Source organism: Kryptolebias marmoratus, linkage group LG15 (genome assembly GCF_001649575.2).
Source record: "Kryptolebias marmoratus isolate JLee-2015 linkage group LG15, ASM164957v2, whole genome shotgun sequence".
NCBI classification, from domain to species: domain Eukaryota; kingdom Metazoa; phylum Chordata; class Actinopteri; order Cyprinodontiformes; family Rivulidae; genus Kryptolebias; species Kryptolebias marmoratus.
In genome coordinates, this window is record NC_051444.1 from 25540007 (window position 1) to 25606910 (window position 66904).

General features: G+C 35.6%; 2 protein-coding genes across 3 annotated transcripts in view; one reads left to right on the forward strand and one right to left on the reverse strand.

Annotated features, from left to right (window-relative positions):
• The window catches only part of luzp2 (leucine zipper protein 2), a 187411-nt gene extending 185002 nt beyond the window's left edge, over positions 1-2409 (reverse strand). Inside the window, exon 1 of one of the 2 annotated variants that reach the window (XM_017414305.3) lies at positions 2141-2409. In XM_017414305.3, coding sequence (XP_017269794.1) covers positions 2141-2202 — 62 coding nt within the window. In that variant the 5' untranslated portion in view covers positions 2203-2409. The remainder of the gene's footprint in view (positions 1-2140) is intronic. The other variant, XM_017414304.3, reaches the window with a different exon arrangement.
• Positions 2410-28022: 25613 nt separating this feature from the next.
• On the forward strand, positions 28023-52533 carry lingo1b (leucine rich repeat and Ig domain containing 1b). The gene is made up of 2 exons (XM_017414247.3): positions 28023-28546; positions 43826-52533. Exons 1-2 carry the CDS (start codon positions 28535-28537, stop codon positions 45683-45685), a joined length of 1872 nt encoding a protein of 623 aa, XP_017269736.1. The 5' UTR covers positions 28023-28534; the 3' UTR covers positions 45686-52533.
• Positions 52534-66904: the final 14371 nt, after the last annotated feature.

The following is a 66904-nucleotide window of genomic DNA, read 5'->3' on the forward strand; positions in this document are numbered from 1 at the left end:
AACAAACCCCAGAGTCTGAACAGCTTAGAGTCAATCTTGCCTACATTTAGTAAATAGTTTGAAGTTAAACACTGTATGTAACAGCCAACTTTCATTGTTGTACCACTAAAAGGTGCCAAAGAGAGGCTTAAAATCAGAAGACCTTACCGTGAAATGATGCTCAAGTAATTTCAGCTTGATAATAAAAGAAAAGCTAATTCTATCTGCTGCATGTCAACCACTGCAAGAAATACGGATCTACTACTTTTCCTGCTTTGCAGAGATGTAATCTGCCCATGATAGAGTGATTATAAATATGTACAAAGACAAAAAAACAAGAACTCCTACTAAGCAGTGCATTGCTACCTTTTTCCAGTATAACCTCAATATGTTGGCATTTAAAAAATAGTTAAAGGTGAGTACCAAGTAAAATTAAAACAACTCAAAAACAAATTTTAAGTTTTTTCTTTACACAGGTCTTTAAAATACTGTCTTTTTTATTGTTATTCAAAAAAAAGAGATGATTTTATATATTATCCTTCTTAAAAACAAAATGTACATTTATGGCAATCTAAATGTGTTTAAGAAATGCCACATACTTAGCTGTATTTGTTTTTATATCAAATAAAGCTACTAAGTTTAACTGTAGACCTTATAGCATGGTAAACCCTCTGACTTTGACAATGCACAATCTTCTGAGCAGATTATTTTTTACCCGAGTTAAGAAACAAACCATCTAATAAAACACTGATTATATCTGTGTGGTCTGGTAATTACTTTTCATGACATTCCCCCTCAAGAGGTTACAAACAATCTGTGCTGACCTGCCAAATTACCACCGTAATGCCTCCCTCTCCAATTAGTACCTCGACGGATGATGATGATGATGGTACACACTATTTAAGATTAAGGCTTGAGAGTCAGAGTGTATTTCAATTATTTGAAATACCACAGGAGCACTAATGCACGTAAAACACCCAGTAAAATAAAGACAAACAAGAAACAAGATTTTCTGCAGGGTATGGATGCATTTGTTTTGTGAGAGTGTAAATTGTAGGCGTGTAAAGGTTTTTTGAGTGCTTCATTTGCTGTCTCCGAAATGCAAGAGCTTAACATAAAGTCTGTGTTCATATGACTCATGGACCGTCAAAATATTGACAAATATTTTGGACGTAGGCAAAGCCTTGCTTTTCTCAACATATTTGTATCTCTTGTGAGGCAAAACACATCTTTTTATTGCATTTTCTTGTGTTTAGGTTTGCACTGGAGCAAGTTATTTTTCAATCTGATTAATTTTCACAACAGAAACTGCAAGACTTCAAAGCAATTGTTCCGTCTGTGCATTGCTCAGCAACTGCATTCTTCTTACTCACCACAAAGAGATGACAAGAGTATTGAAATGTTGGCGGAAATGAGGGGAAAATGAAAAGGGAAGTTTTAGAATGCATGCCTTCCCTGTGTGTGTTGTGTCGATGGTGTAGTCAAAGCCCCGGATCGCTTCTCACAGCTCTCATTAAGGCAGTGCTGTCAGGCGCTGACCAAGGAAGAGGATGATTTTATCAATGAGATAATGAATCATTAAACTTCCTCTCCCCACATATTTCTCTGTTGATCTTTTTGCCCATCACTCAACCTTCAGCCTCGTTTTAAAGCTGACGTTGCAGATAAGTATGTATGCAGAAGCACACACAAGCACCTGCTCCCTTTAATGCACTGCAACACAAGTAGCCTTGTCCTTTCTCCCAGTTCCTGTCACTTTAACTTCCACCCCGACCAGCAGGCAGCAAAAGTCCCACAAAAAGCAATGTTGCCACTATATTCAGCAGGGATCGGAGGAGGAAAATTCAGTGAATTACCACCACAAAAGGACAACTGTCTCTCATCCTTGCCCCGAACTGAGAAAGATAATATCCCAGTTGAATAGATAAGCCCTTCCTTCCTCCTTTTAAGTCTTCCGTTATCCAGCATGCTTAGCACACAGAGAGCCTCTGCCAGGACAAAATAAGGCTTCAGTCGCTGGCAAGACTGAACAGACCTTCAGGTTAGTAATCCAAGATTTGCAAAAAGGCATGCTTTGAACCTGGACCACCTTTTGTTTCAGACTCTATCAGGGTGAAATTAAAACAAAAATCAATGAAACTCCTTATGTTTTATTTCCTACCTGGTGTTGATGCTCAAAGCTGGAAAGAAAAGCAGTAAGCAAACAGCTTGGATGAATTTCATAGCTGTTTCACACTCCCGTTTCTTGCTCCCTTCTCAGATGCTTTTTGTCTTTCTGCTGTGTCTCTCTCCTCGCTCTCTAGCTCTCCCACTGGCTGCCTGGGTTTTTTAGCGCACTTTCATACACACACGCACAGTGACACACAAGCAGCGAGGCAGACAGATGCAACACAGTGGCTTGGCGAGAGGGAGGATCTCTGGCTTTAAATAACACAGGGACACAGACTGACTTGGTAATGGAAAAGAGCGGGTGGGGCTAAAATCAAGAGAGGGAGATGTGGGAGTGATATGATGTCAGCGCCCATGCTGCTTCAGCTATTGGTGAAAGGCACTTTTTTTTAGCCTTTGTTTTGTGCTTGTTGTACCTACAACAAAACACCTTCCCATTCATTTCATTCTGCCTCCTGCTTTCTGATAGGTGGAATTACAGTAAAACAATCTGTGAAAACGGGAAGTAATCTGAGCCTCTATCATAAGAAACAGTGACAGTGCAGTCACAGCGGAGGTCAGGCAAGATGCAACATAAGATTTATTATTTAAAAAAAAAAACTAAACAAACAAACAAATTTATTAAATTAAAATCCTAACATTCCATGAGGGAATGTATATTGTCAACCACCTTTCCAGCCAATCTGTTCATTGGTTCATGAATTATTTTACTAACAGATGAAAGCCATTGAATTAAAGTTCAAAACAATTGCAAACTGTTAATGCTCTATGTGTGTGTTGGAGATCAGTCTCAGCAACTACCACACCAAATTTTAGGTCAATACCTGTCAAATTAACAGAGTTATAGCCATTTTTGGGTTTTTGAAGGTTGCTGACTAAAAAAAAAAAAAGTTAATCAGTTGGAAATGTACAGCCAATGACTGTGTTCTTCAAGTTTCATTACGCTTTGTCCAGTGGTTCATGAGATATTTTGACAGACAAACAGGCAGACAAACACATGCACATAGATGTGGGCAAAGCCATCCTCCACTCTTGTCTTAAAAATTGGGCCATAAAAATTATAAATGAGCACAGAAAGCAAACCAAGGAGAGTATATATTATGACTGTGATGAAAAGCAATTCTCCTATGGACTTCATTACATTTTTTTCTCCCTTTTTATGTGATCTAGTAAACAATATGTTACTTGAGAGACAAACAAACATGTAGATAAAGAACAAATACGATTTGTGAAAAAAAAATGCTAAGGGAATAAATAATAAAAAGAAATGCAACAAAAGTAACATATACTGTGTAATTATTTTTTTTGATACTAACTTCCAACCGAAATCTTTTGCATGACCTTATCAATCTGTCCCATTTCTAAAGAATTTTGACTTGTTCCAGTTTGTAAAGTGGCTTTAGTTTGTTGAGATTTGTGGACATTAGTTAATACACCCACTAACAAGTGTAGGGGTCTAGACTTTGGGCTGTTGAAGCATCTTGAATCCACATTTCAGAGCCAATGATTGCAAGGTGCCAATGTCCCATGGCTGCAAAAAAACAAACTGAAATATTCACCTCTTTGGCACTGTCGCTGACAGCTTGTAAGTAGTTTTCACAAACATTTTTATTTTGTTCTCACTTGTCCAAAGGACATTATTCCAGAAGTCTATTCATTTGTCCAGAGGCAACTTTACAAACCTTTTTAAATGAGAAGAGAGTTTCTTCTGGCAATCCTTCTAGCCATAGTTGTTTAGTCTTTTTTTGTGATTGTGCAGTCCTAATCCGTAACACTGACCACTGAAGCCTGCAGAGTCTGTGATAGAGTTCTCAATGTTTCTTTTTTTTTAGATATTTTCTGAGCATGGCATGATCCAACCTTGGTCTGAACTTGCTTGGATGTCAAATACTGGAAAGAATGACAATGGCTGTGAGTATTTCATTTGAATGTTCACAGATTGATGGGCAGAGACAATTGCTTCTCCAAGATCGTTTCTCATGTCTTCTTTCTTTGGCATTGAGCTAAGACATACAACACACACACATGCTGCAGACAGGCACACTGCCAAAACGTCTGCTTTTATAGAGGTCCCCAGACTTACTGATGATCAATTAATGCAGTGAATTTGATTACTCCTACCTGGCTGCTGCTCTTCTTTTTAAGTCTTGGAGGCAGCCAGGATGTATGCAGTTTTTTATTGCATGCTCCTTGTTTGGTAAAGTCTTAAAATACAACCGTGTTAAATGTCTTAATTGTCAAAACATTAGACTTAAAAGCTGATGGGTTCAGTTATGTTTCTGGAGATACATTACACTGTTGAAAAATAAAGACTCATTATGTTCATTCCTTAAACTCAACCACCTTGGACAATGATAGAAAAGCAAAATTGCACTGTAATGAAATCATCTTTCTTTCAGCTTCAGTCACTCTAAAAAACTGCTCTGAAATTCAAGGTTAACCTTGTGAAAGTAGGAGCAGCTCAAGAACAAAATTTTAGCACTGGAAAAATGTTACAAGTGAGACTTCCAGCCATGTTATGCAGGTGGAATATTAAGCAGTTCATATAAAAGGTGGAGGTCACACACTATAAGCATGATAAATTATTTCCATTACAGATTTAATAGAGTTTGGAGTGCATTGTACCCTTGTAGTAGCCCATGTACACACTGAAAGATTTCCACTCATTTATTTGGTCTAATTAGAAGCTCATGCATGGAAAGCAACAGTGACCAGTTTTGATGAGTCTGCTGGACCACAGCTCGCCTCAGTTACCAGCTGCTAGTCCTCGGCAGACCTGCGCAATCTATCTCAGTCAAGTTTCACATCAGCTTAAAACTTACGCTCACACTGCTCTATCGCAACTTGTTGAGCATCTTGTAATGAGAGAATGATTACCATAAAATGAGCATGAGTTGTTGATATTATGCAAGATTACATTTGGATAAATCCCCACAGCTAAGCCTGGCTGTCATATCAGTTGATTTGTGTATTTTGTTTACAAATGCTTCATTCTATTTTGCCTAAATGAAAAGTTTGAATTAATCAAACCCACGCGTAGCTTAACGTTTTTCATGAATGTCCTCAAACCAAAACACGTTTTAGAAATCCTGTAGCTTACTTAACACGGTTATATCCCCAAAGACATAAGACATTTCATTGTATGTTTTCAATTCCCAAAGCAGTTTTGATCACAAAAGGTTCCATTTTCTGACAATTTTACTTGAAACAACAATTCATCCCTCTAAAAAAACACAAAAACACCACATGTACCAAGATGTTTTTTGATTCTTTTTATTTTTTTTTCACAACCCAAAGTCCCAATGATTACAGGAATCAAGAAAAAAAACATCCAAATGCTGATCTTAAGCTTTTCAGGAAAATGTTTTTAAAAAGTGCTTTTTTTGACTCAGTGGTTATTATTTATGAGCAAAGTTAAAGGGATAGTCGAGTCAACTTTGAAGTAATGTTTTTGCTAATGGTTATCAATAGTTAGTACATATCAGTCATGATCAGTCTTAGAGCATGGAGAATAGAGAAAGAGGCAAGTCTCTCCTGGCTTTGCTCCTGGCTAGCCAAATGAAGGCCTGCTTTTTTAAAATCTTTTTTTTTTCAGGTTTATTAAACAACTGTTGTTTTTTTTTTTTAAAACGACATTTCAGTGTGAAAGATTGGCTTTACATTACCCTGTTTGTTTAGTCTGTTGCTGTTTCTCAATCCAACAATGTCCATGTTGTGTTACTACAGGAATGTACGCGTGTGGAACATAGATAGACTGTGTGTATATGCCGAAAGAGCCAAAGCTACTGAATGTATCAGTCCGCCAGGACTTGGTTAAATCTTTGACTGACTGGATGGGGACTAACACATTCATCATTCTCAATAGTGTTGGCATATACATGGTCTATTTATGCTTCACATAGGTACCATCTTGTAGTAACAAAGATGCTGTTTGACTGAGAAAACAGCAACACACTTAACAAATGTTGTCATGTCTATAGCTAATGTAGGATTCTTTCACTCCAGTATCTTGTTATTAAGAAAAAAAAGTTTTTTTATAAACCTGAAAAAAACCAAAAACAACAAAAAAATAACCACAGATACTTGTTTGGCTAGCCATTAGCCTAGCTTGGAAAAATACTTATGTCATAGCTGAGAAGGTATTAACTAGCTATAACTATTTGGAAAAAAAAAAAACCCAAAACCATCACTTAAGAGTTCACTGAATTATCCTTTTAAAGTCATGAACGCCCACACAGTGGTGCAATAAAAACCACAAGCAAGCAATTTCCAAAATTCTGTCTTTGAAGTAAAATAAAAAAGTTACCATGCCAGCTCTTTGGTCCCACTGTGGCCATTGGAGAGAAATGATTAATATTGGATTGAGGCAGCTCCTCAGACTGTGGTTGCAGGTTAATTTAGCAGAAGATTTAAGATGCTGATTCACTGGTTTTGAGAGGGGATCATGGAGGTGCAATGATTAGCACTACTGTCTCAGAGAAAGGAAGTTTCTGATTCCAACCTTGGCCCAGCTTTCCATGCAGAGTTTGCTCTCTACGTGTCCAAAGTTTAGGAATGAGTGCAGTTTCCTTACAATGTTGAGCAGGGAATGTTTTATGTGTTCAATATTTAGTAAAGTAGAATTATTATCAATGCTTGGTTTAGAAAAGCAATCTGAGCTACCATTTTGCTTGAGGAAAAGTTAAAAAAAGAAAAAGAAGTTTAGTTCATTTAAAAGCTAAAAGCTGTAGATGGCTGATGCAGACTGCAACGCAAAGGGCTGTCACAAAACATAGAACTTCTAGTATGTGTATACATTTCTTATACACTTACAATATAAACTAACCTTTCCACCTTTTTATTTTTTCCTCTCTTTTGCTGAAATGAAGAGGGGCATTCAATCTGATTTTTAGCCCTCACTTAATCTGTCATTGTCTACTCTCACCCACTCCCCAAAATTGGAGCCCCAAATTGTTTAACACAGCAAAAATAAAAAGACAAACATGGATAATACAGCAGAGAGCTGTGACTATACAAGAATGACACCACCACACATTTCTTGCTGGGCTTTAAGGCTTCAGTGGATTAACAAATAATTGTAACTTTAATAATATTCAGCTTAGTCTGGCTTTTAACTAAAGATTGAACAGAAGATTATTAGATATAACCAAGAATCTGAGACTTAGAAGCAATTAAATGGTTTAAACAATCTCAACTATAGAACATATAAGAAAGTGGATTAGGCTTTTGAGTGTGCATGTGAATGAATGGATGTTAAAATGTGAAGTGCTTTATAAAATCAAGATGATGTTAAAAAGAAGCATTCTGAGAGTGGGGCACTTGGAAGCTTCCGTTGTTGGTTTGCGAACAAGGTGTTTTAATTCATAAAAAATAAATTGTAGCATATTGTGCTGAAGGTGTTCCTATTTAACAACACATTACATTTAAAACACAGTCACTTGTAAAGATGAAAAACAAGTCCATCATCATTTTCATTTAGGAAGCTGTGGTGTGCAAAATGGCTTACAATATTTTCAGAAGTACAATTTCTGGAGTTGTTGGTACTTGAGGGATTGCACAGTGTGAGTCTTTTTTCATTATTTTTTTCATTAATTTTTCATTAACAACAACAACAACAACAATAATAATAATAATAATAATAATGTTTTTGGTTTTCATTTTCCTGAGCCTTCTGGTCACTGGCTCCATGCAGTTTGTAGAAGAACAGTTTACCCAGAAGGGATGATTTCATTTTTGTCTTCAATGACATATTCTAGGACAGTGATACTGACTGACAGTTGCCTGAGTAAATCAAGATATCCTGAAACTGAGCTGGCAACAATAATGGCATGTCAGTGAAGTAGCTCTTTTTTTTTAATACTGACTTTGCTTTCTCAAAAAAACAGCCCCTCTGTGTGCTTCTGCACTTCCACCATAAATAAAGCCCAAGAAGATAAGTTAGAAAGTGCTAAAATGTTCCTAGTCTATTATGTATGTTTCCAAAAAAAGTTTGCAACAAACAGGAGAACAAAAATCCCAGCTTTCTTTTCCATAAATTTCCATTCTCAACTTCTAAAATGCCGTTCAACATTTTGTGTGGGAAAGAAAAAGAGAAAGGTCTGGCAGCAAAGCTGAAGCTTAAGGCAGTTCCCTGTCAGTTGGTTTGTTTCCTCAGTGCAGAAAGAGAAATGTGTTTCCACAGAGCACATGAGTCAGAAAACTGAGTAGGGGATGTGCAGTTTGTCCTTTTATGAAAAAATTAACAGACAAAAATGTTATTTTGTAAAAATGTAATTTTAGTAAAAAGCAGTTAGCTATTTGTAAGTACTAAGCAACACCAATGGCAGTGAAGAGCTTTTTAGTAGAATACTGAGCTGTATTCTCTGCCCTGGATTGCGTGGTACAAGGTAGAATATACAAATGTTAATCATGCACGTTAAAAGCAACATTAATGCAACATTGCATTTTAATTTAACAACAGATAAAATAAATAGGTAAGTAAGTATCTGTTCTAATAAAAAGTTTTTAGTGGGTCATTGCTTTCTTTTTACTAAACAGCATATTTTGAGACTGGTTTTAAAGTAACAACCTAATGACAGAAATGCACATTCCTGGTGTAGGATGATGTAAAAATACATTGTCTTTGTCCTATCAGTGATAGAACAATTTGAATTTATTTCAAAAGGGTACATACTCAAGTTACAATATATACACTGAAATACACTTAGCAAAGAACATTAATGTAGATTTATCTCATTAACTAGGCTCAAAATCAAGTCCTGTTTGAACAAGTTAGTTATCATTGGTGCATGAGCAGCAATGATGTATTTTATTGTATTCGGTTGTTTCAAGTCAGGCAATCTGTCTGCAGCTACAGGCAGTCTTAAAAGTCTTAAAGCATTTTATAGAAGATCTATAAATATTGTAATGTCACTACTTAATTTTTATTTATTTATTTAAAAATTTGTATGCTATAATTTCAATCTGATCTTCTTTTTTAACAGAGAAATTAGCACAATAAATGAACAGATAAAAGGCTCTTTGGTGGCACAGAATGCCCGGGTGTTTCTGGTGCTGTTACCACAGTTCCAGTTGAAAGGTTGTTGTGGGCTGTGTAGTCAAGACTTGTGTGAGTGGGAGCACTTTTGTAATTTGTATCATTTCTTCTTCCCTGGACCCTGCCAACCTTTCTCTAACAAGGAACAAACACTTTGTTTGAACCTTGAAAAAAAGTAACAGAACAATACAGCGGGCAAAGATATATAGAGAAACAGAACCACAACCAATAATTTACATTTTTTTGAAGGTTAAAAAGAAAAAAAAATGTCTATTTTATCATCAGGTAAAAGGAAAAAAAATGTATTTAGTTTATGATATATAAATATATAAAAGAGGGAAAAGGGGTAGCAATAAATGCACAGCAAGAAAAAAAAGAATGTTTTTTGTCATATTACAAAAACTGTTTCTTTTAAGTCATCAAAATATGTTTAAAGCATCCATTTTAAACCTGCATACCAAGGCTGAGATACCAATCATGTCAAACTGAATTAAAAGGAAAATGCTTTAGATATTTTGTGAGGTTTACCTTCCCTGCATTATGTGATGAAAGGAGCCACAGTAAATGGAAATTTAGAGAAGCAACGCTATTGGTCTCAAGCCCAAGCAATAGAAATATCTGCATAAAGGAATGCAGAGAGAACATAGTTTGTGAAAGAGCAAGTCTTAGAGCTGACAAAAGCACACTATGGAGTTTGAACTGTAGTACATAGTGCAACACATGCAGCTTCTACATGATAAAACACTGGATTTACTATCATTATTATTGAACAGTGTAATTGGAGTTAAAATTGAGCAGTGTGAGCTATGGGTACAAAAACATCATCAAGCTATCAATGTTATGGTTCACTGCATGCAGAGAGAATACTGCTGAGAGGATTGATTAATCAAACGTGAAACCAAATTTGATAAGCATCATCTTCACCTAAAACATTTTGGCACAGCTCTTGCATCAGTTGTGCAATGCATCCTGGTAAATGTGGTCAGAATGCATGAAAGTAATTTTTTTTTTTTTTTTACATATAATTTAATCAATTAGCAGAACAAGACAAAAATAGACTTGGAGGCAAAATTATCTCCTTTTAGTTTTCAGGAAGTACTTCTGCTTTATTTATGTAACAGAGAAATAATCTATTTTGAAGGAAAGATTCAATAAAACTTAAATGAAACCAGTGTAAAATGTAAAAATTGCAAGAAAATTTAATCCAAGAGCTAGAGTTTTCGCCATGATAAAGGTTTTAGTGTTTTGCTTGTACTGTACAGATGGCATTGTTTAGAAATGATCAGCTGCACCTGCACATCCTCCAGTAATGATTGGACTTCAAATCTGTGGAGAGCTACTTTCCAATACAGTGAGAATATACAGGTCAGAGCTTTACTGTTGGCTTACACACACGTCTGTATTCCCCATGTTGATAATGTGCCAAATTTAGAGTGTCTCATCCCTCCCGTGGCCTTCGGGTCAAATGGACCTGAAGTTACAAGGGCTTCTCTGCCTCGCTTCAGTTACGAGGGCTTTAAGAGTGTCAATTATAGCCAAGTCTTCAAACTGTTAATGAAATACAACTATTATAAGTTTTCAAAGTTTATAAAGTTGAGTGCATATATCAAATTGATGTAAAAAAAAAAAAAAGTATGATCTTTTTGTTTTGCGCATTGCGCCAGATACATATTTGAAAACAGTGACCTTCTATTAAAGGTACGTCAGAGTATCACTGAAATTATATTTACAAAAGGAAAAAAAAAGTCAATTAGAAGTTTCCATTTGCAATGTAGATTTTTTATTTCTTTATATACTGAATCAAAAAGTTAGAAGTTGTTGGATGTGGAATATTGTTCTTAATTACAGACAAAGCCTCAAAGTATTAAAGCTGTCATGGAAATAGGTTGAACATAATAAATATGTTTTATTTTATTCAAGATTTCTTATTTTATTGTTGGTGATTTCAGAGTTTGAATATTTTCACTTAAATTCTCTTTTCATGCAGCACTATGATCAACACTTTTGCTTTTCAAGTTAGATCTGAATAAATTAACTAATTCAGCTTGATTTATATATATTATTTTATTAAATTGATTTTTTGTCACATATTTTCTTCTCTCTTTTTCTGCACAAAGTTTTAAAAACGCTAATTAAACATCCTCAAAAAGGGACTTCATAATTTATGCCAGGGGGTGTATGTAAACAATCTCAACACCATCATTACCACAATCAAAAGCAAAAATATGCGATTTGAAACCACATTCAAAACCACTAATGTGGCACAACACTATTGTGAAACGGCAGCAAAATGCCAAGACGCCAACTTTAAGCAGTGAGACAACATGATGTTTATGTTTAGTGACAGCCAGGCCAAGGATTTCTGCGACTTTAAAAACCCAGTCCAGGGCATTTTAAAATCATGCACAATTTAGACCAAAAGGGACAACCCCAGTTATTGTGGTGTGGCTTTGTTCAGTCCCCAGCATTGTTATGTTCCAGCAAGACTCTCAGGGCAGAGCCTTGGCTGTAAACTGTGATGATGCTGCCATAGGAGAGGAGCATTTGTAGGGGATTGTGTGTGGGTATATTGTGAGTCTGCAGGCTTGTTAGTCACTGAGCTACTTATCTTACATCCCCTGAGTGCAGGCAAAAACTGCTTAAAAGCATTTTTTTCCTTGCTAATTATTCACTCGTGTGATTGTTGTAAGAAGACAGTTATAAATTAAACAAATTAGGTTTTATCAAGTATAATTAAGTACTGATTATACTTTGCATTGAGAGCTTTGGTTGATAATCGTATTTAGAGCAACCAACAGCAGAGAAAATCCTGCATCAGCAACTTTTTTATGTTTCTAATTTTCACAAGTGTAAGTAGTATGGCTATAGGTTGATTTTAATTAAAGCTGTACGTCTATATACGTATATGTGTATTAAAGGAGGAATTTTGTTGTCCTAGAAGGGCTGGAGGTGAGGTATAACCAACACAATATTTAACCTTCATGTGGGAGGATGATCACAAGCAGATATGGAGGGTGGGATGAGTAGCATAAAAGGGGTATTTCTGTTTTCATTCACCTCTGAAACAGTGCAGTATCCTGACTTACCTATTGGTCAAACACCCAACACTTCTCTAAAATACCTTTTAATAAACGGTCAAAGATCAGCAACATCCATCCACTCCAGAAATGTCCACACCAAGAGGAATACTGAACTTCCTTTAATGTTTTGTTTAAAAATCAGGTCTACTGAGGAACTAAGAAAAGGAAAATGTTTGTTTCTTTGCTCTCTCAGTCCACATCGCAGGCCTTTTGGCCTTGAAAAAAAAAGTGAAGAGGTGATCTTTTGCAGCTTGCAGCTGCTCTCTGTGTGCCATAGCTACAGGCTATGACTTTATTCATTTGCTGATCTGAAAACATATATATTTCCTGTACTTCCTGGTTCTTTAATGTAGGCAACTCTGCCTTGTGGTCATCTCAAGGATTTATGCTCAACTATTTCTGTGCTCTATGTTTATTTGGTGTTATATGCCATTGAATGACCCTTTCTGGTAGTGATTTCACTATTTTGTCATTTATTAATCTGAGTGGGGCTGTTTTTTTACATAAAAATAACAGAAAAATATTGTTATAAAGGGCTATAAAGAATCACTCTCCATGAAGTTGTTTGTCCTGCAACAGCATAACGCACATTCAGCCATAGTGACAAATTCCTAAGAGCCTACATAAAAGGGGGCAGTAGTGCTAGAGCAGTTGTATATTTTATGTTTGCAGTGTTGTGGCATGATTTTGGCATTTGGATCTAAAAACTGAATATCATCAGATTTTTTTTTTGCCTATCTATCTATCTATCTATCTATCTATCTATCTATCTATCTATCTATCTATCTATCTATCTATCTATCTATCTATCTATCTATCTATCTATCTATCTATCTATCTATCTATCTATCTATCTATCTATCTATCTATCTATCATGGTATTAACAAAATAAAAATGTATATTTTATTTGTTTCAAAATTATGTTTTTCTTGTCAATGTCATACATAAAAAGGCAGACATCAGGATTCTCATCTTTCACATTAAAATACAAGTTGGTTAAGGGGAGAATTGGGCAAGACTCAGTTCATAATTGCATATGATACTGATCAGAACAAGTAATTTTCACTGAAATAATGTGTTCAACCTTTGTTAAGCTATTGTATGGGTTAAAAAAGGTGTAACTTTCTCTATCTTTTCAAGTAATTGCCATAGTATCTTTACATTGCAGTGGTATTACATGGGTGGGTGTTTCTTAATACACTACTCTAAAGGGGAGGAATGGTGAAGTACACCAAGAATACAAACTGAAACGCCTGGTGCAAAAGGATTTAATATTACTCATAATTCAGAAGTGAGCTGCTTTTAAAACTCACTGGTGGATTGTTACTACCACCCTCAGGATAACACATTACACTGCATGTCAGGTTTGAGCTGAATTCACAAACATGCCTCGGAAAGATTACTCTACTGCAGTGGCACAAGATAACAAGATTCTATGAAACTATAACTTGAGTGACCACATATCTTCCCATATTTAAAACACGGTCACCAAATGCATTTATGGTGTCTATATTGCTGGTAATGTTGGTATTTTATTCTGACACAGCTGAGGATCTTAAGCTAAAAGGGAGGTATCTTTAAAACCTTACAATGTTGCCCTTGTTGCACAGCTGCTGCATGACCTGGATAAACAAGATGCTGCGTAGTGCAGTTTTATCAGCATACTGCTATGTCAGATGTACTGCAGGGAACAAAAGCTCACATATAGTTTTTCTTTTTCTCCAGAATTTGTACTTTTAACATCTCAAAGAATACAGCTATAAAAAAATAAGAAAGGAAAATTAAATTAATGAAAGGGCATATTTGTAATAAACATGTTTGCGTGGAAAAAATTATTTGTAATGAGCAGTACTGAGGGCAAATGAGGAAGGAAACCCAGCAGCTGTTGTGGAGGTTTAGGCAACACATGAGGGATGCACAATTATAAAGTGATTCACATAAATGACTGCAAGGGGGAAAAATGGATCCCACAAACACAGAGGCCTCCAGTCAATCAACTACAGCTCAACACCTTGGTTTATCTGTGCATACATCCATCTGCATCACATGACACAATAATGAAGACTGACAAAGTGCATCTGTTCTTCTTTAGGGAAAGAAATAAATCCAAAGATGGGAGTCAGCAGCTATAATCAGCTAAATCAAGTTAATATGCTCCTGGGATTTTAACTTTTGACTTTTTCTTTTTTTTTTTTTGTCAAATGTGACATTGAGGGAATGCAGAGTGGGCCAAGTGCAAGTTTACCTGAAAGATAGTCTGAAATAAACAAATGCTCTAGGGTGCCAGAAAGGTCAATGCCAGAATTTTTTTTTTTTTACTTACATTTGTCTTTGAATATAGAATTGATGAGAGTGATTGTGTTCTAATAATCAATACACAAGTGTGTTGACAATGTTTCATTGTTGTAACATGGCCAATGGCCACAAAAACACGCTTAGCTAATGTTTAGCTAAGGTTTTGGTAACAATTATTTAATGTAAAAAGACAAAATCTTTTATTCTTAGCCTCATCATTTGGTAATTGTCAATCAAATTTAAATTCTTCTCAAACCAGAGTAATGTATATTACTTAGAAAATGAGACATAATACAACACAACTGAAATCCTTATGAACAATGAAAGGCATAGCTGTCATGACCCTTGGTTCTCTGTGTTTAGTTTTTTATGTTGTTGTTTTTGCATTTTGTTTTGTTTATCGTCCAAGAGTCCTTGATTTTAAGATTTAGTTTCCCCAGTGTTTTCTCCAGTCTTTGGCCATCTCTTCCTCAGTTAGTCTCCATTTCCTGCCTTTAATCTCACACTTGTTCTTCCTAGTCATTTGGCTAAGCTGTTACCATTTTCCTCATCAGTCCCTGTCTATTTGTTCTCTCAGTCCTCACTTCTCTTCAGTTTGTCATTTCTTGCTGCCATGTTGGCCTTTTTGTTTTATTTTATTGTTAAAGAAAACTGTTTTGTTCTTTGAGTCGTCATGTGAGTCTGCATCTTTGGGTCCTATTTACAATCACACTCTCAATGGTAGCATTCCTTTGGTGGTGGTACAAAAGTGCTGTATATAGTCTATAAAAATATATAAATGATAGATGAATGAAAATGTTGTAAATGATAAGTAATAATGCTTTAAAATTCTGAATATGTGTTGTGGATGACTCTAAACTACTACCATGCCAGATTTAGCTCAATATCTGATAAATGGACTGAGGTGAAGTCATCTTTGTGTTAGTTAAGGTTCATTAGCTGTGGTGTGCATCTTGAATTAGGTTGACTCCAAACATTAGTTTGTTGTGGATTTACATCTAACGATTATTTTCTGAGTATCATTAAAATTTGACGACTGGTTCATGAGTTATTTTGCTGATGCTGCAGACAAACTAACAGATACACACAGAGAGTTGTGTAAAAAACAAAACAAAAAAACATTATTGCAACATTACTGCCTTTAGCAGCAATAAAAGCCACTGTAACAATTGCTTGAAAAGATGGTCCAGTGGGGTTGTGACTGTCTTGAGAACTTGTTAGTGAATGGCTGTGACAGGCTCCAGTGCATCTGAGCCTAACCATCTCAGGTCCCACACAAATTAATGGTTCTAAAGCAGATCACAACAATATCTCTTTCAGATGCTCATTAACTAATGTACTTTGAGTATGTAGCCTAAAGCAGTTGTCCTGTAATTCAGCTGGTGTCGGATACAGAGGATGGTGTGTGAGCATTGTTCAGCCATGCCTTTTCAAAGTGCAATGAGGCATTACAAAAGTCCTTTGTTCCAACTAAGTAGAGGGGGAAGAGGAAGTCAGCAGTCCTGTCCTCTTGATCAGAATGCTCAGCTTTGTTAAATCACAGTTCGGCTCATGGATCATCAGCCCCCACTTTGGCAAGTATTTATGTGTCTTTTACATAACTACACACTGTCAGACACTGAATTTTCCTTTCTCACTCCAGACTGTTTTTTTTCTTTTTTTTTTTTTTAGAAAAGGTGTGAGTTTCTCATTTAGTTTATTAGAAATTTAGATTACTGTTGTGTGAACACTGCATTATATTTTAGATAACAGTGTCATTGTTGAACTCTTTCAGGTTTTTCTGTTAGAAGAATGTACCTTTGAATTCATATAGATGTTAATTTGATCTTTGTCATCTATCTAAACATTTTTTTGAAGACTATCCACTATCCATACACTCCTTCTGTGGACCTTTTATTATTCAAAAACATTGTCTAGCAATTAGCCTATGTTTGTTGGCCTACTCTAATCTTCACCTCAGTACAGAGCTGTAATGATGTCCTTTTCAAGCTATGATCACACTGTCAAGGTGACTAATGAGAACCATTATGTCACTGATTACTGTGAGCACATCTGATAAAATGCCGACTGGATTGACATTTTAAAGGGATAGGCTCATCTTCTGGAGAAAGGTAAATTTAGGTACATTTTTGGACATTTTCTGTAACTTAAAGGACCTAAACAGCTGTGAATCACTGTCAATACTATGATGTTTTTTATAGTATATTATGCTTTAAAACAAGATTTACTATTGAAAAACAAAACAAAACAAAACAAAAACCATGAAGGTATATTTGGTGCCTTTTTTTTAGTACACAGGGTATGATAGGTCATAAAATAATGATACAACAATCTCATATCTTCACTGAAAGAGTAACAAGCAAAGTTGTTAATAAAAGTCCCTGATCTTAACACAAACAAGTTGTCTTGGACTATATTAAGAGGCAGACAAGAGTGAGATGGCCCAAATCGGTTAAAGATCTCTGGCTCAGTCTCCAGTAGTCTTACAAACGACCTGCCAGCAACAGAGAGGGATCAGTTTCTACCTCGAGACCCCTGTCCGAGACAAGCTGTTCTTTTTACTAAGGGTAAATTTTGATCAATCAAATAGTTTTCACTAATATCACCTATTAGTATTAGATAGGACTGAAAAAAAGTTTGCATTCTTCTATTGTTTTATTAGTGCCACTTTCAGTTGACATAAGGATTTTCTTTTCAGTGCACATCAGTCTGAAGGGCTTTAAGTGCTTGCTCCTGAGCTCAAGTTGATCTTCATAAACGACTGAGAAACCTTTTCTTTAAAATCTGTTATTTACAAGGACTCATTTTAAACAAGATTTATTGAGGTTTTTGTGTTTGCATTGATGGTGCATTTAGTGGCAAATCAGAATGTCCAACTTTACCAGCAATTAATCTGACAATGCTGTTTTTTACTTATTTCTTATTTATGTCAGCTAAACCAGGCAACTTCTAATTAGAACTGACAGTTATTAGAAAAGCAGAAAGCAGAAGTAAAAGTAATTTTGATTTTCTACTTCTGTGGTACAGCAAAAGCAGCATAATTTTAAATTCAAGCTGTGGGAAGGTATAGAGTATGAGATGCATGGTTACTGCAATTCTGAGAAGTAAGTTTGATAATATTCAGACACGAGTCAATGAGTCTCAAAATAAACTGAAATATATTAAATGAAATAAAAAAGGCCAATATTTTTTGAGGAAGTGACTCCATTGATCTGAATAATTTAACTCACAAGCTGAGAAAAATGCTGGTTTTTTTTTTATTTCACAATCCCTTTAAAACAAAACAATAAACAGCGCATTATTGATTATTCCTTTTTAACTGCATTTCTGGCAAATCAAGACAAGCCTTCAGAAATATCAAACATTTTGTATTTTTTAATATTTTTCTATGATTGACATTATGAGTTTCAGTTATTATCACCTGCTGTTAAAGGCAAATAAAGACAATCATGTCTTCACCCATCTCTGTGTGTGTATGGGTGTGTGCATGTATTTGTTTGTCTATTGTTTTAGCAAAATGTTTCCTAAAACCAATGGCTGGATTTTAATAAAACTGTCCCAGCTCACTGTTCCTGCCACGCCTCCTGCTCACAGACCACAGCTCCTAGTAACTTTCCACTACCTTACAGTCTCATGCCACGCCTCTGTTTCCATGCCTGCGTAATCATGTCCATTAGTCTCACCTGTTACAGACAGTATATAAATTCACAGCTCACACTCACTCCTCGCCAGATTATTGACTGATTGACACCCAGTAGATGTCCAGTGCTTATTCATGATCCATGCCTGCCTTGATCACAACCCTTGCCTTCTGCCTACTCCTTGCCGGATATCTCCACAGACTCGGATCACTGGTAACGAACCTCGCCTTCTTTCTCTGGACATCGTCCTTTGGATTATCCCTTTCTGGATTTGGTTGCTGATCTCAGACTCTCTGGCTCTGACCCCTCGCCTGTCATTGGATTTACCCGCTTGCCTAATCCCCTTACAGATTACTAATCCCCTTGACCGCTGCTGCTCCCACCTCGCAGACCCCGGCTGCCTTACCTGTTCCAGACCGTGAGAGCCGCTCCCAGAACTTGCGTGCCCAGTAGTCTGGTGTTTTCTAATAAAAGGTCAAAACTTCCTCTTTGTCTGCTCGTTCTGACTCCACTCACGCCCGGCCTTGTCAAAAACTCTCAGAAATTAATCATTGGATGTACATCTACAATGGAAAAATATTTGGAGTCAACCCCAGTTAAGATGGCTGCCACAGATGATTGACCTGACTGAATTATAGACACAAACATGTCTATAATTCAATCAGTTTTACAGATATTGAGCCAGAGTTTACTGTTATAGAAGTTGAGTCATCCCTTAACAGGTATTTCAAGGCCTAATTAATCATGTGATCTCTTTTTAAAATTTTGCCCTTAACTACTGGAATCAACCTGACTCAGACCACATCTAATTGATTTTAGCAAACACAAAAATGTCTACACATTTAGCTTAAATTTGGTTTGGTAGGAGCTAAAAGTCATTCACACTCTGGGTGGTACACTTTTGCGCAACCTCTTAGCTTAAAATTGTGATATTACCTATTGGTGACAATGCTGTTTGTCTTTTAGAAAAAAAAAATCTCTCGAATGTCTAGGCATATTTAATGTAACTCAAAAAGTAATCATTAGATGTATATCTAAAACTGATTGCTTTTTGAGCCAACTCTATTCAAGATGATCAATATTTCATATTAATCAAAACAGACATTTCTCTAATTTATTTGGTTTTACAGAAACTGAACTAAAACTTGTGGTAGTAGCTGAGAATAATTCACTGAAAGCTAATAAATCTTGTGACATCTTGCATAAGGTTTGTCCAAAAGGGCTACAACTCCCTCCCTTCTCATCACAAGATATCTTAGTCTAAAACTCTGACATGAAAGGTGGTGGGTGTATACATTCCTCCAACAAATGCTAAACCTATGATTTCATTCATTTGTTTAAATTATATTTATGATAATTATTTTACCAACCTTTTATTTTCTTTCAGATGCAACTGTTTTTGTTAGTTTGTTGGTTATGTCCTAATCAGAGGAGAAAAATTCAACCTCAAATGTTTAGACTCAGACAGAAACACACTGACAAAAACTTTTTTTTTCACACCTAATACCACAGCAAACCACAATGTTACATTCACATTGTTCACATTACAAATCTGAAATATTTGAGGGGGAAAAAAATGAAATACATTTTGTAATAATGTGTTTCTAATATTAGTTGTCTTTTAATTTGTTGGTTTTACTTTTGGCATTGGTCAACAGTGTCACAATTTGTGCACCCCTAGTATGAAGGTAAAAAAAATAAAATTATATATATATATATATACCTTTTTTTGCTAGTGTTCTCCATCTGACTCCAGCCTTTTTCCAAAGGAACTTATTGTGTTTCAGAATTTGTCTAGTCTCTCTTATCTGTTGAGACTAAGGCTGTTCAGCGTGGCTTTAGGGTTGTGAAACTGTTTCTGACTAGAGACTTCCTGTAATTTAAAACTCTATCTAGCTTGAACTTAAAGTTGTGAAGTAGTTGTTAAAAAATGTCATATTTTACAGTGTCTTTAACCAGTATTCAAGTAACCATGCCAAATAAAGCTTATAGGTAAGTAAAAAAAAAAAAAGTTTTATCTTTAAATTGACTGGAAACCAGAAACAACTGAATCTGCAGGAGGGGATGGAGCAGAAGTTATAGATCTTCAGGTAATTTGACAGGTGAATGTTTCTTTCTTTTTTTGATCTTACTTGATTCTTTCATTTGAAGGTTTCCAAGGGAGAAGAGGATTCCAGAACTCCAACGAGGGGAAGTGTTGTTTTTGGATACGACCAGAGCGGACAGGCAGGCACAACGAGTTAAAAGGCTAAGCTGACTTTTCCCGCACTTGTTTTTGGAGGTATTCAAACAGAGGCGATCGTCAGAGGATCTTTCAAAGAGAACATGGATTTAGGAAATACTTGAAGGATTCTACGCAGGAGCACAAGTAAGTTTTAACAAAAAAGTTTCTCATATAGGAGTTACACAGGAGGATGAAGCAAGAATGATCACCATGTGACATTAATTATTATTAATTAATCAAGAGCTGTGGGCAGCTGTGCCGGGTGCTGTCACATCTGACAATCAATGTCTTTCAACTGGGACTTGTGTTTGTTTTAAAGAGGAGAATGTTGAAGGCATTTGACATATAACAGTGCATTAAAACAGACAAAAATAATATATATATATTTTTTAAATCTTTTACCTAAAAGTGCAATGCCAACAAAACAAACAAAACAAACCTGATTTATTCATGCATTCTCTCATATAATAAAAGAGAAGATATGAGGAAACAACACATGACTGCCATTCATGGTAGGTGGAGGTGATAAACAATTATGCACTTTACAATGTAAGCTTACTGTCAATTTCAGACCTGTTCTTTTTGTTTTTCATGTTTTCCATTCATCCTAAGGGAAAGGCTTCAACAGATACATCACGCTCGAGGAGCACACACATATTGACTGGTTTTTTTTTTTTTACATACTCTCAGCGCCGTCAGCATTATGCCAGATGAATTAGATGTTTTCTTGCTGTTCTGAGGATAATTCATGAGAAATATGGCACATGGCCAAAAAAAGTTTTTTTTTTAGCTGCACCAGCAGCAATGTAGCTTTACTTTTTGTAACTAACCATGCGGCTGGTATTATTGTCTTAGATAATTGTGTCTAATTCAGATCTATTCCATTGAACATCCTGTAATTATAGTAATTTTATAACACAAAAGGCATCTGGACCCAGACTGAAATGAGCTGCAGACAAAACACTTCTTTGTTTTAAATGTATCAGTTCTCGGGCTACTTCAGGATGGCTATAATTACACAAATTTATTCAGAAAAATAACCATCTAAAAGTGTTTTTTAAAATACATAAAAAAGTAGAAATTGTACATTTGTCATTGGCGCATTAGACCACAGGGTGGCAGTGTTCTATAAAGTTTGGGCAAAAAGTTAGGCCCACTGTGTACTAGTTCAAATTAATCTATATTCTCGATTGAATTTATGTCTTCAAAGACAGAACATTTCCAAATTTTAAATTACAAATGTACTGTATAGCTCATATAGATAAGGCTTTAGTATAAACAGTTTCATCTTATTATAAAAACAAATGGTACAGACCTATTTCGCTGTCATTTTTATTGATAATAATGACATAAACACATCCTTAAAGCCAAAGAACTTTCAGAATGAATGTGTTTTGTAAAGTAGGTTTTCCGGTATTAAAGAGAAATGTCTTTTTGTTGTCTTTCTACTAGACAGAGAGGTAGAATGGATACAATTAGTCTGAAAAACAATAACCATTTCTCTGAGAGTCGCAGTGGATTTTATGATAGAAGGTGAAGATAAAGCAGCGTCACAATAACACTGGGAAACTAACTGGAACCAGAAATTCACACCTATTTAATTTTAAGGTGTTTTAACACAATATATGATGATTTTATAACCCTTGCAAAATTATACTTTGTTTTTTTTTTTACATTATTGCTGTTTTGCCTGTTTAAATGGATTTCCTAATGGAAAATTTATTGCACTATGCAAAATTGTGACAGCGTATTAAATTTTAGTTTTAGAGAACAATTGGGGCCAATTATATCAATTTACGGAGAAAATCTGTCACAACCATGTGAAGACAACAGAGCTAGGGAGGTAAACTGAGATAGATACTGCTCTGTTCTGATCTTTACAGCCCACAAGTACCTTTATACTTTGGTGACACATTGTACACTTTAATGATCATCAGTTTGGATCTGCTTTGAGATTTGGTTAATTAAACCCTGATAAACATCAGCCTCCCTACTCCAAGCATCTGATTGCCAATCTTCTGTCGTCCCATTATCCTGCTGCATTGCTGCCATTCTTCATGCAATCTTAGTCACCATCTGTCAAAATCAGAATAATGAAGCATCATAACTACCGCTTTTTAACATTTGCCACCCAGACACTGACAAAGTCCTGTGAGGATTTTTTTTTTCTTCTAATTTTCCTTTGGTAGTGAAATTTGGCTCTTAGTTCAAGCCTGTACATTATATTTAAAGTTTAGTGAGAGTAGATTACTTACTATAATTTTATCTTACCCGTGTGTGTTTAAATACGAGCTGTGCGCTTTAATATATGAAGACATGTTACTGTATAATATCCAAGTGCCTAAGGATCAAAAATAACTTATCACTAAATTCATGGCCTAGCATTCTTTGGAGGAATGCATATTGCTCTCCACCTTCCATACCACAGCTTTAGACTAAAATCAGTTTTTGATGAGAAATGTTTTGATCAAACCTTGTATTCTCATGCAACATTGTGAGATCACTCGGATAATGTTTGGAGGACAACTCTCAGTTGATATTGCGCGAAATTTTGCTCAATATTTGTAAACTTTATTGAGTTGTAGCCATTTGTGTGTTGAGCAATGCCAGTTAGCATTGGTGGCTATTTTGAACTGGGGTAGTTACGAACGTTTATCAGTTATAGATGTATATTCATTGATTAGTTTTGTTAAAATCCATCCAGTGATTCATGAGATATATTGCTAATGTTACAGACAATGTTGGCTCCTGCCAAAGTTTCAAAAACCGACTATGCATGATTGGTTAGTGGTCAGAGTATGCGTTTGGAATTGGTCTCAGCTAAGAACAGACCAAAGCAGCTTGCTATCTGTAATATTGGCATTTTGAGTTATAGCCATTTTTTTTGTGCTTGCTAGGCTTGCATCCACCTTGAATAGGTTGACTTTAAAATACTTACGTGTAGGTGTACATGCACTAATTACTTTTTTCTTAAAATCCATCCACTGTTTCATAGGGCATTTTGCTAACCCAGCAGACAAATGAACAGATGCACACACAGACATGGGCAAAAACATTATCACTCTTTTTCCTTCTACAGTGGCGATAAAAAGGACTATTGCACTACACAACATATTGTCAATTAGTAATTTCAGTTTTAAGCCATGTGTTTATTACTAGAAATCTTGTAGTGTTAAAAAAAACAAACAATTGGATTAGGTTGTATTTTTCAAGTACAACTGTGAATATGTACTTACATAGTTTTGCTGTTTTTTATGGTTTATGTCACCTTTGTCATGTCTATCCTATTACAGAAACTGACTACACACCAGCAAAGTACAAATAGTACAACTACAAGTAGATGTTGCTCTCGGTTCTTTTCAGATATCCTTCTTGCTGATCTTTAATCCCTGCCATTAGTCAAAAAGGCCAGTGTATCACAGATCGGTTCGACTCCTGTACTGGCTGTCCCGGCTTTTAGGTGTGATGACATTCAGCCACAGCAGCTCCTGAAGAAGTTAATGTGTTGCTGTTGCAGCACTTGTGCAGAGTCTGAAAAGTAACTTTCATTGAAACAAGCACATAAATAACACCAAAGGCTTCTTTTGATTAAAGACGTTTTCAAAGCTCCTGACAAGAGTTTTATCAAATCACCTGCCAAGATTTTTTTTTTTTTTCTAATTGCCTAACCTCTTTCTAGCAGCTTTCGCGTTCATCTGCATCAGTGTTTCTGTGTAACAAACGATCTGGTGTGCAGGTTTCTCACCAAGAAAAATAAAACTATAGTAAAATTAGAGTGAACTATTGATAAATGCCTAAAGGCTTATAGTGGTCAAATTGATGGAATGTGGAGGCTGAATATGACAAACTGACTTGCTTTCATTAAAGCATGGGGAAAAGCCTTTGATGTTTTGAGACTCAGTCAATTTTAGATGTAAACAGAACCCATGCTGCATATATGTGGGTGTATTAAATTTATACCTTTTTTGTTTGTTTTTCCAAAAAATACCTCTGGCATATTAATGTGCATTTTATTTGTCTATTGACAAAAAAACAACATAAAGGTATGCTCAAACCTTTGTTTCCTGAGGTCCTAAATCAAAGTTCTTGCTCTCTCAAGCTGTGTGGGTAATTTACATGCTGCTCCCTCTTCATCATTGTGATTGGAAATAACACAGATGAGACAAAATGACACTTAAGGTGTTCAGGCCATCAAGTGTAGAGCTGACTACAAGGAGCAAAAGCCTCTTTACAGCTGACCACTTGTATTGTGATGAAGTGACTTACTAATCTAGATGTGGCATTTTCTGTGGAGAGACAAGCTTGAACGGATGTTGCTGACTATATGTTGGGAAGGTCTGCCACATGTTAGCAGCTGAGAGACCTTTAACACCAAATATAGGTCTAAAATCCAATATTTGGTGATCACACTTAATGGAAAGATGGACCCCAGAACACTGATCAACCAACCACATGTCCGTGGCCTTGTCCCTTGACCTGGGTTTTCTGGTCATACCACTGTGAAGTGGAGTTGAGATTGCTTATTTTTGCAGAAATCTGAATGAACCCGGGTGGCAGAGTGCCACAATGATGTGTTTGCAGTAATTGCTGTGAAATTATAAAGTATCTCATATGTCTCAGAGCTGGATAGGAAAATAAAAAAAGAACTGTGGCACAATGAAATCATTTGACAAGAAGATTACTATTATTGACCCTAATAAGTAAAAAAGAAAAAAAAAATGCGCTTACTGCAAAACTGGCATTGCGCTGAGACTTTTCTTTTTAAAGCTTCGTTCACAATACTTTGCACTTAGAAATATTAGGAGTAACGCCACAATGAAAAAAAAAAATGTTCAGTATATATTTAATATAGGAAGCAGACTTTGCAATGGACATAGCAGCAACTTTCCAGGTTTTATTCTTAAAAGTCTTTCCTGCAACTAAGCGTTTCAGACCAAACAGTTCCAGGGGCTCAGTGAGGAAACTGGGGAACAGTGAACTCTCTGGATGACCACACATTTTTAAGGGCTTTTTGTTTTGTTGCGCTCACAACACATATAGGAATGATGAGGTGACGTAACAGCTGAACTAACATGCAGAAAAGTACATTTTATATAACACAGCATGCTGTCATGAAAAACTGTTTGGAGAAGTATCTGCTAGCAATAGGAGTGAAGGCAAGCAAAACATTCAAATGAAAAAAGCCAAAGTGTTTGAGTTTTTTAGGTTAAATGCAGAACTTTTCTGATTTCCTTGCACAGTTTTAGTCATTTTTGAAGTTATTCTGTATGTGGTATTAAATGTATTAAATAGTTATTTGGCAGCACAGCTAGTGCTGAGTTGGACAAACCTTTATTTTATTTATTTATTTTTTTTAACTGGTCAAATGTGGATTATTTCACACCCAAATTTTAAAGTTTTGTGTCACAAAATGCAAAAAAGGAAAGCTGTAAAAATCACGATTATCACACACACCAAAGCTAATTTTATGGCTAATTGCTCACTAGCTGCACCCATAGCGTAAGCATGTCTAGCCAAACAAAATAATCTAATTTTTTGACGGTTTTCAAACAGTTTGTGGGGAAATTAGGCCATGCAAATGGTTATTACTTTCAAGAATTAAAACATACTTACTTGAATATTGACTGTTGCAACAAACATTTTGCTGGAGCTTGGTATCATCATGCACATCAAAATCCCTTTTCACAGACTTTTCTTATCAGAATGAGCAGCTGGAAACAGTCGACTGGAGACATTGTTTTAATAAACACATAAAGTCGGCTTCAGCAGTCAGCCAGCTGCAGCACATAAAATCTCACTTCAACATTCTAAACAGGAAGAATGATATATGTTTACCAGAAACAAGTCAACCATACTGTTGCTTTCTTACAGCTCATCTGATCAGGTCATCTGATCATTGTTTTGTTTTTTGTTTTTTTGTTTGTTTAGGTTTTTTTTTCTGTGGCAAACATAATGAAATGCACAGCCTGCCAACTTACTACATCCATGGTTCATCTCAGGGAAGTTACTCATATCACTGAGCAAGTTCTTTTTTCTATTAAATTTATTACATGATCTAGTTAGAAGGCAGAATGCATGAATGCAGACATTAATTATGAGAGAGAGGGGGAGCACTTGTATCTTAATTAGAAAAAAGGCACACTCATACTTTTTAAATCTCTTGGGAAGAAATCCAGTGTCTAAATACAGATCGCAACTTAAGGAGTTCCTGCAAGGAGATGAAAATTCATAGCACCATTGGATGTAAATGCAGTGTCATGAATCAGTTGTTCAATCTTTTTTTAAGTGGTCTTAGTGGGTACCGTACCATTCAAGACATAAAAAAATTGAGATGTAATTCCCCCGCCTCCGTGTCTGATGGTTTTTATCCTCAAACGTCATCCAAATTTCTTCAGCACTACCTTTCATCTAGTTTTATTTCTTGCTTGGGGCATAACTCATTGCCTTTAGATTAGCTTGTAGTAGGTAAAATGAGCCATAAATTTATTTTATGTTGTATTGCTGCACTGTGCGTCGCCTTTTTCAACTGTCTTAATAACTCTCTTCCTTCTGTATGTTTTATTGTTCAGCAGAGATGTGCCACCTCTGGCTGTCTTTTGCTCTGTGTTCTGCTGTTTGTCTAATAGATTTATTTCAAAAGAGGAATGGAGCTTCCTGCGCCGAATAGGAACTGTAACTTCTCAAAAACTTGTCAAATTTTAAAACATTTTAATTGGGTATCAAATATGCAAGCAAATGTTCTCCTGTAACAATTTGCATTTACAGCAACTTTTAATCTTTCTCTCTCTCTCTGTATATATATATATATATATATATATATATATATATACATATATCAGTACAATAATGAGCAAATTTGAATGATTCAGTCTCATAACCAAGAGCACTATGGGGATGTGACGAAGATGATCCCCAGGTTATTGCATTCTTCTTACTGTGGAATAACCTTGCACACCAGACTGGTTCGTTACACTGAGGGTTTTTGTTACATATCATTTAGTGGCCAGGAGCCCTTAATGTCCACCTCTACAAAATCATCTACCTTCTAATCTCCTCTAAACACTTGCTGACGATGGAGCCTCCTTGGTACTGCCGGCGTCGGTGTGCCAGCCCCATAGGCCCATTAGCACTGTTAAGCCAAGGCTTTTATCCCCAAACTTCACTCCTCACAGCAAAGGTGAGTTTGTCTGATTATTGCCTCACTATGCAGCGGGGGTGTTTATAATCCGAAACTCTGGCAACAAATCTTCTAAACAGAAAAGGCAATTCATCCCCAGTTGCAAATCATTAGCTTTTAAGCTTTTCATACTGCAGCAAATCAAATGCATTTGAATGTACTCCNAGTCAGTGCATTTTTCATGCACTAATGTTCTCTTTCAAATTAGATGTTGGAAACCTTGTAAATATCCAGACCTGTGAAAAAAGTCAGATTCTGTGTGTGGACAATCCTGAGTACCCTTTTAGAAAAAAGACATGGAAACACCTTTTTGAATATAGCTGATAGACTTTTTTATTTTATTTTATTTATTTTTTATTTATTTCCTCATTGTTTCCTTTCATCTTTAGCCTCCTGTTCTTTATACCACTATTCCCCTATCCTGTAGCATCATGAATCCAAGTTAAGCAGAACATTCTAAGCTGTCTTACGTAGGGAAAGTACAGTGAAGAAATGTCCAAAAAAGATGCTGCCAGGGCAATGAGAGAACATTTCTCTCCATCTCTTTTCAACTCCCATCGCTGCCTGTGCTCTGTGCCTCTCAGTCTCCCAGTGCACTGCAGCTCCTCCCTCCACCTCTCATCAGCTGCCCCTCCCTCTTCTTCTCTTTCTCTGCTAGGTGCAGCATGTATGTGAGCGTGTGTGAGCCAGCAGAGCCGCCTGTGTGTTTACATGTCAGCCTATCAGTGCGGCCGGATTTAGCGCATCTGGAGAGGACGAAGGCATTTCTCAAATGCCCCGCTCAAACAAGGGATTCTCATCTCTGCGTCTATTCCTCCTCTTACCCATCCTAATCTAGCCTGCCCTGAAATCCTGCATCCCTGACTCCATGCTTTCGGAGGCATTTTGAATTTCCTTGGCAACATGGAGCTGCCTGAATTAGAATTCTCTGCATGACAGTCCTGGTAAGTACTCTGTCTCTATGGTGGGCTTTGAGCACTGAGTCACTGGATCAGATTTATTATGGTGCAGTGATGGGGCCAAAGAATCGCCAAGGACCAAATTGCTGTCAGGGATAAAATTGTTTACCTTAAGACAAATGAAGGTGATGTGAAGAAGGAGAATTATCCTCAGATGAGAGCTCTGGATCTTTATTTGTGCTTTGTCATCCAGATGGGTTTCATTTTGCTGTTCTGCTCCACAATCTGGGTTTATACTGAGGGACCATGGAGAAATGATGTGTGCATGTGATCTGAATGTACAGTATATAGGTTAGACAATTTTTTGTTGTTGTTGTTTTCATGGTGTCTAAATAAATACTTGTGAACTGCAAGTATATTTTGTGTTTGTATGAATCTGTAACAAAACCTCTGTGTCCTTACCTTTTTTTGTCCCACATAAAGGTGCAAAGCGGAGCACAGTAGTATCCCTTTTATGTTTTCTCTTAAGTATTTTGCCGGTGTGGTTTGTTGGTGCTTCCTAATCTGCTCATTAACATTCAGGTTCCTTCAAAGGGAATAAACTCATCAAGACTGACACACATTCACAGCATGCATTTATTGCTGGCCATTTCCTGTGGCAAGGAGGGATGCTATTGCAGATGTTTGATTTGCCACAGGTTAGATTGATTGATGGCTGTAAGGTTGATGGCGAGGGTGGGCATGGGGGATGGGGGTGACTTTGTTTGATTATTTATGGAGGCCAAATGAACAATATCTCAAAGCTTTATTTTTATTGCCTGCTCATAATCATGGCTGATACACTCCAGCAGGCAAACAGCTACGAGGGGACTGCTTTTTAACAGTGCAGCAACAACCACTGCATCCAAAGACCCCCAACAGTCTCAGAGGAAAAGCTTTGCTCTCCAAATCCAGGCTTTATGAACTACACAGAGCTAATAATCAGGATACACTAGTCATGCTATGATGGATGTCTGGAATCTGTTTCTTAGGTTATTATTTATGCATGTCAGTGCGTCTGTACATCTCTCGCTTCAAAGTAATCAAAAGTAATATGAACTGAAATCAGCAATCCGTGGTATGACTTGAATTTCCAATCACACCTGGTGAACATCGGAGTTATTGAAAGTGTCATTGTTACTGGGCAAACTGCTTTTCAGACTCCTACTTTGCAATCATTTTTGCAATGTGCATTACATATTGTCAGTATCAGTTTGTTTGTCTTTGGCTGAGTTGAATGCAAGTGTTTCACTCTGTATGGCTGTGAATGCAATATTAGCAAAAGCTACCAGTTGCACAGCATGATTTAATTTAGGCTTAGGAAGACATTACATCTCACCATATATTTCAGATAACCTGTCTTTGATTTATGCAAAACAAAATGTGTCTTGCATGTTTAAGCATTATCATTTGAATTTCACTGCTGTAAGTTTTTAGGAACATTTTACCACACCAATATTAAACATTACCAATTGATGCAATTTGCACAACAACATAAATATATATAATTTTTTGACCAGTTCCTCTTTGATCCTTACCACCACAATAGTTGCCTGTTAAGCTGGAAAATTCCACTTTATGTTCACCCACTTTTTCCCCATGTACTATTGGATGTAAGGATAGGCAGTATGCCAAATTAATTTGGTCTTTTTAAAATTTGTTCTGCAGAACACAAGATGTGCAAAATCTGAATAAATGTTTGCTCTGCTGTCTCACAAGCTACCAGCTCGAACAGAAGCTCTAGCAATAAGACAGATCCCTGGAGTCATGGTAACATCAGCTGTTAATTTGGGAGCACCTTTGCTTGTCGGTTCTGCTAGTCAAACAGACTTGATTAATAGCAAGCGGGACAAATAACATCAAAATAAAGCCACAAAAAGACCATTAATTTCATTGCAAAGTCTCATGTGCATTGTATGCAGAAAGAATTTTGAAATGAATAGAAACAACATGTCAAATCTCTGCAATAAAAGCTTTGTGACTCTTGTAAAATTAGAATTCAGTTAAGACTTGTTAAAAAAAATACATAAAAAAGCTATTTAGTATGAGTAATAATAAAGTACTTTTTTGAGTAATATAGACAACAGAGGCCACTGAACAAGCTGATAACTGTGGGTTTACTGGTGTTGCGTTTAAACTGAAAAACAACTTACCTGTGCAGCATTAAACTCCAGTTAAAAAGCAGAAAAACGAAACAAAACACCAAGTATAATGTTGTGAGCTGCAAAGCCAAGACAACAAACAAAATCCCCCCAAACTACAAAGGATGGGACTTGCAGTTAGAGGTGGCTTTTCTGTGAGATAACGTCTATTATATATCCTCACATACAAGCCGTCATCTGAGCAGTAATACATATTATAATATTATATATATATCAAGGCTTTATTACGATAGCTCTGATGTTTAAATGAAAAAAAATAGTTCAACATCAATGCTGCATAATATATATATATATATATATATATATATATATATATATATATATATATATATATATANTAAACCCCTTGTGTTGAAACAGACTATGTTTAAAAGTTGAATTACTCTAAAAAGTGATTTCAATATTCTATATTACAAAAAAAACTAATAGAGATGTCACTTTTTTTAATTAATTTAACGATTTTCCCCAAAAATATGCAACAAATGCCAGTCTGAAAATAAAACCAAGCTTTTGTTTTTTGCAATATTCTATACTGACTGTATTTTATAAATCTCTTTTCACTTTAACATCATTAGTTTAGCTGCTAAGCCAAATGACACAGCATTGTTGTTGGAGCAACTTGATGTGAAGCCAAGTGATAAAAGGATACCCCATTAACTTCAAGAGGGCATTGGTTAGATTTTCTGCAAAAGGGTACAAGTCAAAGTCATTACAATAAAACACTGAACACTATTAAAAGCCTATAGTTACAAAAATTTTACATAATTAACTGCAGTCATTAGTATGGTATTGCATTCCAGCTGGGATTTTAGGACTTTTACAGTTCTATCCACAAGTCAACTATTTGAATTAGATGTTATTAGGAGTTGATTTATATGATGTTTATTTCTTCATGATCATCATATTAAAATAACACTATTTTATTTTCTAAATGTTGAATAGCAGTAACATCAGAACTCCCCTTATTGTAAACTAACCCATGGAAAATCAGGACCAATTGGTCTCTGCTTCCGTGGTCCTAACTGTGATTCATGCTAACATGTTTAAAACCACATGCAAAATAAATAAATAAATAAAGGAACAATGTGGACCAACCAAACAAAAAACCATCTTTCCATCCCTGTTTTTCCAGAAATCTGGAGCCTATCTCCAGCAGTCATTAGGTGAGAGGCGGGGTACACCCTGGACAGGTCGCCTGTCCATCACAGGACCACATAGAGACAATCAACCATTCACACTCTCATTCACACATAGTGACAATTTAGAAATCCATGTTTTTGGTCCGTGGGAGGAAACCAGACTACTCTGAGCAAACCCACACATGCACACATGCACAGGGATAACATGCAATCTCGACACAGAAAAACCCCAGCTGGGTTGTGAACCTGCAACTTTCTTGCTACGAAAAGGGGAAAGCTCTAACCACTGCTCCACCTATGTAATAATTTAGGAAATAATATGGTGTCTTTTAGACCCTGTATGAGTTTTTCTTTTCTCAAAGTCAGTCTAAATGCATTTTATAAGAGCATTATGAAAAACATAAATTTGTTCTTGCAGTCATGTCTTCTTAAAACACAATGCTGAATTCACAATATTCACCATTTTGTTTACTGGTCCGATTTTGTCAGCTTTGTTCCCCAGGAAGCACACATTCTTCCCTGTCAATCACGTTTTGCACCTGTCTTCATCTGTGACATCTCCTTGTCAACCTATTTCAAGCATTACTCAGAACGGGGAACACTCAATCAGCTGCACCCACAAATTAACCACTTTCTTGTTGTCATGGCTACACATCGTAACAGATGTTAAAAGGTGGTAGAAGTTCAAGCAGAAATCATTTCAGCTGCAAAGCATCCAGACTTGTGAAGGTATCATTTTTGACAAAGACAAATTTTAGAGACAGCAACAGAATTGCCATGAGTGTGGTGCCATTATACAAGTTTGGGTTAAATTGGGACCAGGGCTCTCTAAACCTCAGCTTTGACGCATATGCTTTGTCATCCCTGTATGCTTAACTTTGCATATTTTTGACAATACATACTTGAACACTTTTCCTAAGCTTAGAAGCAAAGCCACACTTTTTCCGTGGCTGTCGTCAAACGCTATTAAGACTCCGCTACTTTGCTCCGGTCCTGCCACCCGCTGTTTTCAAGTATGTCATCTTCTCTTCAAGTTAAGAACTCACATCGCAAGTTATGTAAATCAAGTTACATTGAACTGAGTAGTAAATGAGAAAAATAAATAAATAAATGACATACATTTATGACATTTAGTTACATTAACACATAAAACATGTTCACCGTTCTGTACACGTTCAAAAGATTTTCACTACAAAGAACACTTAAACAGAGAACGCTGCACATTAAGGACAAATTCACTAATTGGCTGGTGAATCATTAGTAACTAAATATACTGTAACGTAACACTAAACATTTGGAGCCTCTTTCTTCTTTTAATTGTTAAATTAAGCTAATTGCTGAGCTAAATTTCAACACAAAAATGTATGTTTGCATGAAATTTGACAGCACTGTCAAAACACTGCTGTTGGCTTGCCTCTCAATAAAAGTACACTTTATGTAATTGTTGATTAATAAGATTCCTTGTGTTTCTATTTCAACGTGAACAACAAACAGTATTTCTCAGAAATGAGAAATGTGCTTGCTTTACATTTTAAGGCTCAGTGTCATGTAGAAAAAAAGAAAAGCAAAAAAAAAAACAAGCTGAGTAAAGATAAGGTGGACATAATTTCACTGATGTCTTTTTGAAATGTTCCGTTTTTAAGAGTCTTCAAGGTTGCAAGGTCCTGATTGAAATGTTTGTGAAAATCTGAAATGATCTTTGCAGCCTGTAAAACTTGAAATTTAACAAGAAATAGCTCTGTTTTCGTTTCGAGCAACAATACAGTACAGCCTTAGCATCGGTTCTGCTACAGAGAACCAATGCTGTTTTAACAGCAGATACTATTACAGAGAAAGAGTCGGATAAGGATGAACTTTTCACACTGTCAAGTGTTTTTAGAAAAACTGATAGGTGTGCAGACCCCAGGGATGTGTCACCTATTTTATTTATCGTTTGTCAGATGATGTCAGTCAGATTTCGTTCTTGTGCACACTGAGGCCCTGATCAGACCTTGCACTAACATCCATTTTGTATGATTCGACTGCAGGTGGTCAGCTCTGATTGAGATTGTTCACATCTGGCAGTTAAATGCATATCACAAAACAACTGGATGCACTTGTAATAGTTGGGATTATTGACATCCAGCTGTTGCAGTTGGAAGTCAGTTACCTGCGCTGTATGCTGATCCACATGCAGCTATGTCACACATTGAGTTGTCAGCTGAGTAACCTGGTCTGGTGATGTTTCTGTAAAAATGACAATATACTCAGATATCTAGACTATATTGACCTCCGCCAGAACGGTACATGTTTCTGTAGAGTTAGTTTGTTTTTTGTTTGTCTGTGCACAAGATTAGTCAAAAAGTAAAGAACAGATTTTAATGAAATTTTCGGGAAATGTTGAGGTTGTCACACATAACAAATGATTACATTTTGGTGGTGATTGGGATCACAATCTGAATCCTATAATATTTTAAGACCCTATGGCTTAGGTGGAGGTTTGTGCTCTCCGAGTGCTTCTAGTTATTATTATTATTGTTGTGTGATTTAACACAGCACATTATAGCTTACAGAGACCACAGCGAGTCCAATCGGCTGCAAAAAATAATCAGAACAGACATCAGACTATAGAAAACTCATCATGCCGTGTACTTCAATCCACTATACAAACCTGACAAAATGGACACTTTTATTGAGAGGGATTCTAACAGTTTATGGAAACATTTAGTCAAAGAACAAAGCAAAGAAAGAAAAACAACTGTTGGAAACTTATATATATATATATATATATATATATATATATATATATATGTTGTTGTTGTTGTTTCTTCCCATAGAGGAGCTGTCATAAAAAATAATGTGAGTTGTATTGGTTGCAATATAATGTAAGTTTTTTGTTTTTCTTTTTTGTCTGAAACAATACATTGGAACAGGACAGGAAAAATATTGTCACTCACTTAATCTGCCAGTGGCCATAATGTTATGGCTAGTTTGTGCATATGAAATATATTTACTTGAGAAAAAAAATGTCAACATGGAGAAATATAAAGCCAATTACATGGACAAATTCTTCCAGTGAGATACAGTGCACAGAGCTGTATAATTCAGTATGTACCATTCCAAACAAAACAAACAAGCAGACACAAGAAAAGTGGTGCAGACATTCATTTCTTCAGAGTGCTTTGTTCCATAAGGCTGCCTTATGCCTAATACTTTGTCTTGCTGTAGTTTACATAATAAGGAAAAAAATAGCCAATTTTCACACTGTAAATTGGAGATCATCAAAGTTCAAGATAACTAAAGTGAAATGGGGAATGTGACAAAACATCTACTGGCAGGGGCTGGAAACCTGAATATTTGTGGGAAAGTTAAAGGAGACAAAAGGTGTGAAGACAGAAATAACAGCACCATAAACAGAAGCTATGTGTAATATGAATAACTACATTTTTTGCAAGTTTGACTGTAAGGAACATGTTACAGGATGAACATTGCCAGTTTCATCAGAATCTTCTACAACTTTATTTTTTCCTCATGCTTTATGTTGGGTTCTAATTATAGCTCATTTTATTTACAGCTACAAACAGGGCACTTCTGCACGTAACAGTTCATTTGTGATGTCCCAGAAAAATGGGTGAACTAGCCAGAAAACATCTAGAATGTTACTATTAGAGCATTTTGTGTAATAAGAAGCACTTTGTGTATAGATGCCACTACAAAATGGGTAACATTAAAAGGAATGGTGGAAGTGATTATAGTGAAGACTCCCAGACTATGTGTTTGTACAGTGTCTGCAGGATGGAGAGGTGACAGTCGGAGGCAGAGCTGTCACATGATACTCAAATTTGCGTTCTACAAATGTATTCAGAAGGTCACAGTCCTGCTGCTCTGCAGCAGCCTTCCTCATTTAAATTTAATAACAACAGCTTTATGCAAAATATGAGACAGTGAGAGGCTACAATAGTAGGATGGAGAACTGTGGGTGCCTCATCTTTGTGCGCCTGGGTGGCTTTTAACTCAAAGCAGCATGGCTTGCAATTACAGGATCTGGAACTGATCACAGTGAAAATTTTGCAATCTTGTTATTAATCTACTCATTTCATTTCTCTGCTTGGCTGATATGTATCTGAATCTGAGTCAGTTTCTACACTTTCTTTTGCTGTTCTCTAAGTTTGGCCATTAGTTGTTTTCTATCTTTGTTAACATCCTGTATTTCATAGTTGCATTTTGTTCTTATAGTTTTTTGTTCCATGTTTCCTTTTATTGTTACTGGACCATGTAACACAACGTTTGCATGTAACAAAATTAACTAATGTGTCTAACTAATACATATACTAAAAGTACTTTTTAAAACATATATTTTATACCTTAAGAGCTTACCCAAAGACAAACAAATAAAGGCCACTTGGGGGAAAGATTTTTTTTTTCTTAGAACAAACTAAACCAATCAATGAACCAAGCAGAAACAAACTAAGTGGGACAGAACTGCTCTGTCAAGAGGTTACTGCTGTGTTACAGAAAAAACTATTATTATGCAGTGCATTTAACTAATAAGCTAAAAGCACATTTAAAGTTGAAAGTCAGAAAAAAAAATGTTAGGTCCTTGGATAGTGTCTGTTTTTTTCAAGAAAACAGGTACATTATATTAATAATAACCCTCTTTCAAAACATTTTATTTATTTATTTAACCAGGTAGATCTCAGTTGTGCTAAGAATGGCAGCAGCACACTAACATTTCAAAACATAAAAACCACAATTATCACAGCACACTTTTAAAACATCATAATAAATAGTAGGAATAAAAGAAGAAAACAAGCTAGGTATAATACAACCAGAAAACTAAGAACTGCCAAATCAGTTAAAATATTTACAAACAAATGCCTCATTAAAAATAATAATAATAAAAATAAGAATGGCCTTAAAAACATTTGAAGAGACCAGCTCCCTTTACTTCAAGTTTTTCTGCAGCTGATTCCAGCAGGAGCAAACTGAAAGGATCTTTTTGGGCCATAATCTGTGCGAACATTAGGTACAGCTAATATAATTAAATCATCAGAGTGCAGAGAATGACCTCCTGAGGACTTCTTAACAATATATGAAATTAGATGAAAGGAAACTAAACCCAAGATGCTTTTGTAAATAAAATTATGACAATTACATAATCTGCGGGTGGATAAAGGTGTCCATCCAACGCATGCATACAGAACACAGTGGTGAGTAAGGACTCCAAGGCTGATAATGAAACATAAGGCCTCATGAAATACAGAGACCAACATATACAACCAGTGGGAAGATGTGTGCATATAAATCATGTCTCCATAGTCTAGGATGGACAAAAAATGTGGCAGCAACAAGACAACAAGACAAGACAAGCCTCAAAAGATAAACAGGATCGGATTCTGAAACAAAAACCCAAATTTAGCTTAAACCTTTTCACCAGCTGTTTGATATGATAAAGCCAACAATACAGGGTAAAACAGTTCAGACGTAATGTTATCGCTAAACTAAACAGGATACACCCTCTCATAAAGACATATCTGCCGCCGTCTTGGATTTCTTGGTATTAGAACATGTAGGGGTCCAATACCTTGACTTAAATCAATTTCCCTTCCTGAATCAGACATGCAGGTGCCTATAATCTGAATGAAATACAACTTTAAAAAGTCAAATAATTTTAATCATCTAGCACAAGGACATTTTGTATATTGACTTTTTTGCCTAAGCAACTACCAAAGTTTTTTTGTTTGTTTTTTTTTTAACTATAAAACAAATCAGACTGAAATCCTGCTGAATGTTTGCGTCAGCTGGTCTGAAGTGTGCAGAAAACAAAGACCCAGGTAACTCACGTCCTCCTTCCATACATGCTATATTTCTCCTATTCCATCTCTGTATGTACTTCTCCAGTTTAACATGACACCTAAATACAATTGCCTTTGTGCTGTAAAGCAAGAAAGTGCACAATAAATTAAACCAAATCAACTTTAAACTCAAAACTGTACTGGGGAAGTAAATAAATAAAGCTGTGAAGTTTGTTTGCTACAAGCGCATTTATCATCAAACATAACAGATGATGCATTCCTTTGGAGAAACCAAGGTTAATATATAAAAAAAGCAATTTGAATAATATTTCTTAAATGAAATAAATAAATAGATAAAAATCAGTCTCACTGAATCAGAAAACATGTCAGCCACTCCAACTTCAATTGTAAACATTAGTCAGTGCTTATTGTCTAAGCCATTAGACTAAAATAAAAAAGAAATAAAGAAAAACATGAAAAACTTTCAAAATCTCTTTTTGTGGCATCTATAAAAAGCTGTAAAAAGCAAATAAGAAATAAAACTGTTTAGCATGGCATTTAGTCCATTCTTTTCAATTTCACCCATGGTGAGTGGAGGATAATGTGTTTTTTTTTTGTAAATTTCAGTTTATCCTCCTTGACTTTCAGAATGAATGGGTGTTAATAACTAAATGAACCTCCATTATAGTATTATACTGAACAAAAAAAATCTGCGTTTAAGAGGCAACACGTGTAGAAGGGAAGCTGCATGGACTGCGTGTGAGATCAGTGGATTTACTAGTCATTCAAATTCAAATAGACCTTTTCCAAAGGAATATTTAAATAAATAAATAAAAATCTAACAACACTAATTTAGTATACTCGTACTGGCAAGTCTATTGTTGCTTATCTAATGTTGCTTATTGTTGTTTTGATAATGCAATACAATGTATATAATTATTTACAGTGAAGAAAATCTTTAAGCGTGTGCTTATGTGCAAATATCCAAAAACAATAAACAATAACTTCCCGTAATACATCTACCCACAGTAGTAGTTATGATGAGAAACATATAAGACACACCCAGCATCCGCACCCCCACTCCAACCCCAACCCCCAAAAAAGAAAAACAGAAAAAAAAGTATTTTGTTTGATCATCTGAGAGTTCATTCATTATAATTTTGGATATTCTTGAGACAAATGGGAGCAAGGGATTCAAGGGGCTTCAAGAAATGAGTTGACTGGTGGTGTGTGTGGAAAGAGACATGCTGAACTGATGCCTATGTATCAGTCCATGACACAACAAACAGTTTAAGGGATAAAAAGAAAAGAAAAACAAACAAACAAACAAAAAAAAACTTTTAGTTTTGCAATACTGAAGATCAGACACAATTAGGTAGGTTTCGTCCTCTGACCACACAGGAGGTGCAGCACTTTGATGTGGAATCCAACTCTTTTCTGTCCAGCAGCTCAAGAGATCAGCATGTAAGACTGATCCAATTATTACTTACTCGCTATTGGTAAGCCTTCCTTTGTGGTGCCTTTGGACAAAACATCGGACCTAAGGAGGTGTGAGCACTGTCTGCAACCCAAACATGCTGCAACCCCTGCAACAATAAAGCATTAAGAATTCATTTTTAAAAACATTTTAGAAGAAACCATTACATCTAGTGCTGTGTTCACTGTTAAAAGCCTTTTACTTATTGATTTGGTGTATAACAATGTATTTTATGAGTGACAACAACACTGAGATCTACAAGAATTTAGAATAAACTAAATGTCACTCCTGAAAGCCAATAAACTGAGGCTAATCTCCATCACTGCTAGCAATAATGCCTGATTGTTGAAGAAATGCTTTGTCAATTAGAGTCAAAGGCTTTCTAAAATGGACAAAGAAAATGTAAAATCATTTTTTTCTCTCACAGCTCTTAGCTTATATTTATTTAGCATCAATTCACAAGAAAAGTAATCTCATGGTGCTAAACAAAAAACTAAACAAGCCCATTTTAAACCTAATTTTACGGCAAGACAAATACGTTTTGTGTCTCTTTATATCTCAGAGACCATTCATCTTCAGTGTGACTTATCAAGCAGTATGAATACTAAGGCTTTATCTGTATATATCTGAATGTGTTAAAAAAAGGGCTAGATGCCTTATCACATATCATCCTTGGCTTTTGTTTATCATATTGCTTAAATATGTTTTGACAAATTACAGCAAAATAAAATTCTAATATGTATTAAACTGGGATACTGGTTTGTCTAAACTCTAAACCAACATTCATTTTTTTACCACTTCATTATAATGCATTATGTTGTTCAGTAGCAAATAACTTTGATAATGAACAAAATTGTGAAGTTTGCTGTGCAGAACTAAAAAAGTTTTGGATCTCGTTGGGATTTTTAATAATGACTTCCTTGTGCTTTAGCTTTAGGATAGGCTATGAAGCAACACTGTAAGGGTTTACTTTCATTATGGAGACATGCAAACCAAAGCAGGCAGGTAAACACTTTAATTATGACATTTGAAAAATGTCTTCACAAAGTAGCTTCTTTACATTTGCCAATCTCTCACAGTAATCACTATAATTATCCTAACTCCTTTCCCCACCACCTATCTCATTCTAAAACAAGCACAGATATGGCACCTCCAATGCAACACAGAAGAAAATAAAATAAAATAACAAGTGTTTGCACTTTTGGTTTTGAGCCCAGAAGGAAGGAGTATACTTCTGATGAAAGAGAAAGTTTGAGGGTTTAATGACCCATGAAGATGTTTCTAAATCTCAGCAGGGGCAGCTCCTAAATGCTAAACTATTTTGTTCTCTCTAAGCATTTAACTTTGATATGGCAAATCATTTGTCCGTGCACGTTTCTTTTAGATTTACAGAAGTTGTAACCTCTAAACATAGACGTCAACACAGAAGTGGTTCCCAAGACATGTTTCATTTGTGGCTATTATTTACGCTACATAGAACAATTTTGAGCTCATCAAGGATTTTTTTTTTTAGAATATATTTAAAAAAAAAACAAAAAACCCCAGCAGAACACATCCCAAGATAAATTTCTAGTTTTATGAAAGCTTGCCCTTCTTACATCAAGGTTCTTTAGCTTTTTTTTTTACCTTTCCATGGCTGAATAAATTTTATCACCAAAATACAAATATACCACTGGGATCACTATAACTATTTTTTACATGTTTGCTCTTTTTATTTTTCAGCTGTGCCTTCATTTGTTTTTCATCCTTGTCACTATTCTTGTATTTAATATCTTGTATTTCCCTTGTATTACCATTATACTAATACTGGCTTAATTGCTGTGGAGTTGTAACAAAAGATGAGCGCTAGTAGACATAATTTCACAAATACTAATACAAAAAATGGCTTCAGTAGGTTAGTTAGCGATATTACTGTCAGCATCAAATACCGCAAGATTGACTGAAAGGCAAAGGATGTGTTAGATACAGTATGAACTGTTTTAGAGATGATAGAATGATTTAATGATTAATTAAAGACAGTGACCTTCATTTGAGTTGATGCAATAGGGGTGTAAAGACAAAGAGGTGACAAATCTGTTGGGTAAATTATACATTTTGCTATAACAATTTGGTTGTTTTGCACTTATTTTTCATAAACAATTATTTTCCCTCCAGCAGAAAGGGATTAATAATCTTTACAGATGCTTTGACTCTTTTTAAATGCAAATTTCATATTAGCCCACCCAATATTATGCTACATAACAAAAGGTATATAATAACTAAAAATAGTTGAAAGGCATGTATGTACTGAGTCAGAAAGCTCATTTATCTATATGCTGCTTGAGACATCCAGTGACTTACGAAGTGCACATCTTTTTCTCAGTTTCACCTGTATGAAGCCAGACAGAAGTGTGCAGCCAGTCAGGGGAACAAGAGTCTGATGTTGAGCACAAATATTCTTCTAAGAGAGAACTGTGACAGGGTGAGAGGTCTACAGAAACAACACAAGCAGTCATAAAAGGACATATGAGAAAATGCTTGTCCACCCATAGTGATGCCCTGCACAATACTATCAAAAACAGAATGGGGTCAGCAATATTATCTCTCCAAAGAATAAAGTCAGAATGGGGACAAACAAGACAGTGAAGTAGATAAAAAAGGAAGTTCTTTCAAAGACAACTTTTAAATTTGAAAAATAAGAACTGTATTGTAGTTGATGGGTTCTTATCAGCTGCAGTAGTTGGAATTATTGGTAATAAAAGAAAAAAAACATTTGTCAAACCATTTCATCTTTGAAGAAATGGTTTGACATTGTACATGTAAATATGTAGCAGATCTGAGTGGATGTGATCCTTTATGTTATCTGTGTAGAGACAGGAGAGACATTCTTATTCCAAAGGATAAGTTTTGCATCTGTAGAGACACAAAGTTGGAACTGCAAAGACTGATATCTTAGAGAGTCACATGTTTACTAAATTCACCATCATCTTCTCCTGGCAAAAGGTTGTGTTTCCCTTGGATAACTACATAATTTGCAACTATCTTTTTGGGAAATTTGTACAGTTGCCAGCCTTGTACTTTTTTTTTTTTCTTGGAAGCTAGGCTATAAAAGAAAGAAAGAGAGAAACAAAAAAATTTAAAAAACTGAGATGAGTTTCACCTCTAGTTGTGCATATACTTGTTTGATGATGTAGCACAAAAACATATCTATTGCAAGATAAATTCTGGATTTCAAAAATTTAAAGGAAAGCGATAAAGCATTAGCATCTGAGTAAGTATATGTGCAATATAAGGCTGCAATGTACTCATACTGTATGCACGTAGTAATCATGTTCAATATTCTGGTAAAAAGAAAGAAAAATAAATAAATCTGGTTCTAATGAAACTGTAGCTGTGGGTCAGTTATCTACTTACATTTTTAATGTTTTAGGTGCTTAAATGCACAGAAGGTTAGTCAACATGTCTGGGTTTTTTATCCAGATATTTAACAAATGGTGTTTTATTAGATAGATATATGTAGAAAGTCACACTTACCTTTGTTCTGTCAATATTCTTTATACATAATGTCATCATGGTCATATAGATTCTCAGTCATCCAGGAAATGGTAAATCCAAATAAGGGTAAAAAACAAAAATAACTGCACTTCTGTTTTGTAGCTGAATACATTTTGTTTCTCATCCAAGGAGCTTTCTCAATTAAAAAATGGATGAGAAGCAAACCATTTTCATCTACAGAACAGAAGTCCTGTTGTTTTTGTTTTCTACCCTTTTTTGGATATTGTCACTATATAATTTTGTCGCTAAGAATCAAACATTGTTTTGTTAGGTATAACAAATTACCAACATACTATGTGATAATAAGGAATTCAGTGTCTCCTTTACCTCTTTCACTTCTGTCTATATTGTAAAATGCATGTTTTAATTATTTATTTTGTTTGGCTTTAGTTTACTGTTCACAACCAACAGGTTCCTGTTCTAATGATATTATTACTTTTTTTTCAGTGTGCCATGAGATGGCAGTCTTTATTATTAATACAGCAAAGTATATACGAAAATCATGACAATTGATGTATCTACAGTAATTGGCAAATGAAACAATAAAAAAATAAGCCATGACATTTTTGACTGGCAATAAAAATGGTTTGTACAAGCAGATTGTGTCAGTAGAATTGACGGTAATTGTATTCAAACCACCCAGCAGTCAGCAGTGAAGCAGGATGGCTACATTGTGTGACCAAACCCTTTCATTGATTGGCTGATTCTATTATTTGTGAGGAAATTTGCTGGAATGAAATTATATGCAGAGAGAGTGGGGGAATTCAGCATGCATCTTCAAAAAGGTGTGCAGATAAAAGAAAAATAGGATTTTCACACTCACTTATTTGTTCATTTACCCTTTTGAAAATGCATTATCATCTAAAAGGTTATACTGAAATGTCTGTATATTTAGGAAGAAACCAAAATCTGATTTTGAAAAGGTATTTTTTGACAGATTATTTTAAAATGTGTTATTAATAACAAGATGTTTTTAAAAACATATAATTTATATAAAAGAAAAGAAAACAACAACAACAACAACAAAAAACAAAATCATGAAACAGTGTGTTTGTTTCAGTGCAACATACCATAGCACTTTTGATGCAACACACTGTATGCATTTGAATGACCACTTGTCTTCCTATTTGTCTACTCAAATTTTATTTTCCTTGAATTCATAGAAAATCAAAATCCTGTATTTTTCCATGTCTCCACAGGTAAGCAGTAGGATGGTGTCCGGGGAGGCAGGAGGGCACAGATACTTGGTGGTATGCTGGCAGCCCATTCTGATCCTGATGCTGGGCACCGTCCTTTCAGGCTCCACCACTGGCTGCCCTTCAAAATGTGACTGCAATGCCCAAGAGCGTTCAGTTGTGTGCCATCGACGACGACTGGCAGCCCTTCCTGAGGGCATCCCCACTGAGACAAGACTGTTAGACCTCAGCAAAAACCGTTTGAAGACTCTGGGGCCTGAAGAGTTCATTAATTACCCTCAGCTGGAGGAGCTGCAGCTCAACGAAAACACTATTTCATCCATCGAGCCTGGGGCTTTTGGCAACCTGATGAACCTTCGAACTCTAGGCTTGCGCAACAACCAGCTCAAGCTTATTCAGCTAGGGGTGTTTACAGGCTTGACCAACCTCACACAGCTGGATATAAGTGAGAACAAAATTGTCATTTTGCTTGATTATATGTTCCAAGAGCTGTACAACCTGAGGGCTTTAGAAGTTGGTGACAATGACCTAGTCTTCATCTCACCTCGATCATTTCACGGTCTCAGCAACCTTGAAAGCCTCAATATAGAGGGATACAAACTGGCCTCGGTTCCCACTGATGCCCTTAGCCATCTTCATAACCTGTTGTCACTTCGATTGCGCTATCTGAACGTCACTGTCATAAGGGATTACTCCTTTAAAAGGTTGTATCGACTAAGAGCACTGGAAATTTCTCATATGTCTGCCCTAGAAACCATGACACCAAAATGCTTGTTTGGACTCAACCTCACATTGTTGTCCATCACAAACTGTAATCTCACTGTCATCCCCTACGAAGCCATCAGTCACCTCAGATATCTTCGATTTTTAAATCTCTCCTTCAATCCCATTCTTACTGTGGAAGGGAACCAGTTATTCAATCTACAGAAGCTTCAGGCTTTCCATTTAGCTGGTGGGAGACTGGTTGCCATTGAACATTACTCTTTCAGAGGACTCACCCATCTTCGTATTCTTAATGTTTCAAGCAATAGCTTGAGCACCCTTGAGGAATCTGTCTTTCACTCAGTGGGAAATCTGGAGACCCTGGCTTTGTATGGCAACCCATTGGCGTGCGACTGTCGCTTACTGTGGGTCTTCCGTCGGCGATGGAGGCTCAACTTTAACAAACAGCAACCCATTTGTGCTTCACCTGAGGTTGTACGAGGAAAAGAGTTCAAAGATTTTTCAGACATACTCCCTCCTGACTACTTCACCTGCCAGAAATCAAAGATTGTGGATTACAAGGTACAAGAAAGCCATGTAGATGAAGGAACTACAGTTTATTTTTCCTGCCAAGCAGAAGGTAATCCAGCTCCAGTGATAATGTGGTTTTCCCCTAAGAAGGAATACATAACTACAAAGACTATGGGGTCAAGACTTTCTGTGTGTAGTGATGGTACTCTGGAGGTGCGCTATTCTCAGATCCAGGACAATGGCACCTACGTGTGCATTGCCAGTAATGCAGCAGGCAATGACACTAAATCTGCTCACCTTTTTGTGCATAGCTACTCTCCCAATTGGCCCCACCAGCCAAACAAGACCTTTGCTTTCATTTCCAACCAGCCAAGTGATGAAGGTGCTAATGTGACTCGGGCAACAGTTCCATTTCCATTTGATGTAAAAACCCTTATTGTTGCAACTACCATGGGATTTATCTCTTTTCTTGGAGTGGTCCTCTTTTGTCTTGTCATATTATTCCTCTGGAGTAGAGGGAAAGACAATACCAAGTCAAGTATTGAGGTTGAATATGTGCCACGTAAAGAGGAAACAGAGGAGGCCAGTCCAACTGAAGCACCTGTACAATTCAACATGAAAATCATGTGAACCCCAGAAGGAACTTATGTAAGATTACAAACTGCAATTGGGAGGCCTAATATCCTTGTCTAAAACATGTAATCAGTTTATGAGTGATAGCACAGCAGCAAGTGCATTTTGAAACTATACCCTTGATATTTTTTACTTAAGGGACTAAATCTTTCAAAGCAAATGTTTAACATTGGTTCAGAATTCTATATGTGTATGTATTGTACAGTATGTTAACATGCACTCAACAACCAGAATAGTGTATGGAACCAAATACTGGTCGCATATGAATAAAGCACATTGCAGTACATGATGAAAGGGTTACTTTTGATACAAATTTAAAGTTTTTTTTTTATTTTTTTGTTTGTTTGTTTGTTTTGTTTTAATTTTTTTAATTTTCTTCTTATTTTTTTTTGATGGATGAAGCTCATGGATCTTTTCTTGACTGGAATACAGAGATCAAAGGTTTTTTTTTTTGTTTTGTTTTGTTTTTGTTTTTTGTTTCCTAAATAAATAAATGACAAGTATGACATGAGTAGTATTGCATTTAGGTAAATTAATAAAAAAACGTGACCATGTTTATTTTATTTTTTTTGCTAAATGATTCACATTCAAGGAAAGGTAATACAAAAGGAAAATAGTTCATAAAGGTTATATAAGAAATAACAGAATGTTCAGAGTGGTGTAATATCAGATCTTGAAAAAAACTTGCATCTCCTTTGTAAAATTTATACAAAAGAGTTAGTGAGCAGTGGCCTTTCTGCTATTTTCCAGTATCAATAAAATGTGTGATAATTTTCTTTTTCTTTACTCTCTGGTAGTGGTGTCTTGAGGAATTTAAAAACTTTAAATATAAGCCTGTTTTTCTGAAAGTTGCCACAGGCAGTCATTTGTCACCTTAACTTCAAACTCACTGTATCCATAAGTTGATAGCTGGACTAAATCCCTAACTGGGTTATGGGAAAATTTGAAGTGTGCATGTTCTCACACTGCATATTAAAAAAAGCCAGTTTCTGTTCTTTTCAACCAGCAAAAGTTTGTCATTAAATGTATTTTAAATGTTGCAATATACTTTTTTTCTGTATTTTAATCTTCCATGTACATTACGCTATGACCCAATAGTAATGCTTTTGATAGCTGTGGATTTTGAGCATATTGCAATCCAAAGAGCAAATTAAATATTCAGTAAAAATGTTTTTGATGTAACTAAACTGAAAGAGAGTGTTACTGCTTGTCACAGTGCAATAACAACACCCTTAAAATAATTTAGGCAAAACTTTACAATTTATAAAACATTTACATGACTGATTTTCATTAACCTATCAGACAGTTGAATAAGTTTGGAAGCTTCTCAAAATCATGAAATTATAATGTAACAATATATCTCAAAAGTGGTGACAATAGTTACTTGTGGCCTTAACCATTTTTAAATTTTCCTCTGAGCAATACTCCATATTTATATGTCAAAAAGGGAGTTTTAAGCCGAATAAGGATTTTATGTTGTCCAAATATTTTACAGTTAAGGTCTGCTCTCAAGAAGGGTTTCTCTACTCTTACTTATATTTGTCTGAAATAGATGGGCAACTGGAAATTTGAATTAAATAAAGAATATGTATGCTAGGGGGTATTTATTTTATGCCAAGGGAATAGAGATTAACAATCTCTTGAGCTGAATTAATTTACACTGAACTAATTGCTTTACATGGGAGGCACACAGTGAAGCTAACTTTAAAATGCCATCTTTTTTTATATATACTTTCATCACTTGAACATTCACTTTCCATATATATATATATATATATATATATACACATGGTGGAATAATGTTGGACTATTGTATTCTAACCATATGGTTCAAACTAACTCTCTTTAAGCCACCTATTTCATTCTTCAGTTGCCCTGCAACTTAATGCTAAAGCTTAATACTAGCAATGTTATGGTTCACAACCCTGCATTATTAAGAAAAACGAGTGATTTATCCTCATTGATTCTGAATTAGTTAAAGAACATCATTTCACTAAATATTGATTGAAATAGTTAGTAATGGAGTTAATAATCAGATACAAAAATGTTTCTTGGGATTTTTTTTTTTGGTTTCAGACTCTACTGTGTGATTAAACATTTTACGGTTCAAATTAACCCAGGAACATCATTCCTGTTCCTCAGAAACGAACATAACAGGAGGGTTAAACAAGGTTTGTAGCTAGAATATGAAAAGCTAGCACAATGAATTTAAGTTCCATGCTGTTTGGTTATGTTTATTATAACTCAAGTAATCAGAGACATCAGATGGTAAAAACAAACAAACACAAAATAATCATCATGAGAAATGTGCAGTTTATATTTTTAGCCGAAGCACTGTTTGAGGCATAAAACTAAGTTTTGAAAAAACTGTGTGTTGCACTCCTAGTTAGTCAGCAAAGAGCCTAATAAATAATGCACATCACTGGGAAGTAACAGTTTATGGCATGAGGTATAATAGTTATAGCAACACCATGTCAAGTTGTAAAGGTATCTGTTGGATCAAACATCACAGAATCAACAAAGTCCAAAAATGTAATTAATTTGTTTGCAGGCAAATTTGTAAAAAAAACATTAAAATTTTAATTGCATTAAATAAAAGTGTTAATATTTAGGAGAGCTCAACGATAATGCTCACCCACCTGCCCAGGGCTACTGAACTCTTGTATCTGGGCAACTTGTCTGATTTGGTAAGTAAAAACAAATATGATACTTTCATATATATTTTGGGACCGAAAGCTGTGTTGCTGCCCACCAGCCATCTGTGATGCTTTGTGCTGAGTCTGTCACTGATCACAAACTGATTCTTGAATACTTGTGAACCTAATAAGAGCCTTTTTGTTTTTATGGTGGGGGATTTATATTCTCAAAGACAACTCGAGTAGGAATTAAATAGCTAGATTGCTCTGGGTTTAAAGTCTTTCTAGAACCACCTAAGTTTGGCCACACAAAGAAATAAAAGTTATACAGTAGGGGAGGCTGGCAATTAAAAAAACACTGTGTGACATTGAAGCAAAACAGGTAGGCAATTCCTCCAACTTTTCTACAGTGGTCAAAACACTATACAAGAATAATACAACTATTTTAGTTAACAGGATTAAAAGAATAAAAGGGATTCAGCATGCCAGAATCAAGCTGTATAAACCCAGATGCATGCTGACCAATGGTTCCAATGTGATATGAATTGAAAATGTCAAACTCATGAATGTTTTTACAATTTTAATATAACACAGCAATGGAAAAGAACAACGGCATACAGCATGCAATGTTGATGTTGGTATAAAACTTTAATGTATAACATTTAAGTAATTAGTATTGATTCATTGGCATTAGGTTTTATACAAATGTTTTTATTAGGCAACTATCAGGGAACCCCAATAGCATTGTTTCCTTAGAGTATGAAGCTCTCTGATCCAAACCTCTACAGCAAATATCTCTCATAAGTAAAACTGGAAATCAATTCCAGTGTGATACTCCATCATGATGTTGTTTTCTTGTTGTCTTGCTGATATCTACATTTAAAAAAGACACTGGTTTTATGCATTGTTTTTATTTCACCTTTGATAAACCAAAAGCTAAATGGTTTATCTGCTATGGCTGAGGAAATTTTAATTCCATATCTGCTCTCTATTGTGGCTGCATCAGAGGTGTAATAGACACTGGAAGGCTTCCAGTCGCTACACTGTACTAGGAGGAGGAGAAAATTTTATTTATGCTTCAATTTCATGCAAGACAAACTTGCAGGCCACACTTTATAAAATTACAACTGCACACTGGTTTATAAAAAGACACAAGCAGTAAACAGCCAGATATCACTGAACCAAGTAATCACTAAAACTTTCAAATCGATTTTCTAATGATTCCAAGGTAGGGGAGGCAGATATAGGAATAGATTGTTTTATTTAGTGCCAGTGATGAACAACCTGTTGGTAGCACAGTTATGGAAAAACTGGTTTGAGGCAGTGTAGGTTTTGTAGCAATAGCTTTATAAAAATATAGAAGAAATAAACCTCATTTTGATCAAAATGATTTACTGTTAGTGACCTTGGAAGCCAATTATCTAATATTGTGGTCAATCAATGAAAAACAAGTGTTGTGATAATTTTTACTATAGATTGTAGGAGAGAAAATTAGGAATATTAAAAAGCTAAAAAAATAACCTAAAGCAGATAAATTGAAAGCAATCCACTAATAGTTAATAGTTCTTGAGAAGTTGCACTTTGAACCAGGAACATTCCAATCAAGAATTTATGTCCCTGATACTGTTCCTAGCCATTTCAAGTTAAGTATTTGCCAATACAGAGTCTCAATCCAATGTTTTCATGTTTTTACAGCCCATATTTGCAGACTACACAAGTACATAAAAGTTATTAAAATCAATACCACAGAAAGCTCTGACATTTCAGTCGCTCTAAGGTGCATTGGAGACCTCTGTTCATGTTATTTCTCAGGTTGTTGGTTATTCCTTAATCAACAAGGAAAAAATGCCATGTAATTATGATTTTCATTTCCACATAACACACCATCTTAAAATATGAATTAAAAAGAATTAATCTTTGTGCATCTGTCACAACGCATTTTTGATTAAATGAGGAATCTATTCAGTGTGCCAAGCAGTGACATTGTGCAAACGTCCAAACTCCAAATGTCTATTGTAATGCTAATACTGATCACATCTGATAACATATCTAGCAGGTCATGGCAAATTATTTATACAGCTCAGGGAGTGCTGTGTTGGGTATGTAGTGTCAGAAAGGGAAGGACGTGCTGTGGCTCAAACAGCTCCAACACCCGACACAGCGATGGGTTGGTCATCCTGAGCAAAAAATCCAGTCACTGGTTCTGTTATTTCTTTTGCCTCATTGCTGTTACATGGAAATGTGTCTCATATCTTTAGAATTAGAAGAGTTAGCTGGGTGAACCCAGTGTGCTCAGCTGAGTGTTTGAATCTTAACTGTCTAATCAAATTGGTGGGGAATACGCAAACTGCAAACTTTGCAAGTGGTTACAGGTCTGCTCTCATCCATACTGCAATCATGTTGGCACATAACATCTTAATGTTTTACAACAGCTGTTTTATGAGGGCCGGATTACAATGTGACTGAAGTAAAACCATAGACAGAAGACCAACAACAGATTGGGAGCAGAGTGTGGTCAGCAACCCTGATACCAATTAATGGAAATTGTCTTGTTCAGGATGCTGATTCAGTACTTGAGATTAGATATCCTTAGTTATAACAGTTTAAGAAGCTGGAAAAAATGTATCCAGCAGTTAACATAATACATAAGTGGCCAGCATGGATGGATCGGAAGAGAGATAAATGCATTTTTTTCCACTTTTTAATCCCTCATTCAGATGATTCAGTCAAACCATGCATAAGAAATAGGACCAATGCGGCAAAACCTATAGTGATAGAAAATGTGTACATATACAATGTAGATGAATAATTTGAGCCACTATATAATTAAAAAAACTGTCATCATGCATATTGCCCTTTGCCCTAAGTGGCTTTACTCACACATCACATACTAATGTTGTTAGATATGTTGTTAGTATAGACTGTAGAGTCATCAGTTGACAATTTTCTTACCACTTCATTTATACAACTCAAAATACCTAAATATATGTGATTCTCAAAGTACCGGTATGTCAGATCAACAGCATAGCTCAGATCCAACACAAAACAAGCCTTACAAAGAAGTACAAAAATGTTAGGAACACTTACAACCTCTGGTGAAAATGATGGAACTATCACTCTTGGAGAATTTTCTTCGAATAGTTTAATTTTATATATATAATTATTACAACCATCTGGCATTATGAAACAATAAAAAACAAAGATTTCTAATTGTTTGTAGTTAGTCACAGTTGCTTTCTTTAGATCAAGTAGAAGGAAAAAAGATGGAATCACTCAATACTGAGGAAAGGAAACAAAAAAAGAAAACATGGAAACATGAGAAAACACTGTCACATTTGTACTTTGTTCCACCACCTCTGGTGTTTCTAACAGCTTGAACAATCTGAAACATGGACCTAACTAATGACAAACAGTACTCTTCATTAGTCTGTCTCCAACTGTTTCTTATTTTTGTCGTCACATCAGCTTTACAGGTTGGAGTCTTGTCACTGACCATTTTCTGTAATTTCCACCAGAGATTTTCAACTGGATTGAGATCCAGACTGTTTGCAGGTCATGCCACTGACATAAAATGTCTTTCTTGAGGAACAGTTTTCATGTCCTTTGCCCATTGCTAGGATGCATTATCAGCTTGAAAAATGAAGCCATCATCAAACATTCTTTCAGCTGATGGAATAAGAAAAGTGTCTAAAACTACAATGTACACTTTGGCATTTATTGAAGACGAAATGACCGTCGTCTGACATGACACTTCATCCAGTCACCCACAGTCCATGATCCCTTTTCTTTAGCTTACTGTCACCTTGTTCCTTTCTTTTTGGGTGTTAATGGTGGCTTTCGTTTGGCTTTTCTGTATGTAAATTCCACTTCTTTCAGGCGATTTCTTTCAGTTTGGTCACAAACATTGACTCCAGTTTCCGCCCACTTGTTTCTCATTTGTTTTCTTCTGCATTTTCTGTTTTCAAGACATTTTGTTTTATGTTTTCTATCTTCCCTGGTCTACCAGTCTGCTTCCTTTTTACAACCTTCCCATTTTGTTGTATTTGGTCCAGATGTTAGACACAGCTGACTGGGAACAACCATTATCTTCTGCAACATTTTGTGATGATTTACCTTTGTAAAAAAGTTTCATAATCCTCTCCTTTTTTCAACTGACGTCTCTCATGTTGGAGCCATGATTGATGACAATCCACTTTGTGCAGCAGCTCTTTAAGGTGTGAGCTTTTTTTTAAGTGAAGCCTGTTTAGCATATTTAATCTGATGCAGGTGTTTGTTGCAGAACTGCAAATTACAGAGTGGTTCCATTTTTTTCCCTAAAATTTTCTTTTCCCCTCTACTTGATCTAAAAAAAGCAATTGTGACTGACTGCGACAGTTATATTTATTAATTTTTAAACTGTTTTTAATGCCAGAAGATTAGTGTTTTGGAAAAAATTATAGTTTTGTGGTATGTCTGTGATTTTTTTATTTTTATACAAAATTAAACAATTGAAAGAACATCCTCCAAGAGGCTTGTATGTCATTTATCATAGCCCCTACGTCAGTTGGTTTAATACAGACCTATATAGTCCTATCTTAAATCTGCAGCATGTACATCTTTTCATCACCATCCGAGCCTATTTCTCATTTAGTACACTGGCTGGTGCCTCAGCAACATTCTGAAAAGATTATAATGATAAGGCCTTCCAGCTCACTTTTATCACACGTATCTCAAGACAAGGACATGGACAATGAAAAAAAAAAACACTCATGCACTCTTCATGCATTGTGCTTTTCTCTTACTCAAGATTTGGGATAGTGAAGAAGATCAAGGGTGAAAACAAAAGGAATGGAACATTTGTCATGCAACACAGAAAAAAATGAGAATAACCCACTGGAGATAGATTAATATAACTAAATGAGGAAATAGGTTATGATAAAAGGTATTTGATAAGAAACAAAACAAAAGAAAAAAATAAATAAAACAACCAACACTGTAATCTAACAAAAAAAAATAGCTGTCTGTAAAGGATAACAAAAAATGAGAGCAATATGAATAAGACAAGTGGGATTATATTAAGGCTGTTCAAATGTTTGAAAGTGGGATAGAAACCCTGAAGAAGAATACTCATCTGTGCTAAATGTCATTTTGTTGCAGTGCTGTTCTTTGCTTAAAAGAAGCACAGCAATTTGATGTAGTACAACTTTACCACTTACATATTTGTATTGCAATAACAGATAAAACAATTTCACATACATTGACTTGGAAAATATGTTTAAGTGTGACAAATGTACATTGTTACTTCTTTAAAGTCTATTGATCTTAAACATACCCTATCTTCTTGATGCCTTTATCATTTTACTATACACTTTTAAATGTCATTCTCTGTATTTTTCCTTTCGCACATGTGAGCACAAGGCTGCCATCTCAGGCACCCAGGGAGCAGCTAGAGGGTTAAGTGCCTTGCTCTTAGGCCCGCAGTGGGGATAAGGCTGGTGGAGGCAGATGTGGATGGTTCACCTTCTCCCTCCAATTTTTTTATTCCATTCTGGGAAGTCAAACCTGTAACCTACCAATCCCAGAGTCACCTCTCTAACCTCAGTGCCACCACTCCAGTCTTTGGTGCACAGCTGATGGCTGCTGAAAGCTTATAGCATATGCTATAAAAATATATAATATAATATGATGCTTATAGTCACATGATAGTTTCATGTGACTTTCAAGTCTTGCACAATAATCCCTTAATGGTTATTTTCGTCTTACACTTGGTGATAAATGGTTGTTGCTTTAGTTCTCATTCTTATCTCTTACTGCCTCATGCAGCATAGTCAGAAAAAAACTTTATATTTTCTTATTTTGCAAGTGCCATGTTATTGGAGCACTTTTTTAAGTGAGCTGGAAGTATAGCTTCCGGAATTTGCACATTTGACAACATTTTTTTTTTTCATTTCAGAATAAACACGTATCCAATTATGCCCAATTATTATCCAATTATTGAATGTTTCACTCACACATGGATGTTATCTGACGAAAGTCTTTGCCACCTAACAGATCTAAATATAAATGTGGCAGACTGTTCTCTGTCTGCACATCTACCCTGCAAATATTTTGATAGTTTTAACTCAGAACTATGCTGAGAAATACTCAATCTTAAATTTTCCAGTGGCAATAATTAGTGGTATTTTCTGCCATAAAAAGTGGAGATTACAGTTTCATCAGGCTGTATTGTCCTGTGAGGGTATTGAATAGAGGAGAGGGCATCAGTGTCTCTTGTGAACACTATAATTTGCCATCCATATGGTCATCTGTCCTTGTAACATTAACTTGAATTGTCTGTTAGACCACTTACATCTGTCTGATATTTGGTCTGTGTACTCGGTGTCAGCTCTACTGATAAAATGATCAGAACTTTGACTGTGTCCTCATTTTCAGTTTAAATGGTACAATATTGTGGAAAGAAAAGCTTCCAAGTGCTGGGTCCACTTCTCAATCGGGTGTCCTTTAATAACTTTCAAAGCAATAAAAATCATACACAGTTACAGAATAATGGAGGATAAGGAACAGAGTCTGAGATTTTTGTTTCTTTTTTTTTTTTTTTAAACATTGGCAACCAATGTAGTGTTTCATTTCAGCAACATTGTAAGTTTCTTCCTACAAGATATGTTGTCAATGGAGAAGTGTCACCACAGATCACAGTGTTGTATCTTGGTCAAAGAAGCCATCTGGAGTCTGCACTAATGATGCAAATTGTTAATCATACCAGCTGTCAACTAATTTTACAATGTAATTTAATAGCTGGCCACCATAACAAAATCTCAAGTAGAAACGGTACCTTCATTATATGGTGCTGTGAGTTAAGTAACATTAAAACAAAAGTGTTTTTGTCCATCTAGAATATCTTAAACATTGTTACTTTAATGCGTGATTTAAGTTTTGATCTGAAAAGCTTCCAATAATATTTCAGTGTTTTGAGATCATTGTGATTATGTAGCAAATACTTTTCAAATACTTTTAAATAGGTAATACAAACAGCTTTAGCTTTTTGATTCAAAATAACATTCCATATCAGATTATTCAGTAATGGCATTCCACCTTTAAAGAATTGAAATAATGATTTTATTGATGTTCGCTTTCTACATGTATTTCCACTGATTGTTTTGGTGAAGAAAAATAATAATAACAATCTTGGGTACTTTGGGAAGCTCGGTTTTAATAGTTCATTTGTATGGAAATCTAATTTAGCTTGTTAAGTGGGGTGAAGAAGGAAAGCTGTTTGGGCATGTAAATGTTAAAGCCCACTCTAACGTTCAGAAAGGTAATCCAGAAAATTAGTACCTTGTAATGTTAATGTTTAATGTTGTACCTCTAAATTCTGAAGAAAAGTGAGTATCAAAACAAAAGCCGGCTTTTAAAAAAAACAGTTTCTACCAATTCAAAGACTTTATATTTATTAATAGCATGGTTATTGTTATAAATAATTTCAAATCAAATATACCGTTTTGATGGTGTACAGGTAAAATGCAAGTTCTATCATGTTGTTACATAGAACTGTTTTTTATTTTTATATATATATATATATATATATATATATATATATATATATATATATGTATTTGTAATTTTGTATCTAAGTAGTGCATATGCCCATATCACAATTAAGTAAGTCTACTGCTAAAACAATGGATTTATTCCCAGAAGAAACAGAATGGTTTTTAATTACTTCAGTCCTAAAATATTTCTCTGAACGCCTTTTTGTCCTATATATGGTTACCACCGCTCATCAAAAGCGTTTTTTTTATATCTTTTTTTCCAGGAGGCAATTAATATGCTGAAAATAGTCTTGTCTTTTGTATTGGACTAAAATAATTAAAAAAAATAATAAAGAAATTTTAAAAAATAACATTTTTATATCTGAGCTATTGCAGAGGTTTGCACTCCTCTGTTTCCTGCAAACTGTGTTAGCTTGGAGCACCACATATCTGAAAACAGCATGGACAGTTTAAATGAAGACTGGGTGTTAGATATCTTCCTCAAAAGTCACCGTGCTTTGTTATTATTATTATTATTTTTTTTTTTACAGCTTTGGTTGTTTTGCTGCTGAATAGAAAAGGTAGCCGTCTGATAAACCCCTACTTTTGCTGCTACATATTTACATTCATTTATGCACACAGGTTGGGGGCCATTTTTTCCTTATCAATAAAATACCAATAAATATGATTTTCAGTTTAAATTATTACAGTAATTACTATCATTTGATATATTAAATCTCAGCAATAGCCTAATATCTTGGCACCCCACAAAAATTAATTAGAAATTTGACAAAATCCCCCTTGGCATCAGATACATGTCCAAATTTAAATTAGGACTACCATCTTCACAGAAATCTGGTCTAATTAAACGTCACTGGACTGTCTGCCAAGACATAAAAGCTTCCATAGATGAATTTTGTGAAACATATTGTCAAATATGTGAAAATCATCCTTCCATGATAATTTTGTTTTCTCCCGTTTTATATAAGACAATAACAATGAGCAGGTTTTTTTCTTAAAAAAGACCCCATAGAAAGTGGGGTAGCAATGCTCCCAGCATGGGTCGGTACATTCATGGAAAGCCATCTAATTTTACCCAACGTGCAACATGAGCAAGTGGCAGGTGTAGCCATGATGAAAAAGGTGTGCACACTGCGCTAGAGTTTGACTTTTAATAGATTTGTGGAGTGGCACCTGTCATTATAGGGACTATAGCAGAGAAAGTGTTAGGTTAGTGAGCTAACACCAATAAGAAGACAGTGCTTTATGTTCCATAATGTTTGAAATAAGCAAACATATTTATAGTTATATGGCACTAGGATGTAAAATCCATTTGCAATCACTGAGAAGTTTGGTACCAATTCCGTGATGTTAATACCGCTGGCATTTGTAGAATAAACCATCTGGAGCAGCTCTGTCTCTGCAGGCGACTCTGCAATCTATCAATTTAGAGGCATAAGGATTCCCAGATGGCCTCATTCCAATAGTTGGAAAAGTTGAGAAATTTTGAGCAAAACTATTGAAAAACACCTGCACTTGATTTATTATTCTTGTTTTTTTTTTTCCTTGAGCTATTCTATGGGTGTAACATTGTTTTTTTTATTTAGCTGTGACACTTATCACGTACAGTATTATGAAACTGCAAGGGCATCTAATTATATATATACTATAATATAGCATAAATAGCCTATGCTTAAAACATAACCACAACTTTAGACTGATCAGCAGCTCCAAATAACTGTGTGTAATGCATTATTTATTTATTTTCAACAGACTGGCTGCAACATAAATCACTTGTAACCTGAATTTTCTGCAGTGATAAAATGAGCGTGTTTAAATGAATTTAACAAGCACGACTAACTGCGTGGATCTAATTTTAGCTAGACTCTGAGCAAACACCAGGAATAGTACTTGGACAACATTTCTATTTATCTTACTAACCCCTGAGACTCCGGAAATACAGACAGCTTTTTAATGCATAAACCAATAATAAGTTTTAGTTAAGAGTTGTTATTTCATCATTCTGTAGCTTTAACAGAGCAGTAAGCCAGTGTAATTACAGTGATATTTATCAATCAACTAATGTAACATAAAATTATAAGTTGTATGTCTTAGGACATTTTATGGCAATGTTTGATGTTAATATACTGTATTAAGTGAATACCTCACCATTTCATATATTATAAAAATATTGTAAAACTAAAAACTTTTGGAAAACTAGAATTTAGGTCCAATAATAAAGTGCTTTGCTAACATAACTGTTGTAAGAAACCACTTTGTCATGGAAATGTCCTCTTCTTTGTCAAAAAAAGGCAAGGAGTGAATATGTGTTGAAACTTTGGCCTCCAACTCGGAGAAAATTACTAATATTGTAGCTTTTTTCAGCTTAAGAACTGCAGTTTTCTTGTAAGATTTTATTTCATTTTTTTCAGGATTTCAAAACCTTAAAAACTGAAGTAGTGACTTTTCAAAATATCTATACCTGCACTTTAAACTTGAACTAAAGCTCAGTTAAAAAAGTTAATAAATGAAGAATGTTACATGTGGACTAACAGATGATTGAAAATACTACTTTAATTTTTTTTATTTACCAATAACAAAGGGGATTTTAGATTCATTGCTTGGACTTATCAACAAAGAGAGGTATGTGCAGTTCCATGGTCATTTTGGCTCACTGCCAAATTTTATTAAAACATACAGAAAGTAACTAATGAACAATGTACATTTAATAGTGATTAATTTTTGGATTCAACCTGATTCAAGATGGTGGTCAAAACCAGTTGACACTAAAATATACAAAATTCCCTACAACTCAGTCAATTTTACATATATTGAGCTAAAATTTTCCGTGGCAGTAGCTCAAATTTATCCTAAACACATAATCTAAATGTTAACAGATAACACAAGATCTTTCTTTAAAAATCTGCCATTACCTTTTTGGCGTCCCTCTCTCTGTCTGTTAGCAAAACATCTTATGACCTCCTGGTTGAATTTTAATGGAACTTTCAGAAGATAGCAGCTATAATTACATCTACAACTTTTTCCCGCACTCAGCAAGGGTGGATGCACTTTTCTTTTCTCTCCGTGTCCTCCCCACCATCTGTCCTTATTTTTGATTGTCTTTATTTCTTTGGAGCCTGTCTTTGCATAATTTTCAAATTAAATTATTATGGATCTGGTCAGCTGGTCTCTCGGCGCAATATATGAAATTTTTTCGATGAGAAGGCTGGGCACAGGAGAGCCCTCCTGCCCCGAGGGGACATTTCCGGCTGGATAAACAATGGATTCTTGGGGGAAGTGGAAGATTGTGGGTTTATCTGTAATGTTGGTCGAGGATATTGAAGACGTATACATAATTGGATTTTTGATAACAGGATTTCTGCTTTTTGGGATTGGCGGTTTTCTGGTGTATCATTAAATTCGTAAGACGCAGGCAGCTGTTCAGGCCATGTCAATATGTGAAGGCATGTGCCAAGTAGTGGCACAGTGGCACAGACTCAGACTCAGACTCAGCTTCTGTGCAAACAGAAGTGAATGGACCTTAGAACTTGCTGGCCAAATGGAATCGACCTTGGAGAAGTTACTGACTTGGCCCGACTTGGAGGACAGCATTATTTGGCTGTTTGGATTTGCCATTGAGATGTACCAGTGAGACTCTTAAAGCTGGCTTGAAAGTACGGCATCAGCCTGACCTAAAAAATTCTGACATCTGAATCTGGCTCTATTGAGTCAGCCTTGGAAGGCTGGCTACCTCAAAATTCTCCTGGATGTTATGTACACTTGATGCTCTTCTACCCAGGACACCTGTGGATCTGTGCTGGCTCGGTCGCAAGGCTGGCTGATAAAATTTTCTATCACTATCAGGACTATGGCTGACAGAGGCCTATCTGAAACAGTATCCGTGGGCATTCCTCCACCGTTGCTGTCACTCTCTCGTTTCCTCCCCCCCTCGCTCCCTCCGCAGACACCTCAGCTCCACCCCCCCCTCCTCTTATGTTAATATTTAATGTTGCTCCCTCCCTTCATCCCTCCCACTTTGTCTCATTAGCATAGCTGAATTAGCTTAACATATAACTGAATCAGCAATAGCATAGTGGAATTGGCTAAAACTTTAGTTCAATTAGCTTTAGCATAGGTATAGTTTATCATAGTTTATCTTAGTCTGATCTGCTGAGCTAAGCTTATTTTTGTCAGGTTGTGGGGAAACAGACACGAACCCAGAGTGCAGACTCATTTTAAAGAAAACTAATTTATTAAAATAAAACAAACAAAAACAAAAAGGCTGTTGTGGCAGAAAAAACTGAAACTAAGTACAAACATAAAAAAAAAAAACAAAGCGTGGAGCAAAAACATGGAACAAGACAAAAATAGCAGGGAACCAAGAACAATGAACCAGTGGAGAATGGAGGAGAAGACCGGACTTATAAAACAGAGGATAATAGGTAAGTGGGCACAGGTGTGTGAAAGTCTTTACTGTCAGAAGGAGGTGGGCGTGGCAGCAAAACCGGGTGAAGACTGAGGAAGAATGGAAAAAACACTGGAGACAGGTAGTACAAAAAGGAAAACAAGATAATAAAACCTAAGAAAGACAAAGAAAAACCCTAAAACCTCACAATTTTCTATTTTAGTTTAGTTTAGCCCATGTTTTAGAATTTGAATCGCCTTGTTGCTGAAAAGTGCTGTATAAATAAATGTGACTTGAGTATCTAATTCAAGATTGTGGCCACAGCTAAACAACATTGGCCAACACAAGACAAAAAAATGGCTATCACAGTCAATATTACAGATACTGAGCTAAACTTGTATGTGGTAGTAGCTGAGACTAGAGTGTAGTACATTGAAATATTGCATGAGGTTGCACATAATGTTATTTTCAGGGTTTGACCCAAACAGTTACAATATTGGGTGGCACGGTGAATCAGTGGTACTGCTGACACCTCCCAGCAAGAAGGTTGCAGGATTGCCTCCTGGCCTGGGGCCTTTCTGTATGACATTTGCTTGTTTTTCCCGTGCATGTCTAGGTTTTCTACAGCATCTGTTTCCTACCCTAGACAAAAAAGAACAACAACAACAAAAAACATTTATGTCAGGTTAACTGGTAACTCTAAGTGTGGCTGAGAGTGTGAATGGTTGTTTGTCTTGTTTGTCTCTATGTGTCCCTGTGATGGACTTGCAACCTGTCCAGGGTGTCCCCCGCCTTTCACATAGTGGCTGCTGGAGATAGACACCAGCTCCCTGCGACAGGGAAAGGCGAAGCAGGTAAAGAAAATGAATGGCTTGGTTGATTGATGGTTGGGTTACAATACTGTCATTTCTCAGCATCAGATTATCTTAGTCTAAAACGTTGGAATAAAAGGTGGCAGGTAATATATATTCCTTTAAGAATTGCTAGGCCGTCAATTTTAAGAATGAAGTACCCTAAACTGTATGCACATTCATATCTAGTTATTGTGTATTTAAATTATTAAAGAATGAGGCCAGTAAAAAATACACAGACTTTCACTCCATTATCACTTACCAAAGTTGTAATCTTTATATCTGCAAATATCAACATGTGTAAATCATATTCATTGTCAGTATTTTCATATTTATTAATGTTTTATTTATGAAATAAGAAAGGTGTTGCTTAATTTTAATTAATTAGTTAAATAATCTGTTGGCAACCAACAGCATTTATGGTGTGCATTTTTTATTTTTTTTTGTCATAACCCTTATTGTTTTAGGTCTCACTTTATTGTGCAAAATGTACTGAAAGAAATATGCAGACATCTGTTTTGTTTTTACTTTCTTTCATTTTTTTACCACTTCTGCGACTAATTTGGTTGAGCTTTTTACTTCCAGGATGTGTGAGAACCTCATGGGGCAATTGAACCTCATACAAAACCACAAAGGTATGACGTTGCAAATCCTTTACCTTTTAACACTCATTAAGGGTAGTCTGCAGTTGTCTTTTGTCTCTGATTGTGAGTCATATGTTTCCTCGCTTAAATCTGCACTTACTACACCTAAGCATACAGTGTGTTAAGAATCAAGGCTGCATTAGAGTTCAGATAATACAATTTGACACGTTCATATCAGCTTGTGAATGCAGTATCTTTAACAGCTCAGTGTGGAATCTTGTTTCAGTTAAATGTATTTTATTTAATCCACAGACGCATATGTAGCACTCTAGACTGTTGGTGGAAGAAACAAAAGCCATACCAAAGATGCATTTAAACTGGTCAATATTGTTTCTTTTCTTTTCTTTTTTACTTTTCACAAATAAATTCTTTAAAACTTATTTTCCAGGGATCAGGTTTTACCACAGTGAAGGCTTTCCGAAATCACCAAGCAGAAATCTACTGCACAGACAGCTAAGAATGAAAATTTGATCTGAGAGAAGCAAAGCATGTGTGGGTGTTTGAGGAGGCTGGGCTGCATGTGGACTAATCTGTTATGACATAGGAATGGCCGTCTCTAGTTACTTTCTTTTCACACCTCTTTCAAGTAAACCATAGTGTTATGGCATATGAATAAGATTTGTTCAAGCAGCATTTTTTTAAATAATTTTAATCAAGATAAATCTAAATACTGTTTTCAACTCTTTTTGAGCTATTTATTTTGATGTCAGCATTTTAAAGTGGTTAGATGATGCTTTTATGTTTGAAACATAGTTTCTTGGAAAATTCAACAAAATATTTATAGTGAGGATAGTATAGTAAACTGCATGGTGTTGTTGTGGTCCTTACTTGTTAGGTTTGTTTCTCACTCAAATGTGACCATCGGCAACTAATTGGACACACAACATTGTGAGAAAATACGCAAATTTTGCTTGGATTCACAGTGAATTGGGTTCCATACAAAAAAAAGAAAAAGTAGCAAACAAGTTTTCTCAATATTTCTGTGATTGAGCTGCAATTTTCTTGATGCAATTTAGTCTAAAAGTGTCTTAAGCATTGTTGTTTGCATTTTTTTTCTGTTCAATTGATCACAAGTTGGTTTCATAGGCTGCCAAACTCCCTCAAAGTTGCCACACATTGGTGTCTTATACTTTCTGACTGACTGCTTAAACAGAGATTGGATTGAGAAGGATTCCAGAAACTTGCAACAACTCTCTGACTCTGACATTTTTTTTTTAAATATCTTCAAAATTCTATCAACACAAGAGCAAGGTCCTGCAACTCATATGAGGAAAGTCAGAATCCCTGTGAATATGTTGAGACATTTTGGAAACTCATTTGCAAATGCAATTTGTTGTCAATAGTCATAGCCCAGCGAGAGAAACTTCAAGCCAGTCACTTGGCTGCAGCTGTAGGAAACTAGTTGGTAATTTGAAATTGCAAGAAAATTCTGAGAAAATATGCAAATTGTCAGTTGCAGTCTCACTGAATTCTGAATGTTTGCAATGAGCAAGCCAAGCAGATTCATTTTTGGTGGTCATTGTTTATTTGTGTGTGTGTGTGTTTTGCATTGTTTCTTTTAACAAATGTATATGTATAACAGTCTAATTTTGCATGCACAGCTTGCAAAATTGTATTCTAGGATGTCCACATTATACCCAGCTCAGTCCACATCCTACAAGCCTCGACCCACAGCACTTACTTCAAAACGGCTGCACTGAGTCAGTGGCTCATGTGCCGTTTGGAAGAATTGGAGAAAATAAACCAAATGTGAGCTATCAATTAGTGTGGTGTGGTGTGGTGCCCCCCTGGACATCTAAGGGCATCTAGAGCTGCTATTGCTCAATCAGCCATGGTAAAATGCCACTACTTGTCATTGTTTCTACTTATCTGGGGAGGAAATAGGTGAGCCGCGAGTGCTCAACCCATGCTGGTGTAAACTGCTCCAGGGACAGTGACAGGTAGGAAGTGTGACTGAGGCGGTACACCTGTCACAAGTTAACACAGGTGTCATGAGAAGAGCTCGGAGAGGGAGCGTGCTGTGAAGCTGAAAGGAACCTCTGCACCACAGCTGAGCCATTATTTTTGTTTTATTTTATTTCTTTCAAAAGGCCTTTAGTGCATATTTTATTTTGCAAGTTCAAAAAAATGCAGACAGTGTTAAGTAACAATACATATGTTTTCATAGAAGTAGCAAAAAATAAACAGGTGCTAAGTCACAAAATATTGCAGCTCTTGTGCTATAGAATTGCAAAAATTAATTTCAGGATGGTTTGAGACAGGTTTCAGATGTCCAGGGTAACTATATTATATCAACAATGATATTTTAAGACAACGCTTGCCTTGCAGTTTTTTGGAACAAGCTTAAAATCCATGTGACACAGATGCAAGTGAGGAGATTGCAAACACCTGCAAACATTCCCAGACATTTTGGAAACTCATGTCATTTGCAATTTGGTGCAGCCTAGTGAGATACTGGTTTCACCTCACATCAGAAAGGTCTCTGATTTGAATCTGAGTTGGAGCCTTTCTGGGTATGTTGGCTTTGTCCAAGAGCCCAGATACATGCATGTTAGATTAATTTGTGGTTTTAAATAAATTGGTGCATTAATTGATTTCATGCATGGTTGTTTGTCTTTGTTTTAGCCCTGTGTTGGATAGTTCAGGGCATATCCTGCTACTTATGTGTTGACTGTTATGATAGGCTTCAGTGACCCAGAACAAGTTAAAACAAATACCAAAAACAATAGAGAGTAATATGACAATACAATAAATGAACAAAAAAGACAAAAATTTGGGCAAATTTGCAAAAATGGCAAAATTATCTGTCATTTTTATTTGTCTATCCCAAGATGACACAAAGCATATACACATCCTTAACTAATTAACATTCAAGTACAGTACAGTTGGGAACCTTCAAACTGTGTCTGACATTTCTGTAGGGCACTGATATTTTACAGTTTTTCAGATTTCTCAACAGTTTTAAATGACTCAGTGATAGCTAATGAGACAGAACTAATCAGTTGTTTTCATCCATTTAGCAAATGCGTTTACGGTTTAGTTTTGTCTCTTCATAAAAAAATTAATTGCATCGGCCCTATGGCAAAACCTGCTATACTGTTTAACTTTTGAAGCTGTTTGAGGCTAACATAAAAAGTTTTAATGATTATATCAGTAATTGTCCAGAATAGTCGCATTAAAAAAATTGTACTTTATCCATGGCATTGTATGTTTATTAGAAAGGGGCTGATCTAGTGACTTTATGCCTTTTTTTCTCTCTCTCTTGTTTTGTTCTTTTGTTTAACCCTCCTGACGCCCTCGTAACTGAATAGAGGAAGAGAAGCCCTTGTAACTTTGGGTTAATTTAATCCGAAGGCCACGGGAGGGTTAAAAAAGCTATTTAACCCCTAAATGTTCACTTGAGGGGTGGGAAACAAACAAATAACAACACAAAAACAATGGACACTGCTGGAGGTGACTACGTTTTGACCCGATTTGGGGGCTAAAACTTAAAACTGATCCTGAAAATAACAAATAAAAGAAATCATGAACAGATGTTACAAATAGCAAAAGATTTATTTTGACAAAACAAGGCTATTAGTTTCCAAAAGATGAAATACTAAACACCCCTCACATCTTTACATTACCCAAAGAAGTGTGCATGTCAAAATGTCCCAACATTTTTGTACTAGTGTATTGATTAGATAACTTTTGCTTGCAAACCCTATTTTATTATTATTATTAATTTTATTATCATTAATATTGTTGTTGTTGTTATTATTATTTTAATGGAATTTAAAGAGCTCTTTTTTAAGTTAAACCTGCAGCAAGAACAGCAGATTTTGGCTGACAGTCAGCCACTGTCTTTATAACCATAGTCAACGAATGACTGTGATGGAATTCATTAATCATTAGAAACCAGCAGGCATCTGACCTACACCCAATATCCCTGCTGCGAAGCCTGCTAAACTGAGCCAGTCAGCCAATACCTTCACACATGGATCCAGAGATTATTGAGTTATACTAATATAGATGTGCCAAAAGGGGTTCAATGGTGTTATTAGTTTTGGAAGGTTTATTTATCTCTAACATTTTTCTTCTGTGTCAAACCCACCTATGCTGCTTCAGTGTGCCATCCTTCACCTCCCCTTGGTACAATGTAATGAGTGGCACAAATTGTAATATGAGAAGCCCAATTTAAAGCAGCAGGATTCAACAAGGGAAAGGAATTGGAAACAGAACTAAGTTGCCCTCAAGCAAGCATCATAAATGAGAAAAATATAACTTTATTAAACTTAGACAATGAGAGATATATTTCATTTTCTTCCCTTTCTCCTCCATTTTCTTTATTACTTACTTTTTCCTTAAACTTTTTGTTTTTTTATGAAGTGCAAATCTTGTGATTTTTGTTGGCTCAAAATTGCTTGCTACTATTTTTCTTCTAAGTCAAATGAACAGCTGAGTTTAAAGTGTTTAAAGGTATTTTTGGTAAGCTACAATTCCTTACTATACCACCATGCACGGCCTTTGAAGAGAAAACATCACAAAAGGTCTTTTGAGCTTTCAGAGTGACAAAAACAGTTTAAAACAAAAGTTCAGATAATATTAAGGCCTCCCAGGAAAAACTCATGTGGCAGACAGCTACAAGATTGCCAGAGTTAGTTTCATAACAAGAAGCCAAATTTAAGTTCAGCAGTTGTGAACCTCCATCTTAACATGTAAGTGGGGGCAGTTTGACTCCACCAACATAAAGCAGAGAACCTTGAACAGATTGCTTGGATTCATTGAGGTCAAGTTATTTTAAATGGCTGAAATCCAAACTGTAGTAAGCTCCAGACTGGCTAGCTATTAACTTGACTCCTACATGAACATTTTTCTATGATTTGTCAAGCTAATGACATTCTGCAGTCTACTACAGACATATGGAGTTAAATTTGTTTCACAATTATTCAATCAAAAAAAAATCATGTCAAACAAAAAAAGGAGTATTCAATCAAAAAAAAAATGTCAAACAAAAAAAAGTAGTATTCAATCAAAAAATAATAATGTCAAACAAAAAAACATCTTAAAAACTTTTTAACCATAAAAATATTTTTTTACGAAACAAAAATTTATTTAAAGATTTTTTTTTTTGATTGAAGTCACTAATTTTATGTTTGAAACTTTTTTTTTTGGTTGAGTCGATTTTTTTTT